Source organism: Phoenix dactylifera, chromosome 2 (assembly GCF_051530095.1).
Source record: "Phoenix dactylifera cultivar Ajwa chromosome 2, Ajwa_hap1_PhDact_Kaust_v1.1, whole genome shotgun sequence".
Classification (NCBI taxonomy): Eukaryota; Viridiplantae; Streptophyta; class Magnoliopsida; order Arecales; family Arecaceae; genus Phoenix; species Phoenix dactylifera.
In genome coordinates this window covers 27,144,468-27,216,392 of record NC_143191.1, presented here as the reverse complement: position 1 = coordinate 27,216,392, position 71,925 = coordinate 27,144,468, and the positions used below count along the sequence as shown (strand labels likewise).

Sequence of the window (71,925 nt, the reverse complement as noted above, 5' to 3'; positions counted from 1 at the left end):
TTAAGCTGATTTGTATTCAATTCAAAACACAAAGCATTATGCTGATTTGTATTCAATTCAAAACACAAAGCATTATGAGCATATACTTAGATATTTCTCCCCCTTTTTGACAACATCAAAAAGATAGTGAAACATAAAGCACAAAGATCAGAATGCTCATATATTTCTTTTCCTTATTGTACTCTGAGTTGCATGTCAAATTATTGCAAGGATATGAATCATATAACTCAAGGCAATAATATTAGAATCAGATTAATGAGCATAGATCAGAGCCAATTAAGATAATTTCAGAGCAGAACACATCGAATGTGATTTCAAGAAGTTTTCTAATTTGATACCACAGATAGTTTTCTAATCAAGTGTAGGTGGAATCTTTCTTAAATTAATTCAAGAAGTACCACAAATGATATTCAAGGAAAACACGAATGGAAATCTAACCTCTCTTCAATAATAAGTATGAAAGCTTGTTCATTTAAGATCTTTTGCCCAATCTATTAAGTATTTTATCAACATGAGAGCAATTTAATTAATTTTCAGAGTATAAGATCAAAACTTACATACTTGAAAAACATATCATCATGTTGGATCATTAATTCTTAATGACTTCAAAGTTCTTTTATGATAGTAAGAGCATTGGGGCACAAATACCAAAATATGAAATCATGCAATTTTTGATGTATCTTAGAGCATACATAAAATTCAAAGCTTTGAAGGTTCTTTTAGAGCTCTTTTAAAGACTTTATTCCTTTAAAAAAAAACACATTTTGGTACATATAATAATGAACTGGTACAATATTGAAGTTCTAAAGAGCAAGCCAATTAGGACTCATTAGTGAAGTTCAAAATAGATTTTCTAAGAGATACTCAAGAAAATTTAATACATTATTCTTCCTCTATTTCATTAAACTAGAGGCTCTTAAGATCAACTGTTTGAATTGTAATTTGGTTCATGATTGATGCATAAGATATACTAACCAAATAACAAGCCTCAAGGTGTATCATAAAGATTTTCAAATTTAAATTTCAAATGATACATATTGGAGAGTATTAGGATCACATCTCATTTAGTATTCTTTCTCTCTCCTTTAGTTATAGATTTATGCGATTAAGTTCCATAAGATCTCTCCTTCTGAAATTTTCTTTCTCCCCCTCAATTAATCATTCCATTTAAGAGTTTAGAATTTGAAAATAATGTTCAATAAAATTGTCAATCTCAAAAAAATATTTTCTATAAGTTTCAGCTTATTTTCATAAGACTCAAGGTTTGAGATAAGACAACCTTTATAGAACTCATCTCAAGGTATAAACTTATTATATAATTAAAGCAAGTCTTGCAATATAAGGAGGTTCATCAAAATCAATCCATAAAAATTAAGGTATGCATCAAATTAAAGTAACTTTAGGATAAGATACTGAATATCTAAAGCTCCCCCTCAAAAGATGCATTCCTCTTTAATCATTCTTTTCTTTTGTTGAATTTCAGATTTTAATGACAAGCGTGAATAAAACTGAAATTCTATGATATCGAGAATGTAGAGTAATCTAGAACTATTCAAAATTTATAGCAATCACTCTTTTTAATCTTTCAAGAATAAGTTATGCTTCCTCTTAATCTTTGGGAAAATGTACTGAAATATTAATCAGAAAATGATTCATTTGAAGCTCAAATTCTTTCAAAAGCACTTACATTTTCTTTCTTTTAAGAGTCATTTGAGTGAGCTGAAATATTTCTAGACTTAAGATCATTCACTCTTTTAAGAATATATATATATAGTTATAGATCTCAATTTCTTAATCATAGTTTTTCAGCAATGTATACATGAAGCCCAATAAATTTTTAATATCAAAATGAAATCATATAGTTAAAAAATATTTGTTTGCAATCAAGATCATTGAAAGACACATCATTTAGACCAATATTAGTACATTTTAACGATAAGAAAAGATATGTTTCGGATGCGTATCGAGACAATCAACCAAGGCATTAAAATTAATTCTGTTTTTCTTGTGTTAAAGTTTTCATTTAGAAATCATATTGAGTTATTCTTCAAAATGACACGATCATTGAAGCATATAACTAAGGTTATAATGATGTAACGATATAAGCATTTTTAAGTTAAGTTTAAGCTTTTATATAAAATCAGATTCTGAATTTCATAAAGATTTTCAATAGAGGCTTTCAAAGTCATAATTTGAGATATGTATCTTCCACATTGTAGCTCATCTTAAATCATTACGATTGAAAACACATATTTCAAACATATAAGAGCATATTCAGAATATTTGCATTTAAGTTGAGTTTTGGTATGAATTAGAACATTATATACCAAAGTTAAGCAAGTTGAAGGATAAAACAAACTCAATTCATTTTGCCTAAATAGAGATATCCTTCTCTTCTCCTTTTTACAAATTTATTCACCTTTCAGATTTTAACAATGATTGTGAAGTATTTCTTTTCAATAATACCAAACAAAGATTTATGTAGTATTTTAAACATTCAATCAAATTGTCCAAGCATGGAGCATTACAAAATATTGAGAGCCCATAATTCAAGACATCATGCCACATGCAAAATATATTATGTGTTAAGTCATGTATTAAAATAACAAGCATGTCAATGATCAAAATCAATTCTTTTCAAATAAAACTCCCCCTATTTAAATATACTCTTGCATTGATTTCATCCCTAAATTGTGTTTTCAAGTGATTAAAAAAAAATTTGACTTGATTCTTCTTATATACTTTCATTAACTTTGTCTTTCATGTTTACTTTCTTATGCTCTATACTCTATTTGCTCCCTATCCGGTGGAGTTGGGAAGGGGCACGAGGTACTACCACTAGCCTCCCTCTTGTGCCGTCCCTAATATGTCCTACACCGAATAGTTGGGTCAAATAGTGCCGGGTACTACCACTAGCCTCCCCATTGGCACCATCCCTATGATGAGCAATATAGAAATGTTAAAATGTTTACTTCAAACTCTCCCTGTTTAAGTATAATTAATTACAGATTTTATCCCTTCCAAAAGAATGCTCACACAAGTCTCACAAATGTGCCAAATATATTATGCTTGTTTTGCTTTTTCTTAAGATTGGAGTATTTGCCTTTACTTAGATTTTACTTCTCTTGAATAATATCCATTTTCTTTTCTTTATCTCTCTCTCTTTTTGTTATTCTCAAGTAATTTACATGAAAGAGCAGAATAAAGAAATAATCTTATGTATCATATAAATGTATATCATGCAAACAACATTTTCATTGTGCTCAATGATTCATAACTTCTCACAAGTTATTTTAAATCAAAATTTTAAGCATTTACTTGTATATTTCATGGTTATGATATAGGCAAAGAATTATTTTAGTTTGAGTAAACCATGAAACAATTTCTAAAAGCATAAGTCAATTAATGCATATATAGACATGATATCTAGAAATTAATATTTAAAGATTTTAATCATGCCACAATAAGATTTAAGTTATTGACTTTGCTTAGCTAATTTATGAGAGAGGTATCTAAAATTACCGATTCATTCTGCATTCTTCAAGTCAAATACCTACTAGATTTCTTATGCATGAACTTTTGGCTGAAGAAGGTCCTCTCTCTTGTTTGCATGTGAATGTTTATTGTATCTTACATGGAGATATCCTTCAAGTTGAGATCTCTCATTTTCTTGCTCAAGGATCCTGCATTATTAACAAACTCCTTTTCTTTTTTGAAAGAAAGTCTTTAGTTTCTTTAAGATACAAACCATTCATCCAACATATTTCTAACTAGATGACTCAATATAAGATATGACAATAATTGCATGTTGAGTCACTTTACTCAAGAGATTGCCTAAATATAAGCAAGCACATATCACTTGAACTAAAGAGATAGTTTCATTAACCAAGATAGTTCAAGGACAAGCATGTGAGGCAATAGGAAGATTTATCAAGGTCAAATCAATTTCTTATTTTCAAAATCGATTTAGTTTAGATTTTATTTGCTTAAGATAATTGTCAATAAGACATGCTAGTTAACTTTTAATCAACTTATCTTAAACGGTTGTTTCTATCAAAATTCAGATTATGATTTATTTGTTATCAATAAAATATGATTCATTAAAGTTGGATTGAAGTCTTGCATAAGGGCACATAATAAGCATACAATCTGGTCTACTAGCTGTATGATAAAATAATTATTCTATCATCCTTCAATACAGCTTTAAACAATAGATCTACTTTGCTCATCCTTTTCAAATTCTACAAGATGGGGTCATAGACATACCTTCTTCATGCCAATCTTCTATAAGGATTTTCTTGTGGACTAACTTTGGTCAATGAAGATCTCCTTTCTTGTTTGTCTTAATTTGGAGTTTGAGAGAAGATGTTCATCATACATATTTCAAACTCACCTTACATGAGCTAAGTAAAATCTTCATATAAATCTCCATTAGTAGAACCAAGAATGATGTCATTAATGTATACTTTGAGCAAGTAAGATATCACATTTTTTTGATGCAAAGAATTATCACTATTACTTTATATCAAAAAGGTTGCTTAAGCTTTTTATATCATGCTTTTGATGCTTGTTTCAAATCATATATTGCTTTATCATATTTGTAATGAGTGTTTTCAAATATGGTGGTTATTTAACATATATCTTCTTTAATAAAATAAGCACCTAGGAGTGCATTCTACACATTCATTTGATAGAATATAAAGCTCATAAAGCAAGCAAATGATAATGGTGATCTTTACTTCTAATCATGCAAGAATCAAGATCTATTTCATCTTTTCTTGATTTAGTCTTTTAGTAGTCATCAATTTTTCTTCATTAAGTGCATTTCTGAAACACTCAATTTTGTTATAATTATTAACAAGTTTTCAGATTGTTATATGTAAAAGATTAACCATATATATAATTTAATTTTAGTATCTTCATAATAAATCATTAGTCTCATAAGAAATAAAATGAATTGATATTTCTACACCTCAAAACTTTTCATTGAATGTTCTATATGCATTGCTTGATGAATGATATCCAAGGATAGAAATATCTTTATCAGATTTGGCATTATTTTCATAAGAACATATCAAGCATAGTATGTACGACTGAAAAATATGAGAGATATGCAATAGTTCATTTTCTATTTTTCAGAAGATCAAAAGAAGTTTTCATCAAAAATAGATCTAATAGAAGTCATATGTATGACAAGCAGTGATGATAGCCCTTTTTTAAAAAAAAATCATTTAAGTAGATGACTATCATACACAATTGTCTTTTTCATTTCTTCAAGAATTCTATTAACCCTATTTTACTTAAGGTGTCCTTGGTGCTGAAATAATTAATTTCTGTATAAACTTTATCAGGATTTTGGTTTTCAACACTGTGCCATGATACTCTTTATCTTCACAGTTTGGAAACCTTTTTCATTTGAAACACTTTTACAAGATTTAGCAAATACAGAAAATACTTCAATTTTATTTGTCAAGAACAAATCCAATGTAAGCTTTTGAAAACTTAGTGATGGAAACAACTTCCTTAGATTTAGAAATTGATTCTTGTTTATTTCCTTAGTTAACATGCATAACAAACTTTGACCTTACAGAAGATAATCTAAGTAAACCGATGACAAGGTCTTTTGAAATTAGGTCCACACTAGCATAAGGTAAGTTTACATGCCAAAAAGGATTCTTTGATCTTAGTATTTAAATACATATATTCAAAGGTATACCAAGTACACATTCTCATGTTTATGATCAATAAAAATAATGCCATGGATATAAGTTCTTAATCAAGCATATAGAGAATTCATAGAGTTATTTTTAATAAAATAATTAATCATTTAGCAACTTATCCAATAGTGAGTGGAGCATACTATAAAATGAAGTGACTTGAATATATTTTCTTTTCATACCAAAAAAAATATCACTTATATCACAAAAATGATTAATACTTGCAAGTTATGTTTTAATCAACTAATAAAGTAATTTCAATACGAGAGGATGCAAGAATTACTTATTTCATTATTTCTTTCATTTAAATCATTCTTCTTAATTACATTTTAAATTCAATTCTTTAACACATGTCTAGAGCACCCATTGTTTAGATAACATCTTTCATTAGAACCTTGGATAGCTAGACATGCTTGCTGAAAAATAATCATATTTTCAACTTAGGAACCCAAGCTCTTTTGGGTCCTTGTAGGTTAGCTATACTTGTTCCTTTTGGAACCCATATTTTCTTAATAGCTATTTTGTCCATAAATTTAAAGATTTTAGGATTACAAGGGATGTATTTCTGTATCCTCTTGTTGAATTTAACAAACATAGATCTAACATAAGTAGTAGATAAACCTTCAGTTTTCTGTTTTTGCCTTTTAGGTTCATCAAATTTGTAATGTATAGATTTAGGAACAACAGAAGAGATTTTACTTAGCTTTTGTTTATCAGTATTATAAGAATCTGTTTTAGAATAATTAAAAACTGTTTTAACAAACATATTCTTAAAAGATTTTTGGGTGTACCAAGGTTGATATCCTAATCCAACTTTATCAAATTCAGCTCTTTGATTATTTATCATTAGGTTCAATTTTTCAGAGCTGAAGGTAAATCGTTCAACAATAGGTTTTAATTTGTCAACTTCTTTAGTTAATCTTCTGTTATCTTCTGAAAGTAATTCATTGTTTTTCTTAAGTTTATCTTGACTTTCAGTGAGAAGTTGATCTCTTTGATTTAGTTCTTGATTTTCTTTAACTAAGATTTCAATTTTACTAGTTAGTTTCAGTTTTTCATCTATTAGAATTTGATTTTCATTCTTCAAGTTCTTGTTCTTACAAATAAGTTTCTTATATTCTAAATACAAATCAGAAAAGGCATCATGGAGTTCATCAAATGTAAAATTGCTTTCAGTTTCAGCATGTACCTCTTGTGCCACGAAGCATGGATTTGCAATATGATACTGCTCTTGTTCTACACATGATGTTTCAGATTTGTTAGTGCATTCATATTTGTCTTCAAGCATATTCCATATTTCTTTAGCAGTCATGCAAGAAGATATGCAATTAAACTCATTCCTATCTAGTGCACAATATAATAGGTTCATGGCTTTTGAATTTTGTTGAACCATTTTCTCATTATGACTAGTGTTTGTGTGTGTTCCATTGACTATAATGCTCCATAAATTATAATCAAGTGATTGTATAAAAATGCGCATGCGTGCTTTCCAATGTGTATAGTTTATGCCATTAAATAGTGGAGGTGTATCAATTGATTGTCCTTCTCCTAGAAAACTATCTATTTGAGTTGTCATGATCTTTGGCTCTTGATCGTGATATCAATAATTAATCTTAGAGCACCTGCTCTGATACCACTTGTTGCCCAGTAGATACAACCCAAGAGGGGGGGGTGAATTGGGTCTTTTAAAGCTTTTAACCTACTTCTGAAAGTTTTTGATTAATTATGCTAAGTTGTATGGATGCACAGTGAAAGTCAACAGTTTGATGTATAGAATGTGACTTGATTGAATATGCTTGCAACTAAAGGATGCGCGGATAACAGTAAAGCAAGCAATTTATCTAAGTAAGTAAGTGTGTTAGTTAGACAATGACAAGAGGCATTACAAACACAACAAACATATAGTGGTTCGGTGCACCCCAGCACCTACATCCACTCCCCAAGACCTCTTGGGAATTTCACTATAATCCTACAGATTACAGCCGGTTGTTTTACAAACTCACAACCCAACTTGTTTTACGAGCGCACAACGAACTCGGTCGGTTTTTTCAGGCTCACCGACTAGAACCGCCCCGATTGTTTTCCCGGGATCACAATCAAACCCTTACACCGTTGGTTTCGACCTAGGCTCACCAACAAACCTCTCACCGTTGGTTTTCCTTTTGGCTCACCAACAAACCTTAACCCCTTGATTCAATCCCTTGATTGAATCAAGTTACAAGATATTAAAAACAAAGTTTAAAACAAATCAAAGCTTCTTAAACAAGCAAATATAACAATATAAACAAATAGAGTAAAGAGAAGCCCTCAAACGAGTTTTGAAGATGAAGGAGCTCGGCTTCTTCTTTACTTGACCCTCTTCTGATTTGGCACGAAGTAGAGGATCACCGAGGCAGCACACGGATGGAGAGGAAGCTTTGGGATGCACTTGGATGCTCTTCTTCTCTCTATTTCACTTTGAGTGGCCCTTTTGTGCTTATGAGAGATTTCGCTTGTAATCTCTTTGAAATCTCTTTCCTAAATGTTCTCTCCCACTTCCATGCCTTCTCCCCTAGCTCTCCTCTTGTTTTTATAGCTTTAGATGGCGTGGAAACAAGAATCTAGCCGTTAGAGACAAAAATAGAGCCGTTGGACACAGTCTGCACCTCCTGACAATATTACTGTTGGGATCGGAGTCGACTCGCGCGATCAGGAGTCGACTCGCCTGTTGCAGGAGTCGACTCGTGCTTTACTGGAGACGACTCGGCCACTGTTCCAAATTTGAATTAATGTGCTTGCCTTGTCCTTGGGTCGACTCGAATCAAACTGGAGTCGACTCGCCAATGGCTGGAGACGACTCGGGTACTTGGGGGTCGGCTCATTCTCAGGAATCCAGAGGACATACTTTCTGATTTTCTTCCTCGAGTCGACTCGGATTCCCTTTGAGTCGACTCGGCTCTCAGAGCCCGAAAAACTGATCCTCTGTATTTTTGGGTTCGCGCTGCCTTGGAGTCGACTCGAACTGTCTTGGAGTCGACTCGCCTCTCAGAGACAAAAATACCATCTTCTGTCTTTGGGGTTGCGCTGTCTTGGAGTCGACTCGGACTTTGTGGGAGTCGACTCGAATCTCAGTGTCCAAAAAACTGCTCTCTGACTTTTTCCTTGTGTAACACTGAGAGTCGACTCAAATCTCAGCCCTAAATGTCTTTTCTGTCTTTCTGTCTTGTTACTCCCTGGAGTCGACTCGTTCTACTCTGGAGTCGACTCGAAGACTGTTCTTTTGAATTTTCCTTTGAATTTGCTCCTCCAATTTGAATCCTTTGAACTTGAAACTTGGGCCAATAAATTGTAGCTTTCTTCCAACTTTTCTTGAGAGCTTTGGAGGCCTTCTTGTGTTCTTTCAACTTGCTATGTTCCTTGCAAAATAAATATCTTTCTCCTTGCAACACAAACATTAGTATTTATACTTCAAGGTTTTGTGATCATCAAAATCAATATTTTTGGGTCATCATAAAGGATCAACATATGAATTATAAAAATTATGCGTTGTTATGAAAAATGGTTCCATGAATGCTTTTTAAGAAAAATAACTTATTTATGAAATATGAATCTGATCATGTCGTTTAATATTTTTTCATCTACTTATATGTATATTTCAAGAAAAAAATGAATATTTCAAAAACTTTCAGATAGCTATGCATGAATCCTAAAATTAGTGAAGATTGACATTTGGAGCTAGCATCCATACCAACACAAGCTCTGCTAGCAGATAAAAAGTTAGCATACAAAACATAATACCTTGCTGATTACGAACATAGGCCCTATCCTGGGTATAAAATGACCTTAGCACAAATATCTGTAAGCAATGTTTCAAATTATGATATGGCTAAATGACAAAGAACGGTTTATGATTTTATTTGTACAATATATATTTGAAATCATGTTTATGAAATATTAATGATTTATGCATTCATAATTGGCTTTATGACTTGTTTTAACATATTGTACGATGAAATACTTTATATTTGTAATATCTATTATTTTTTTAAAATAATGTATTGTTATGAAAAAAATTATACTTGATCCGATAAGGTAGTGTAAGTTTTACCTACTGAGATGTACAACTCATTTTTTTTTATTATTATCTTTTTTCGGACGAATAAGATCATTAAAAATAAAGGATGGTCCAAATTTAGAATTCGTGCTAACAAACTTGGCGATTTTGTAGCAAAATTTTAGTTCTTTAATTAGCTATAAATTATAGTTAGTAATTTTTGAATTTTAAAGATTATAAATTTTATTATTTTTATTTGAATTTAGATGCTCTGAACCGGTGTTCATTTTATTATTTAATAGATGATGAAATTAGATCTTTTATTATATTTTGTTTGTGATGGATTTGAAAGATAAATATTGTTAGCAATATATCACCTAACTAAGCAAATAAATCTATAATTACAATTAATAAAAATTCTTAAAAGAAATAATATATATATATATATTATTTGGTATCAAAATAAATCTATTTTATCACAAAAGAAATCTATTCTAGTATAAAATAAATCTATTTATTTAATAAATTTAAATCATAAAATTGCAAATCCTACAGATCTACTAATATTAAATTTAAAACAAAGATAAGAGAAAATAGCCTGATTGAAGGCAAGTCGAAGCGCGTAGACGCTATCCCAAAAAAATGTTTGCCCCTACATACGGGTCTCCCAGCAATCCTCCTCGGAGATACGACGACCCTAAACTTCTTTTTCGGTACGTCTCGGAAAAAGCCAAATCGAATCCGATCGAACTTGCAGATCCAGCGAAAAATGAAATAAAAAGAATAAAATAAACTTAATAGAATTGCAAAAATAAAAATCAGAAGTGGCTAAGAGGAATAACTTTTCTTCAGAATTTTTCTGGTATTTTTTTCTAATTTTTCGTGTCCAAAATAGGATGAAATAGAAAGTATTTTTAGGGATATTTGAGCAGAAATTTTTTAGTCTTTTTAGTCTTTCGCGAACGCCCCAGCGGGCGTTTCGCAAAATTCAAATGCGCACGCGGCCAAGTACATATTTGAATTTTTCCAACAAATATAATTATTGGCTTTATAGAATAGATTATAGAATAGATTTTATGTTATCGTGAGCTATACCTCTTGATAGCATGGCCGTGTTATATTCCAGATATGGAGCGTGACAAATGATAGTAAAATTTTTAGGATATTCATAAAAGCAACAAAAGAATTATGCATGCCAATTTGCCAGATATCTGGAGAAACATATCCTAAAGTGAGGTTTCAAAATGAAACATCCTCCGAAATGGAAGATATTTGCAGCCTTTATGCCAGATCTGAGCAACTAAACGAGTTAACACTTCTTTCCAACAATAGAAAGGGCACCATCAATCATTTTGAAAAAGAAAAAAAAATAGAAGAAATAGCGAGAACAAAATCATGGAAACACATCATAAGGCCGTGTACCCCTTGCTTTTGATAGATGTTATTATCATTGATCGCAGAACATCCAGGTTAGAGGTGATCAAAACCCGGTCGGGCCGGGCTCGGGCCGGGCTCCACAGCAGAAATTAGGCCCGATGGCTATGCCCAGACCCGGCCCGGCCCGACTGTCGGGCTTAAATTTTTGTCCAGGCCCGACCCGACCTTATAAATCTGGTCCCAAGCCCGACCTGATAGGCCCGACCCGACAGGCCCGACCCGACCTCCCTCCCTCTCTCCCCCCCCGGATAGGCCCGACCCGACAGGCCCGACCCGACCTCCCCCCCCCCCCCCCCGCCCCCTCTCCGAGTTCCGACTCGGAACTTCCGAGCTCTCCCGCTCCCCCCCCCCCCCACCGAGTCGGGCTCTCGGCGAAGGAAGGGGGGGCGGCTCTCGGCGAGGGAAGGGGGGGCGGCGGCTCTCGGCGAAGGAAGGGGGGCGCCGGCTCTCAGCGAAGGGAAGGGGGGGGCGCCGGCTCTCAGCGAAGGGAAGGGGGGGCGGCGGCTCTCGGCGAAGGAAGGGGGGGCGCCGGCTCTCGGCGAAGGAAGGGGGGCGCCGGCTCTCAGCGAAGGGAAGGGGGGGGCGGCGGCTCTCGGCGAAGGAAGGGGGGGCGCCGGCTCTCAGCGAAGGAAGGGGGGCGGCGGCTCTCAGCGAGGGAAGGGGGGGCGGCGGCTCTCAGCGACGGGAAGGGGGGCGGCGGCTCTCAGCGAAGGGAAGGGGGGGCGGCGGCTCTCGGCGAAGGGAAGGGGGGGCGGCGGCTCTCGGCGAAGGAAGGGGGGGCGCCGGTTCTCAGCGAAGGAAGGGGGGCGGCGCCGGCTCTCAGCGACGGAAAGGGGGGGGTTTGGGGGAGGGGGGGTTGGGTGGGGGGTTGGTCGCGGCGGCTCTCAGCGAGGGGAGGGGAGGGTTTAGGATTTAGTTTTAGTTTTAGGGTTTCTTTTTTTTTTAAATATTATCAGTATTTTATAGTCGGGCCGGGCCGAATCGGGCTTTTTTTTTTAAGTGTCCAGGCCCGGCCCGATTTTTTTGGTCGGGCCGCTTTTCCTGTCCAGGCCCGACCAACGGGCCCTTTTTCAATGCCCAAGCCCGAAAAATTTCGGGCCGGGCCGGGCGGGCTGGGCGGGCCAGAAGGCCCGTGATCACCTCTAATCCAGGTGAACACCTTCATAGACCTGCGAGACAAAAAAACAAAATTAAAGCTTGGCAAATGTGCTCTAGCCAGGCCGACGTTTGAGTCAAAGAGGATTTTCAGTAGAAATGAAGGAGGAAGAAAAAATAATAGAGAGATAGAATCTTCCCCAAATCCAGGTAATTACCTCTCTCTCCCTCTCTCTCTCTCTCTCTCCCATTTTCTCTTTTACTAAGGACTTTCAGACTTATTTATAGCTAGAAATCCGAATCTTCTAAGATCGCATCCTAACAAACTCAAAATTATGTCCCAACAAATTATTGGCATAGCATAACAATCTTGAAGACGTGCTCTAACAACCTCGTGCACGATGAAATTGAGCACACTTTCAAGACGTAAAGATCGCGCTGCTTCTTTCATAAGGAGGATTCTACTCGATTTGGATTAATAGTTAAGGTCATTGAGCTGGGTTAAAAACAGCCTACCTCGGAGGTCAGCCACTTTTAGTCTGCTCAGCTACATGTTTGCTCAAGAAAGTCCAACCAAAATGCCTTCAAAAATTTTCGAATGTGTCGAATCCGCCACACAAGTCATGAATTGGACGAATCCTCGCACGCCATATCATACCGATCATTTATTGCCACAACAAATATGTTTCTTGGGCTATGCAAGAACAGTTGGAATAAGGATTCAGAGTCGATATGGAGAGGGCTGGTCGGTAGATAAATGAAGAACGAAAACCTCGAAGCCCTCAGAGGACATGAGTATGATCACAGATTCACAGTTCAAAAATGGTGAAGGAACAAGTCAGAATAGCAACCTAAAGTCATCGTTGCATTATTATTGATCTGATGTGGCTCAACATTTGTCACTGAAGCTTAAAGATTTTATCTGATATCTTACTCTGTTAACGAAGATTCATTTGAAATTTTGGGACCCCTGTGCTTCTGGCTCTAGTTGGAAGGGACGTAGTCAAGATGAATGATATTTCTATTGAAAGCTGTACAACAAGGGGCGTATTGCAGAATTCTGAGGTCAATGCATGGATGTCTTACAGCTTTAAAAAAACAAGAGAAAAGAGAGAAAAATTTGCTACCAAGTTGGAAATACTTGCTATTGTCTTAAAAAATCCATGTAAGAGTTGGAGAGCAAAAGTAATATATATGAAATTACTGCTTTTCCATGTCTTCATTTTTTCTCACGAGCTGCAACTTCTTTAGGATGCTACTTAGCAACTGTTTCCTCCATTCATAGCCCAAGCATTCCAAAGTGGAAGATCCATGAGAGCAGATAGACTACTTCACAGAAAACATAGCAGTCCAAGACAGGCTGATGTTAATTCTTCCATAAATGCTATAAATTTTACCATCTTCAGTAGCATTTATAGCTACCTATCTGCCAGACTTTCGCAGTTTGTGTTAGAGATTATAGGTTTTGACACTTCTTATATCTTGTTGAGCTTTTTTCTAAAAGAAAATCAACAAGAACCTTCATCCCTTCTTCTTTGATGAATTTATTTCATCTTGAGAATAAAATATGGCATCATAATACCAAAAGATAACTACTACGAATTAGGGCAAAGCTAGCTACAACTGGTTATGCATGACCAACAATGAACATAACACATTAACAAGAGAAAAAGAAAACAACACAAGAAACTGTTCGTAAATGCTAGATTGCACATACCACATTGCATTACTTTATTAGTATTGTGTGAATTTAATTCATGTTCTCTAATGAATCTCCTTGGATGCTATGAAGCAGACAGATACATGAAACTGTAGATTAACAAGTCATACGCTTAGGAGTTGTTTTTACGCACCATCAAAGATAGCATGACCATCAAAAAGTGGTACATAATTCACTCAAAAAGATGAACATGTGCATGATATGGTATGCATGCTGCGATTAACAAACTTATGCAATCTGAAAGAAATCATCATTAAAAATATCAAACGGGAATCTTTCATATCATGAAAGTGGGGGCTTAAAGAGGTCCAGATACCACAGTAGATTGCTATATTTCCACTGTACAAGACTCCACAAATTAAAGTTTCAATCAAAAAAGTGAGAAGAGAGAATATAAATTAAAAACAGCACCTCTGAACGCTAAGATATTGTTAAAGTCCATCTCAACCCATTTTTCGCACTCTCGCATATAGAAGACTATAGCGGACGGTTCAATTATCATTCAGTGGCCATCAGAGATAGATAACTCACCTGAGGAAACCCCTGATGGTTGGGCAATAGGCTGGAGCGACAGCAATGACCGGACAACCTCATCCATGGTAGGCCTTTTCTCAGGCATGACTGAAGTGCAACGAAGAGCAAGATCTAGGGCTCCTAACATCTCTTGCTGGGCTGAGCTGGTGATTCTTGCGTCTAATACTTGAAAAGCTCCATTCATCATGTTTACTTTCCTTCTTACCCACTTGACAACGTCAAGAGCCTCCCTGGATTCAGGCTGCTCGGCTTGCCTCCCTGTGATGAGTTCCAGCAACACGACTCCAAAGCTATAGACATCCATTTGCTCTGTTGGTTTCTTGCTACAGCCATGCTCTGTAACCCAATATGAATGAATGCATAAGATCTCAGCTCCATTTAGTATTTCTTCTTAGTAGTGGAACAATGCAAAATCTTAACACATTCAACAAACAGTCAGGTATCACCAAAAAAACAACAGAAAAAAAAAAAAGCTCAGGTGCAAACAGTACATTGCTGCATGATTAATTGATTATAGATCCAGATTTTTTTCTGATACCAAAAAAAAAAAACAGTAACATAATCAATATGCATATGTAAGATTAAATTAAGACATCATTTTATTCATTTTATCCTGTTGTCAGCATCATGTATCGACTTTGTCATTCCTGTTTTATCCAAGGCAAAGTCCTCAAAATCCTTTCTCAAAACTTAAACCTTGATATCCTCTAATCATGTGCTTAACGTTTCCATCCATGCAATGAAGTAACTAGCACAAGCATCTAGTCACAATTTCACATCCAAATAGACATCTCAGGCATTATATATATTGATGGGATGATAAGACTGAGTTAATACTGACTCAACTTACTATACAAACAATATTTCCCTGCATTGTTTGTTAGTAGATGCATTTAGGCAAATTTAGTATCAAGAAAACTGTCTACTCAAAAAAAAAAAAGGTATCAAAGCAATTGGTACACCTTAACTATGTTCCTGTGGAGAAACTAAATCCTGCACACTGCCTCCCATGGAGTGGTGTGTCTACTCTTGACTAACAAGCAGCCAAAGGTCTCAAAGAAATAGTTTATTGCTAGACTCAGTTCAACTCAACCACACCTATGTTGCTGACAGCATTATAAACTAATTGACATACAGCAAGTAACCCAAATCACATCAACAAACAACATAAATTGATAAATTCAGCAAAGTTGTACATATATGCAGTTAGACTTGACTCACTACGTTTGGGGGAGATAAACTAGAGTGGTGAAGTGAGGAATTTGCAGAGCAACAATATACACCGAAATGGTGGTAAATGTTTAACTTTATCAACATCATACCTGGTGCCATGTAGCAACAGGAACCCAACTCAGAAACCATCGACGATTTATACGAGACCTCCCCAACAACACGGTCAAGCCCAAAGGCAGTAATCTTTGGCTCAAAATCATCATCAAGAAGAATGTTATTGGACTTCATATTCCGATGAAGTATGTGAGGGACATAATCCTTGTGAAGGTAAGCTAAGCCTCGAGCAGTCCCTAAAGCAATTTGCAAGCGCCCACTCCACTCTAACAATAACTCTGATCTGCGAAGGACATCTCCCAAGCTCCCTTTCTGCATATATTCATGAATGAGAAGGACCATACCTTCTGAGTAGCAAAAACCCAACAACCTAACAAGGTTCTTGTGCCTGGCCTTAGCCAATGTCTTAATTTCAGCCTTCACCACTCTGAGAGACAAATTACCACAGTTCTCTAGCCTCTTTACAGCAACAAATTCTCCACCAGGCAGCTGAACCACATGAACTTTTCCAAATGCCCCTCTACCAATGGTGTTCTTTTGATCTAAAGCCATCAGAAGTTCCTCTTCGGTGATTCTGAGAGGGTAAAAGAACACTGATTTCCAGCTGCTAGAATGGGATTTCTTTCTAGATGAGCGATACACCACAAAGTATCCAGCAGCTAATACCATGAAGCTGACAGCAAAGCATATCACGATCAAAGCAAAAATCAAACCTCTGGTTCGAGAGCTTCGTTTTTTTCGTTCGACATTGCATGGGTTGGGCAACCCAGGTCCACAAAGGCCAGGATTTCCTTCTAGGATTGAAGCTGGGAGACCTGAAATTAGAGAGGATGGGACGCTGCCTGATAGCTGGTTATAGGAGACATTGAACAACGCAAGCTTCAAGTTCTGTAGCTCTTCCGGGATCTCACCGCTGAGTTTGTTGTTGGAAAGATCGATGTATGTCAGTACTGGCAAATGCCCCAGAGAAGTTGGAATTGCTCCTGAGAAACTATTATCTGCCAATGATAAAGATACCAACTTTTTGCAATTCCTAAGCTCTGGAATTGAACCCGTGAGAGAATTATGGGAGAGGCTGATGATACTCATGACAGGCGAGTCGCAGAAATTCTCCGGGAGTTCTCCGGAGAAACCATTAAGCGATGCAGAAAACCTGTACATTGTGTGAATCAGCCCAAGACCCCGAGGAATGCTACCTGTGAAGCTGTTGTTATCTATCTGAACTTGCTCAAGTCGAGAAGGCACTCCAACCAAATCAGGTATCCGCCCCGAGAATCGATTGTTCTCAGCTCTAATAAGCTTTATCTCCGGCAATGACCATAACCCGGATGGAAAGTCTCCAGAGAACCCGTTATCCTGCACCTGAAACCTCGCAAGACTTGAACATTTCTCAATACTAGCAGGCACCAAACCGGTGAAAGAGTTGTCATGGAGGCTAAGTTCCGCAAGAGCATTACCGTAGCAAACATCAGCAGGGAAGGACCCAGAGAGCTTGTTCACTGATAAATCCAAAGAAGCCAGCTTCCCAAGGCCCAACCCGAACCCCAGAGGTATCTTTCCCGTTAGATTGTTCTGGGAGAGATCCAGGAACTCCAGCTCAGGCAAGCCAGCAAAGGACTCGGGGATCCCACCATAAAAACCAGAGTTTTGCATTAAGACCCATCTCAAACTGCTTAGCTTTCCAATCTCTTCGGGCAACTCAGATGTCAAAGGATTGACCGAGAGGTCGAGGTGGACTAACTGGCTCAAATTCTTGAAGACAGAAGGGTGCAGGGTACCTGAGAAGGAGTTGCTCCCCAAGTCGAGAACTTGGAGGTCTTGCAAGGATCCCAAGACGAGCGGGATCTGGCCTTCGAAATGGTTCCTGCTGAGGTCAAGCACAGTGAGAGAGGAAAGCTGAGAGAGCTGGTCTGGGAGAGTGCCCCAGAGGAGGCTGTTGCTGAGGTTGAGGGTGAGCAGAGAGGTGCACTCAGAAAGGTGGAGGGGGATGGGCTGGTTGAAGAGGTTATTAGCAAGGTTGAGGTGGGAGAGCTGGGGGAGCTGGCAGAGGGAGGAGGAGAGCTCGCCAGAGAGATTGAAGCTGTGGAGGTCCAGAGAGGTGACTGAAGGTGGGGAGGGCTTGGAGCAAGTGATTCCAGTCCAGTTGCAAAGGTGGGTGATGTTAGGAGACCAGTTGGAGAGGGCTGAGCTGGGGTCCAATAGGGAAAACCTGAAGGAGAGGAGGATGTCTACTTCTGAGGTAGAGGTGGAGGTTGTGGAAGAAGAGAGGAGGAGGAGGAGGAGGAGGAGGAGGAGGTGGTGGTGGTGGTGGTGGTGGTGGTGGTTTGGTGGTGGTGGAGGGAAGGTGGTGGCCATTGGAAAAATGTATGTTTTCTCTCTGGTTTTCCTCCACCCTTCAAAGGATTGTATTGGATTTGTAGTGGATATATTCATTGGTGGGTTTTAGTGGGGTGGTGGGAGTGGGGACTGAGGGTTTGAGAGGGGTATTTATGCACCGCAGCAGGCTTCAGGGATGATGCCTTTCTGCAACGCTTTATGCTTTGTAAATTATTTTGCCTCTCGTATTTCACTTGCTGTTCGCAGTAGTATTCAGTCCTATCGACATCAAACCAGAGAAATCGGTAGATACATCAAAAATTCTCTCCATAAATGCAGCCCAGAGAAGGAGACACAAGGACAGTAAATATGTTGAGACTCTATTGCTTCAGTATATTATTGATTTTGTTAAAAATAATCTGTCATTAGAGTATATACATCATTGCTGAAATATGAATTAGTACTGCCACAGAAGTAAAGTACATGAACTATGCTCCACTGGGTTATCACTTATCAGATATTCAGATCCTATTGCTCTATCTTGTGGACCCACAAGTCCACAACCCCAGGCAAGGTATGCCACATTTTTGTCTACTAATTGAGGTTTGAGACATTATTGGATATGAGTACCCTGAGTTAAAACAGTCCTTGAAAACAAATTCCCTGTTGAAAAAAAAGCAGCAAACAGCTCCTTTTCTTTTCTGAATAATATTTCTGAATGTATAAACCAGATATACTCGCTGTAAAAAGGAAATAAAATACCATGCAACTAGTCGTTTCCTTTCTCTTTTTTTTTTTACAAGCAAAATTAGATTTCCAAATAATAAACCGAATGAATATTATTCAGCAAAATAATCTAATTTTGCATCCATGGTAACAAGAACGACATTACAAGAACATAATATAACCATAAGTCTTTTAGCAACTCAAATAAGTTATCATCAACGATTCTCTAGATGAAAAATAATATCCTCCAAGATGTTATTATTAGCATTACTTATATACAGTAATAATAAAAACCATCATTATTAGCATTGTCATTTATAAGATGGTAGAATCATTGGTGTAAAATACAAAAATGGGTATTGTAATCTTCAAGTTATCCATGTCTGAAATATATTTATCTCTCCTCTCTCTCTCTCTCTCTCTCTCTCTCTCTCTCTCTCTCTCCCTCCGGTTGAATCTATAGAATACTGATAATCCAAGTAATTGATATTAATAGAATACAAAATAACCTAAAGAACATAATACCTAGATGTATATTAATAAAATACAAGAATAACTTAAAGGGTAGAATACCATAATGATGTATTAAGCTCTAGTTAACTAACAATTGAATAATCTAAAGAAGCAAGCTTAGTGTTTGAAGGCCCGTGATTCGGTGCTGACATGTCAGAAGAATCCCCACCCCGCTCCTTCCTAAGCAAAACAGGAGAGACAACAAGTCCACGCCTCGACCTTGCTTTCTTCTATTCAACGAGCCGACGCGGTCCCCGAGGCCTGGCCCCTGACTACTGAGCACCTCCCATCCGTTTGATCTCCAAGGCCTCCTCCAGTCGGACGGACTCGATGGAGTTTGCGAATCGCAAAGATTGGGGTGGCGTTCTAACCCTCTATTGCGTCAAAAGGGCGTACAGCGACGTGGTTACATGTTGCTATTCTAAAAGAATAGATTTCATGAATATAGGACTCGGAATCTAAAGAGGGAGAGGTTGGAGATTATTTGTTGGATTGGACTTCACGAGGAGAGGAGAGACACAAGTCAATGCACGTTGGATGTCTTGGCTTAAAGCCACCCGTGATCTCAACCGCACCATGTTCCCCCAGGACCCACCGGAATAAAAGCCCATGGGCCCCTCGGTAGAACGCTAATGAGACACCAGTGCTCCTATTTCAACACATAGAATGTCTCTTTAGCTGAAAATTTTCAATGGGATTGTGGAGTCAAAGGCTAACTACTCCAAGCAAGCATTTTAAGATGCAAGATTTTTATTTTCTTTTGTTCTTGAATAAATACAATCAATCATATCAGTCATCAAAATATCTCGAAAATAAGCATAGCTGTTGTGTTTGCTTCTCTGAAAATATGCTTGATTACACATGATGCGATACTCGATTTTAAGTATCTAAATATCCAATATTAATGGATGAATGTCCTCTGTCGATGGTCTTCTGCTGTGATTCAGAAGATGACTGTTCTAGAGTCCTTTTCTAATATAAATGTGGTCCTCCCGTAGAACAGTGGTAGCAGGCAAGGTATACGATTTTTTTGAAGTGCCATATAGGGCAAAACTACTCGACTTATGCTGGCCATCAAACAGATGCTCCGTGATGTTGAATTGCCATCTTGATTGTGCATGACCAATGGTATAATTTCTTCATCAAAATAAAATTTAATTTTGCATCAAATTGATAGAATATCAAGTATCACCTCACTTTTTCCATATAAACTTATGAGAAGATAGTCGCAAGAGGAGCGTATTTTCACATATTCTAAGCCATAAAATATTAGATATATAGTCTATCTAAGCCCATTGTAGCAGAGCCATCAAGCAGTTTAAGCACCTTTTTCACATACCTGAACAACTATAAAGAGACCATATGGATCAATTGGGACAAGCTCCGTGAGCAAAAAATTCACTTGATCACCCTTTTTTTGTTCTTAAAGTTGTGACGAAAACTCTGACCAATGTCAAGAGTCATTTCATTTGGTAGATGAAATAATAATTCCATGGCCACCTCCATTAACAGATTGCAGAACAATCAAACAAGCGACAAGGTAACTCATGATTACAGCGACGTGTCATCCCCTTTTGGTTCCTTCTCACTGTGTGGATACACATGCCTCACAGCTGGATCACTTCAAAGAGCCAACTAGCTTTAATGGTTTAATGGATGGAGTTTGGAGGGAACCTCACCATCTCGTCTTTTTCTCTTCTACTTTTTGGTTGAGGATATCTCGGTGATCTTTGGGCTTATTAACCACAAAAAATAGGTACAATTCATTCTCCCCTCATGGTGAAGTTTGGTGCTCCCGTGCGTGTTTGGTAGAGAAAAGTTCACCAGCTTTTCTTTACCCACGCAGTTGAACTCATTAACTCGCCCCTTCCAGGCCTCAAGAGGAGCGAAAGCAACTGCAAGAACTGTTGGTGGGCCAGTGATGAGCCCGTCTTTACTCGCTGGTTTTTGATGCCTTCATATCTATACCATACGAACTCTCTGTTTCTCTATTACATAGTTTCCCATCTCATGCATTTCCTCCTCCTCTCTCTCTCTCTCTCTCTCTCTCTCTCTCTCTCTCTCTCTCTCTCTCCCCCCTCTATTATATGTTTCAATCGTAAATTTAAAGTTCAAATTCTTCCTCTAGTATTTATTTACTATTTATTTACATAAGAAATATGTTTAATCAAAATACATGTCATACTCTAGCATATGATTCATGCCTACTCCAAAAGTTATGGAATCTAATTGTCATGTTCAAATTTAATATTTGTATTAAATCATAAAATTTTACCATTGTATTATACTATATCTAATTTTTAGTATTTTTTTCACAATGATAGAATTTTATTGCAATATTATACTATATTTGAGGCTCAACTTGCATACAAAGCACATTAGTATGAGCAACACAAACAATTCAAATAATATTTTCAATACAAATTTTTCAACTATGATAACAGTATTCATATATATTATCATGCTTGTTTGAGTACACACAAATATATTTTATATATATATATATATATATATATATATATGTATGTATGTATGTATGTATGTATGTATGTATGTATGTATGTATGTATGTATGTATAAAAACCGATGCACAGCAATGCATATCAATGCAGACACGAAGTAGAAAAAGATGTTCTGGTATGGGTCAAATCCGGCACGGGCTATCCGAGGAAGGATGTGACGCCTTCCTTCTTTTCTTGTGCCGCTGCTGTACCATAACGTCGATATCCATCCATCCTCATTTCTAAGGCACTTGGCCAAGAGCTCGATCAAGCTGGGAGCCTTGGAGGTGACATTTTCTCTGATTGGACAGAGAAAAGCAGGCAAAATAGTGAAAGCAGAGCCCGGGGGATCTCATTGTGGAAGAAGACCGTGAGCGGAAAATACACGGATCTATCCCATCTTAGGCTCTTTTTGGTAATGGTGGGGGCCTTCTTCACTTAGTTTTGCTTGCCATGTCTTATCGAAATGCATGAGATTGATGCAGTGCTGTGTCTGAATGCAGGCCTAGCACATGACATCCATCAGTCCCGGCCAAAATATTTATGTGGGAGGCTGCTGCAGGCTTGCACGGATTCTGCCCAAGTAAAATAAATCCAAAGTTTATGTAAGTGATAAAAAAAAATTAATATGCGTCTAACACTTAATTAAGAAAATGTAAGTTTTAAATGTAAGTGAGATGCAACCACAAAGTCCATGTTCTGGTTGACTGTAAAAATGAGGAACATTACGATCATAGATTTTTGATTCTCATACAGTATTATCAACTATACATGGATGAGCATCAAGGCTAGTCCAATCCTTAGGCAACTAAAACGGTCGTTTAAGACCACAACCCGAAGAAAAGCCACCGTAGAAAAGACAAAATGGAAAAAAAAAATTCTTCTGTGAGTCCGCCTTAGACAGACACACTGCAGAAAAGGTTTTAAAGACAAAACGGCCTTAGACCCCCAAATACATTGGGCCACTCCTAATGAGCATAGTATGGCTGGTTGTCCCACGGGCATCAAATATTTCATAAATAGAAGAGTGTTGCAAAACAAAGTTCATAGTAATTATCTCTTTTTTATTTTATTTTTTATTTTTTATTTTTATATTGGCTGCCCATACTAATCTCGTGTGAGCACGGTCATCTAAGTCAAAAAAAAAAAAAATCGACATTAAGATAGAGGAACGGATACAAAACGAATTCAGAAAATCTTTCTAAAATAATGGGCAGAAAAAAAAAAAAAAAAACAACTCAATTAGCAACACTATTTTTGATAACCTTTCTTTGGGCTTCTACCGTAGAATTCGCCCGATATAAGCTCCTAGCCTCAAACACACATCGTGCGTAGAAGACTTTTCAATTCCGTCCTGAGTCCCACTGCAGTAGTCTACAGTAATTGTCCTTTGAGATCATTAGGCAGCATCAAATTTTTACAAAGATCCATGGATACCTTATGCGACATTGCCTTTAACTTGACATGAACCGTGCCACATAAATACAAGGATGATTGCGCATAGTACTATTCAAATCCGTTCCATAAAGGTCCCCCAAGCAATTTCCTCTCGTTCGAGAACAGAACCGGAAACAGCTCCTCAAATAGGTACAGCAATTAAAGCAACGTCCTCGAGAATTGGATAAGAACGCGTGCCATGTCCGGTGGTGGGACCTTCCATATTTATTTTGTCCTTAAACATTTATTTTGTCTCCCATGTTTGCCTTCCTCCCTCGTGCCCGTCGGTACGTGGCATATGGCGTACCGTCGCTGCAACTCCAGCAGCTGCTTTCCCTATAGGCAATGCCAATCTTGGTCTGGCCAGTAAATTATTTAGCAAGAATCCCTGAAAAGTAGACAGGCGAATCGATATATTGGATTACAAACATCTCATCTTACATCAATGATCCGAGATATCGAATATAATCCACTCTTTTAAAAAAATAATATATACATTATTTTATAAACATTTTAATTTTTGATCATTTGATATATAAATTAAAAATCTCCAAACTATATAACTTTTAATATATTAATATTTTGAAAATAGCCGATCGCATCTGATGGTTCAGATCATCGATTCAAGATCTCATTATCTAATCTAAATCTGAAAGAATCTAAATGAAGATCCATTTGATCAGATTCTAATCTACCTTTATGCACGCACATACACATGATAATAACGAAGGAAAAAATGCTGAAACCAATTGCATGGGAATACTAGATACACTTCCAGGAATTTACCACGAGATAAATGAGAAGTTATGAAACTAAAATCATATATTTGAAAAGATGCGCTCCCCAATTCACAGGTTCTCGACTTAAAAAGACATGACACCAGAAAGACCAGGATAACTTAATCTTATGATCCACTGAATATATTAAAAGAAAAGGTGGTTTGTTTGACTGACTGAGAAAAATTAATCTCGGCACCCACATATTTCCTAAAACTTCCCCTTTATTCACAGACCTCCCTCAGCACGGTTCTTTAATATCAAAAGCGACATATAGAAAAGATCGAACCTTGTCTCAATTTTCTATAACTACAGGCCGAAAGTTGGAGCTCTTTACCCATCTCCATCTACAAAGAGCTACCCCAGAAGCAAGAAGTCATAAGAAAGCCTCCATCTCCATCTTCAATGTTGCCCGTAGCTGTCTTTTGCATGCCAAATCATACACAAAACAGAAAAAAAGTTAAAGACTCCAAGCCGAACCCTTTGTCATCCTTTCCTTTTACATGCAATAACTATGCTGGACCAGAATTCGCATCTGCTTTTGGTTCAGTCCGGGTATAGGTGAGACTTCGTGCAGTTGGAGAGAGAGCACTGTTTCTGGAGTTTAGTGAGGAATTAGGAGGACCTTTGGTGCCCTCAGTGGGCTGAGAACTCGAAGCTTCACGCTTCCACTGGAGGCTCCGGGCTCCAGGCTTAACTGGGAGGCGGGCTCGAAAGGCACCAGCAATCGCACCCCTTGGATATGGTATTCTGGAGAGCTTAGGAGCAAATGGAGAACCTCGTGAAATGAGGGGCCAACCCACCATCGGAGCAGTTTCATGAGAGCTGCTTCGAACAACCTGCAGCATAGCATGATATTATGCAGCCTCTGCATCGAATATTGCAACCTCCAAAAGCAAGAAATGTAAGCGACTTTGAATGTTTCATGCAAGTGTTATTGAATTCAACTCCGTTGATGCTAGCACACATAACATCAGATAGATTTTGCAGTTTCCCCCCCCCACTCTTTTTTCAGCAAGTTTTCCCTTAGTTTAGGTTTAAGAATTTAGAAAGAATAGATGATTGACTAAGAGCCTGTTTCCATGTGATATACCTCACATGGATGAATGGCAGAGCAAAGTGGCTAAAGGGGCAAGATAAAACAAACAGATATTAAGGCTGCAGCTCATGGAAGCCCTAAAATCTTAATTGCCCGATAAAACAAACAGAAAGATTCCGGCATCCCAAAATCTGAATTGCCAGATCAACAGCCTACACATTCCTCACCCACTTCTCACATGGTCTCATCTTTCAGCTGCTTCCCCAACACGTGGAGGATATCATCGAGATAGGAAAGCCAAGCACCCAAATAGCCCCTATATAAACCAAAAGAAATGGCTATCCTGATACATGTAAGGAAACTGATCAGCTTACCTTCAGAATACGAGACATAAATGATGTGCCATTCAGAGATAATGCCGACTCCGCCGATTCTTTCTTCAAGAACTCTACATAGGCTGACCTGTTTCAGAAGGAAAACAAGAGTTACCCTGAGAAGAATCTTGATCAAAAATTAATTACACTAGTCATAAGCCACTAATAGGAACCTTACCCTGTGGGTTGGCCAGTTGCAGGATCAGTCACAATTATTACTTTCAGCACCGCTCCAAACTTATTGAAATGACGAGAAAGACTATCTTTAGTGGCAGCAAAGTGGACCTGCAAATCCAACGGCAATACTATAAGAATTTATGCAGAGTTTCATCTTTCTAGCACAGGGAAGTTAGTCAACAGAGATACTTGCATTGCTGACAAAGAGAGTTCGAGAATCAACACCATCGGAAGGCAGGCCAGCTGTATATGAACCTGCAATTGCAAGAAAAAATGTTTATTTCACAATCTGCATGGGAAAAGAAAATCAGGAACATTAATACAGGAAACTTTTTAAGGTATGGAATTGGCTGTTTACTGAAAAGTAACCATTACTTCATTTCAGATATGAACAAAAGAACCTTCTATTCCTTATTCTTAGTGAATGCATCCAGGGTACAAAATCGGATTATATGAAACAATGAAAATGAAAAAGAAGAAAACGACACTATTTCTATTGCAATAGCCTCATTTAGTATAGCCAACTATTTTTTCTGCCTAACAGCGAGCCAGCAAAAAAATTGAGATATTCTCAGCTCACGCAACCAGAATGGTCAAATTTGAATTTATTATTTCATAATACTACATTATGAAGCAGATTCTCTCCAACATGAGTCTTCTAACTAACACCGGCTACAATTATTTTAGGTTTATACAACATGATCATAATCCGAAGATGAAGAGAGAAACAAAGAATATCACTACTGTATAAACGAATAGTTTGAGAGTAAGCATTACACAATCTCCAAGATCTTTTTTTTTTTTGAAAAAGGGAATAGATTACTTATTTTTTACCACATACACTATTTTGTTTTGACATGACACCCCCCCAAAAATGAAGTGTTTTTTGAAAAGAAAGTCATTTTCACGAAACAATAGATGCAAGATAAATAAACTATATATGAGTTGTTCAATCTGCTAGGTACTGTTTCCAATTATCAGAAACATCTTGGACTCAATTCCATTACATACCAGGTGTCGACGTAGTCCTCTGAGACCCTTGGACATCTGCACGCTCCATTTCCTGATGTTAAGGTGGCCATAAAAGTTCCTCCATTAAATTTGATAAATGGGTAAAAAAGGACAATAATATTGCTGGCTATCAATATATATAAAACAGAGTTCGACATTAACAAAAGATTCAGAGTCTTGTACAGTAAACTGATTCATAACAAGATTTTCTAAAAGCATATTTCAAGCACCAACAGATTCACAGAGACCATTCTGTTACACTGCAAAGAAGAAACCATCAAACTTGTACAGAAAATGTCTGCAGAAGTTCAATATAAAAGATAACTAGGATACTTATTTTAATCAAAATAAAGCATACTAAACGTAAATGTAAATGGAAACACTTAACTACTCGACTTACTCCTTTGCATCCTAGAGTAACCAAAACGCTAACATCTAAAGAAGATCTACTGGTTTGATTCTAGTCACACCATATAACGAAGGCAAAGGTACTGGATGTTCAAAATGTGTCCCAATTCTCATTTTCGACAGATATAATAATGTAGAAGAAACTATGGCACATACCTCAGGGTATGCCTGGTGACTGGACAAGATATCCATAGAATGTCCTGTACATGGATTGGATATGCACCCAGGACAATATGCTGAAGGGGTATTAATGACATTAATATATTATTGAGTTGGAGTATAAGTCTTCAAATAATTCAACACAGGAGACTCTGCAACCGATCCAAAATCTGATATGCAGTGTCCGGAAAATTTTAAAATTGCAAAGATTGGCTTCTCTCAATCATTTTTAATTCTCCCTTTCCCTTCTCAGTTGAATCGAAGGTCCAAGTCAGTTTCACACCCATGTTATAATATATGAATTAAGCAGTTGAACATCAAAACACCCCCTAAATTCTGATACAGAGCTTTAATTTATAAAAATTACAGAATCTTCCCAGATCTAATAGCTACATGTACAAGAGGCATTCATTCTATGATGTTAATCTATACAATCATGTTCCGAACAAGCACTAACAAAAAGAAAAAATAGAATCATAGTAGCAATAGAAGAATTCTTAGAAGTCCAGCTAAGGAGATGGCAGCATCCATATTTTGCACACTGAGCTTCATAGAAGTTTATCAAAGCTCCAGTTCAGTTGTTTTCAACTTTCACTTTTTAAAGGTGACTTCAAGTATTTGAAAATATATCTTGCATTTCAAAATCTTCATGATTTAAGTTAAAGAGAAAATATCACCATAACAATATGATTATACTATAGACAAGTAAACCAATTTTTTACAACCCTTGGCTAAATCTTGCCACAAGAGCTATAAGACATTCTTACTGCATTAAAGAAGATAATTATTCACTAAAGACTTCTTACTTTTATATTCTTGGCCATAGTAGCATCATTCTCCTTTGGCAGCCTAACATTGGGCTTCCCTGCATCGATCTCACTCTTTTCTACAGTCATTTGATTCTCCGCCTCAGCAACATCCCTGGGCATTTGGTAGTCGGGAGGTTTCCATGTATTCACATTAACAGATATATTTACAATCTTGCTAGATGTCATTGCTGCTGAACTAGCAGGTGGATCCTGATCCATCACTCTTGTTTTCCTAACTACTTCATCAGCATTCTGTGCAACACTAGACTCCACCATCAGTGATTTTTTGTCCTTGTGACCAGAAGAGGCACTTTGAGAAGCATCTGAACCGCGATGTCTTACAATACCTACATCATATCCATCATTATCCGAGGCAGAATCATCATCCATCCCAGTTTCCCTGTCTGCCATAGTCATATCTCCGGCAAACTTCCTGTTATAGTCACTTCTTTCATGATAACCAACATGGTTTGATGCTGGAACCTGGTCAAAATCTTCATACTCTCCATCTTCCACGTCCGGTGCTCTAAAATCTGACGACTGATTAACTGGCTCCACAGTGTCAATACCATGACCCAATCTATCAAAAACACTACGCGGAGGTCTAACCTTTAGTACATCCTCAGCAGCTTCTGCTGCAGCTTTGAGTGCACTTGACACAGCACCCGGCACTCTTGCAACAGATTTTGTTCTCTGGGGTCTCCTATCCTGCACAGAATCTGTAGTGGTTGTGGAAACCACAGAACGAAGTCGTTTAGGAGCTGGCTCAGTTTTAGAGTTTGATTGTTGCACAGTCCTCACAGCATCTCGAACAGCAAATTGAAGAAGCCGGCACGGAGCACCAATCATTGGATGGGAAGCTGACTCTCTCTGACATCAATTCAGAGATGCAATTAATAAGGTAATTACAAGAGGAATGAGGACCTGAAAGAATACTGATGATATGCTAAACCTCATTTCACTAACCACATACTTCGCATACTGAGAGTCTTACACCCCCCCCCCCCAAAAAAAACAACCACCACCCACACAAAAGCATGCACACGTGCATAAGCACACACGCATGCACAGATGCATGCATACATATTCACTGACAATTTCTCACATAAAGAAACAAGCAAAATATTTTTCTTTTACTTTTTTATGTACTTTTAAATAGCAAGAAATCATATTACATGTCTAAGATGCAGCTTGGAATAAGTGATAATGTGAATGCTGAAAACTGTATCTTCAACAAGGTATAAGTTTGATATTTTTGATATGGAAGTTTTAAAAACAGAAAAGTGTCATTTAGCTTGAATGTGACAAGAAAAATCCCCATTAACAGAAAAATGCCACTTAGGCTTGAAATTCATGCATGCTCGTAAATTAGCTGCACCTTTTCAAAATCTTACCAAAGTAACTTAGCGAATTCAATCAATCTCGGAGTATAAGCATCAAAATGATGTGCATGTGTTTCTGTATATGTATGCATACATATCCTCTGGTTTGTACTATAAGATCTAACTGATATCTTATGACCATATATTAGTTATTGCAATGTCAAACATGCCTATGGTCCATCAATTTAATAAAAAGGAGGCATGACTAACCTTAGTTTGTTGCCGTCCATCCTCTCTGCTCCGCTTTTTGTGAACTTGAGGCTCAGGAGAATAAGATTGTCTATCATGATTAGTTCTGTGGTGAGTTTTTTCCTCGGAGTGCAAAATGTCAGTCACAATGCTTCGAAGAGGAAATACTTCAGTATTCTCCCGCACCAATCCTTTCCACTCCCTATTGTGCCGACTTCTAGACACTTTAGTCAACTTTTCTCTCTCACACTCAGAATCAGTCTGCACACTACCAGTCAGATGCTCCTGTTGGGAACTGTCTCTCCCCAACAGTTGATTCGATAAGGAACTGGTCCTAACCGCTTCATCAGGAAAAGGTTCTTGTGGCTGCACATACAGATGCAACTTTGAAGAGAGATGATCCCAGAGCCTGCGGCAAGATAGTTTAAACAAAATCATCTCAAGCAAGCCAAATATCATACTGTTACACCTATCCTTCAGAACTGGTTGCATCCGAAGATATCTAAAAGAAAAAGATAGAATTACCAGGATATGAAAGAGACACTGTCGTCCCCCAAAAACACATCCAGTTCCTTCTTGGCCTCATCTTTGCGCCTGCCATTCCTGAGCAAGACAATAACATATTCCTGCAAATGTGACTTAAAAAGTTAAACTCTTCCTCCTTAATGTGGAAATGCTTTGTCAAAATTGTCTATAATTATTTTAAGCTTACATCATACAATCACTAAAATTGTGCAAAAACTGAAGCAAAGCATGAAACCACTAGCAAAATCTCAAGAATCAACTAAACAAATTTAGGCTATGATAATAAGAACCAACAAGAACATGAAATAATAAAATGACCAATAATCCAGCATTGAAGAAAAGGCATATCATAAACATGGAGGAAGGAAAAAAACACATTTCATTTTGCCATTTTTTAAATGTCTTTCACCGTTATTATTTGCCAGCAGAGGAAAATCATTGATGTCCTCATCCTTATCTAATCCTGCACAAAACAGCATTTTTTGCCAACAAAAGCAAATCAAGTCCTACTGTTGAATCCTAAGAAGGTGAATTCATGTCTTCCATCACTCTTCTTGAAATGCCTAAATTCAAATCCATACGCCCTCCTAGCAAGTTAATTGCACATATTTGATCAGGATTCCTTCACCATCACTTCATCACCCATAGAGGCTGCTTATATGATTTTCCGAGAAAGCTCATTTCCTACACACATGCTCTTATTCTATCCCCTAATTTCTCAACCGCATCCCAGTCTCTTCCACAATAATCATCTTACGCAAAGACAGCTAATATTGTGCAACAAACTAATGCAGACAATAAATATTGATTGCACCATCTAATGAAATTCTTCTCCTGAGCCCAGTTGATATGAGGTAGTATGTTAAATTATGGATGTTAATTCTCGGGGTGTCGGCTAGTAAAATTAGGCATTAGTTCCCATTTTGTTAAGAATACTAAAAGATGGGTGAGGGGTTTGACATGTTGAGGATTTGCAAAATAGTTAGGAATCTGTTTGGGTTTGTTTCTCGTTGTGGTTGAGTTCTCTTAATGGATATGTACCAAAGAGTGAAAAGATCTCGACGTATATAACTGTTTAACTTTAACAAAAGCACCACCCTTGAACTCTCTCTCTCTCTCTATCTCTCTTTTTCTTTTTTTTACTTTTGGGAGATTGGATATGTATGATTTATTATGCCTCTAACCAAGGAACTGTCAAGTACCGAGAGAATCACCTAGGGTGTTTCACAAAAACATGACTAAAGAAGTGGATTAAATTCGTTCATGCAGCAAAGATGCAATTTAACACAGTTCTTCATATTTGAAAATAAACAACTCCAATTTAAGCAGCCTATGCACTATCTTCCCCTTGTCTCTTATCCCATGTTGTAGGTATCATGAAGGTTTGTTATTGAAGGAGGAAAGTCAATTTTTTTTTTCAACAAATTTTCAAGAAAAAATTGCATGCCGCTCAAAAGCTTGCTTGAAGCGGAAGCTTCGCTGGAAAGGCTGAGCACAGATTTTAGGTGGGAGTTTCAACCATATCAACAGCTTTTAGTGGCCTTATAAGAGGCCCTTCAGCTATCTCCAAGGAATTATGCTCCCTATCAAGTGATACAATGTATTGGCACCTTAGCATCTAGGCTTGATATTTCACCATGATCACTTAAGAAAGGTTGGGAGATAATGTTCCTAAACTAACATCCATTGCCCTGGATGCAAGTTATTTAGTTATTTAGAATTATCATGAGGCCATCCAGGACATAGAATGGTGCTGAGGTATTTGGTTGTTAAGTGGCAAAGAATAGCTAAAGCAATGCCGCACAGGAGCTTTGTCAAAATCGATCAGAATGGTTCATCAATTCTCATTATGAAGACAAAATTGTTTCAGGAAAGGGCAAGTGATACATTCTGGTAAGCAGTTACTGGATTATCTGGTTAGTGGTTATAGTACCTGGTAATTTAGCAGTTCACTACATAGTGTTTTATGTTGTAGCTGTTGTCTGTCGTGTTGATCTGGTAAGATTTCCTATTGTTTTAGGAGTATTAGGAGATGAGCAAGTAACATGGCATAGTAAGGTTGCTCTTGAAATAGTTCCTAGTTAGGACTTTATTCGCATTTGTTTCTCATTGTAGTTGAGTTTCCTTTATGGATGTGGGCTGGAATGCTATGGTGCCTATATATATATATATATATATATATATATATATATATATATATATATATATATATATAGATATATGCTTGTCTTTAAAACAAGCAATTCTGCTCTCTTGAAACTTTCTTTGTTCTCTCCTAAAATAAGCTCATATTGAGATAAAGAAGAGCAGAACACCCACTGCATCCAACCATCCCATGCAACTCTAAAAGAAAACATCTCCACTTCAGTTAGTGGAAAACTTTGTGAAAAATGCATTGCAGGAAACCACACAGATGACTGATTGCTATAAATGGACCTCCTGTGACATACATGACAGACAGAACTGTACAAATTCGAGACCATATGACTGGTTAGTTCACTACGCCCAATTGAGTTAACAAGCCCGTTCATATAGCAACTTCAACCCATCAGCCCAGTCTCAAATTAAAGTTTCAAACCGTTCCTAGAACCATAAATAACAGCGACAAACGCTATTATACGACCCAAAAATCCCTTCTTTATATTGCAGAACATATTAACTGATTTACAAATAGCATTTTGAGGTCCAAACGTTTCCAAAAACTCCAAATTTTAAGAAGAGATAAAAAAGAAATAGGCGAAATCATACCACAAGGGTGTCGTCGGTGTAATCCCCCATGAACTCCTTGAGCTTCTCGTTCACCCTATCCCGGAGCTTCGACACGCCCTCAGTGGTGAAATTGACCTTGAACGTCCGATCATCGCCGGCCCGATCCCGCCCGTCCATCTCCGGACGCGGAGAGGAGATTCCCAAAACCCTAAATCAGAACTTTCTTTTCGGGGGAGGGTGCGAAATTTCCACCGAGAAACGAAACCCAAGAGAGAACCAGACGAGAAACCCTAATCCGGAATTTTTTCCTCTCTCGGATCAGAAAGAAGAAGGCATTTAATCGCGCGTTTCCCCGGCGACAGTTTTCGTTTCCCCCCGGAAGACGAGAGCACAGCAACCAGCGCCGGCGTTCACGTTTCATCGGAAGGAGGGTCAAGGGTTGAATATATAGAGTAACTCTATTAGACGATTTTGCCCCTTTCCTTTCACGTAATCACTCGGATAGGAGGGGAACGTAGATTTCCCTTTGGAGCCTTTCGAGAGCGACTAAAGATCCGGAGAACACCATGCGTCATGCGTGCGAGCGGCGCCTCCGTGGCTGTGGATATTTCCTGGGCAGCCGCAGAATTATTTCTGTGCGGGCCGCCGGCCCTGTGAACGCTGCAAGTTCGGTTGCAGGAGGGTTGATGGAAAGCAGGTGTTTGGTTTTAGAGTGAGAACAGAACCATTCAGGACTCATTTGGTTCTGAGATGAGGATGAGAGAAAATATGATCATATATATATATATATATATATATATATATATATATATATATATATATATATATATATATATATATATATATATATATATATATTTAATTAGATATTTTAAAGAAAAAATAGAAAGATAATTTTTCTATAGAAATAAGTTTTATACATTTTCTATAAAAGAAAAATATATGTGCAACATAAGAAAGCAACTTTTCCGTAGATAAAAAAATTGTGATGATAAAAAATTATAAAAAATATTCTTAAACCATCATGATCTTCTTAATAGTTATTTTTGATAGTTAATCTTGAACTATTAATAATATACTATTATGGTAATTTTAATATAAAAATATAGTCATAATTATTAAAAAATATCACAATATAAAGAAGTTGTCTAAGTATTAAAAATTGTTAGAACTATAAAAACTCAACCCAATAAATATCTTTAATACCTATTTTAAATATTTAAAAATATTTTTAAATATTTTTAGATTTAAATATATTTAAAATAGCTATTAAAAATTAGGCATGTGATATTTTACAAGTATTTTATATAATTTTATTAAGAAGATAATAGGTATGTTATACAACTTTATTAAAAAATAGATGCTCAATCAAATATAAATTATTTTGAAAAATATGTTTTCCATATTACTTTTTTATGGTCAATCAAATATATAAAATTATTTTTTTAGATATCGTATATCCAAGCATCAGCTTTTTAGAAAAAAATATTTTAGTTAGATAAAAATTTTTCCACAAATCAAATGAATTTTTAGTGATTTACATGCCAATTTATGCATGGAGTGTTCAATGAAAAACAGCCGGAGATCTTACACGATCGCGGGAGAGAGAAAAAAAAAATAAGAACTTCATAGGAATTTTATAATTGCATTAGAATGCGTTTTCTTTTGTCCGGTCATAATAAGTTCTTAGAATAGTTCTGACATGGTTTTATATACATTTGAGTCGGAAGAATATCTAATGGGATGAATTATGAATAATTTTTTATTTTGCGCACCGTGGAGTCTTCAGAGAAAATTATGGCAAGATTTGACATCGAACTATAAAAATCTTTTATTTTATGTCCCCGTTGAATTTTACATATGTATTTGTTATGGGGGAATTGAGCCGCCATGCCCCACGTGATCGGCACGCGTATCCAGGAAAGCTACAGCTGCCCTATGATCCAGCACTCCGACCCCGAGTCGGACCTCCTCGGCTCCGCAGCCCGACCCCGGGTCGGCTGCCCTATGATCCAGCACTCCGACCCCGAGTCGGACCTCCTCGGCTCCGCAGCCCGACCCCGGGTCGGCTGCCCTATGATCCAGCACTCCGACCCCGAGTCGGACCTCCTCGGCTCCGCAGCCCGACCCCGGGTCGGCTGCCCTATGATCCAGCATTCCGACCCCGAGTCGGAGATCTTTTGATAACGACAGGCTATTCTCCAGAGGCACGCCGCGGCCTCCTGCTCCACTACTCCCTGCAACGGCTGTACCCGATGCTGCCCACGATCTCCTGTATCAACCGTACAAAGCGGAGCTCCACTACGCCCTGCCATGACCGTACCCAGCGCTGCTCCACGACGCCCCGTAACGGCCATGTCAGTGGCCATTCTATCGTGCCCCACGACGACAAACCCCCCTGAGAGACCTCCCAGCCAGGTATATATGCGGCTGGGGGGAGAAGGGGGGGTAAGCAATACCTCCCAGAGCACTCTCTCCCACTTGTGATTATCATCTCTCCTCCTCCAATCTCCTCTGACTTGACCGTCGGAGGGCCATCACCACCCTGGTGGTGGTGCAAGGCTTGTTTGCAGGTTCCTTGGCGGAAGGTGGAGCGCAACCAGCACCAACCAAGACAACTCAGGCGGAACCCCGTTCACACCGTCGTGTCAATCGTTCTCGGTTTGGACCACCAGCAACAGTTGGCGCTAGAGGAAGGGACTAATCTCAGAACGATCGTAATGGCACGGCGAGGTGGTCGCGGAGCTTCCAATGCTTCCGGTCGCGGAGCCTCTCGCGCCTCTGGCCGGGAGGCTGCTGCGTCCCCAACACACTCTCAGCAGCATTCCACCGCTTCTCCTCCCATTCAGACGGTCGAACCTGCTCAGTTCGACCAGCTAGCCCAGCAGGTTCGCACCCTCGCGGAGGCAGTGCAGAATCTGCAGGGTGTGATCTCTCGGGTGCCGCAGCGGGCTCAGGAGCCGCTGCTCCCCGAGCTCTCGCCTCTTCCTCACAACCCGCGCTCCTTCCTCTCCCATGGAGAGGAGCGCCGGCGCGGGGAGGATTCTCGAGTGCGGTCCATTCTGCCAGGACCTTCTCATCGGAGCTGCGCGGGGTACGAGAGGCGGACCCGGGCGCGTTCTCAGACACCCCAGTCCTCGAGGGGCCCGCACTCCAGTCGGTCCCCCTCGCGCCGCTCCTTGTCTCCCACCCACCGGTCGCGCTCCCTGGACCGGCGGGTGGACGATCTCCACAGACAGCTCCAGGTCCTGAAGGGCCACTCCAAAGATCCCTTCGCCGACTTGGAAATCTCCTCCCAGCCGGCGCTTGCCTCAAGGATCCTGCGAACCCTAAACCCGCCGGGGTTCAAAATGCCGGCGATCGAACCCTACGACGGGGCGGCGGACCCACGGGACCACGTGGAGAGTTTCAGGACTCTTATGCTCCTCCATGGAGCATCGGATCCTCTCCTCTGCAAGGCCTTCCCGGCGACCCTCCGCGGCCCGGCAAGGGCGTGGTTCGCCGGCCTGGAGGCTAATTCCATCCAGTCCTTCCACCAGTTCACCCGTCTCTTCATCAGCCATTTCGCCGTCAGTAGCCGGCGAAGACTGGTCTCCGACTCCCTCTTCGATGTCCGGCAGAACGAGGGAGAGAGCCTGCGGGATTATCTCACCCGCTTCAACAAGGCAACACTGGAGGTCCGGAATTTGAGCCAGGAGGTGGCTCTCTCAGCCCTGAAGCGAGGCTTCCGGAAGGGCAGACTCACCTTCTCCCTGGACAAACGCCTGCCGCGGAGCTTCCCGGAGCTGTTGTCTCGGGCAAACCAGTATGCAGACGCCGAGGAGGCAGCCTCCCACCGGAACAAGGAGGCCGCCGAGGCCCCTCTAAAGCCCGGGAAGAAAAGGCGAAAAGAGGCACCCCAGAGGAGGATCCCGACGCCTCAACGCCGGCGCAGAAGCCCGTCACCAGCAAGGAACCACGGCGCCACACGCCCTCGTTCTCCGCACCGACGCTTCAACCGGTACACCCCACTCCTGGCCCCCCGGGCCCAGATCCTCATGGAGGTCAAGGGGCGGGAGGACCTCCCGGTCCCGAGGCAGATGAAGAAGATCCCTGGGAGGAAGCCTTCTCGGGCGTACTGTGAGTACCACCGAGACCACGGCCACGATACCGAAGACTGCTTCCAGCTTCGGGACGAGATCGAGGCTCTCATTCGCCGAGGGCGTCTCGGTCGATATGTAAACGACCGACGTCCCCCCGCAGACCCGCGTCCAGCCGACCCGGCCCCTCAGGAGCCTCGGGAGCAGAATCGACCCGTTGCGGGAGTGATCCACACCATCACTGGGGGCTGCTCTCGGCCCGTGAGGAACGCAGGGGGCTCGGCGGAAGTATCAGGAGTGGCCGTCGCGAAGAGGCAGCGGGTCGGAAATGTAATCACTTTTTGTGATGAAGATGTAAAGGGGGTTCAGACTCCCCACGATGACGCCATGGTGATCTCTCTCACTATGGCGGACTATGATGTAAGGCGTGTTCTTGTGGATAGTGGAAGCTCAGCTGATATTTTGTATTATGAGGCCTTCCAAAAGATGGGCTTTTCCCGACAATTGTTGCACAAAACATCCACCCCCCTCATAGAATTCACTGGAGACGCTATCTCGGCCGAAGGTGTCATCGAGCTGCCTGTGACTGCGGGCATTGCACCCGCAGAAGCCACGGTGCGGCTCGGGTTCTTGGTCGTCCGTGTCCCCTCGGCCTACAACGCTATCCTCGGACGACCCGGACTGAACGCCCTTCGCGCGGTGGTTTCTACCTACCATTTGCTCATGCGGTTCCCCACAGCGGCCGGGATTGGAGAGGTCCGAGGTGACCAGCCGACCGCACGGCAGTGTTTCCTAGCAACTCTCAAAGGGAAGAAGCCCATGGAGGCCCTAAGCGTCGAGTCACTTGACGCCAGAGACGAAGTGGCCTTGCGGCACGGGGAGCCGGCCGAGGGCGTAATCGAAGTTCCCCTCGAAGAAGGCCGCCCGGACCGCACGGTCCGGGTCGGTGCCAACCTCGACTTGGAAGCTCGGCTCCGGTTAGTGGAATTCCTCCGAGCCAATGCAGATGTGTTTGCCTGGTCGGCGGCCGATGTACCTGGGATCGACCCGGAGGTCGTTTCTCACGCCCTCAACGTCGACCCGACCCACCGACCAGTAAAGCAAAAGAAGAGACACTGTGCCCCGGATCGGATCCGGGTGGTCGACCAGGAGGTAGACAAACTCTTGGAGGCAGGTTTCATAAGAGAGGTGAGCTACCCCGAGTGGCTGGCAAACGTCGTACTTGTCCGGAAGGCGAGCGGGAAGTGGAGGATGTGCGTCGACTACACCGACCTGAACAAGGCGTGCCCCAAGGATAGCTTTCTGCTTCCACGGATAGACCAACTGGTCGACGCGACTTCCGGATATCAGCTACTGTCTTTTATGGACGCCTTCTCCGGCTACAACCAAATAATGATGGCTCCACAGGACGAGGAGAAAACTGCCTTCATAACAGACCGGGGGCTGTACTGTTACAAGATAATGCCCTTCGGTCTGAAGAACGCTGGCGCCACTTACCAGCGCCTCGTCAATAAAATCTTCAAGGAGCAGATCGGCCGGAATATGGAGGTGTACGTGGACGATATGCTGGTAAAAAGCCGCCATGCAGACCAGCACATTGCAGATCTGGAGGAGACTTTCACCACCTTGCGAAAGTTTCGCATGAAGCTAAACCCAGCGAAGTGCGCTTTTGGTGCTTCGGCCGGGAGGTTCCTCGGTTTCATTGTCAACCAGCGCGGGATCGAGGCCAACCCGGACAAGATCAAAGCCATCCAAGATATGTCCCCTCCGACCAAAGTGAAGGAGGTTCAGGAGCTCGCTGGAAGGGTCGCCGCGCTCGGACGATTTGTGGCAAAGTCGGCCGAACGCTGCCAACCATTCTTCAAGGTGTTGAAGCGCCCAAAAGACTTCCTCTGGACGGCCGAATGTCATGCGGCGTTCGACCAGCTCAAGGAGTACATGGCGTCTCCTCCCCTGCTGTCCAAGCCGCAAGAGGGGGAGATGCTCTACCTTTACCTGGCGGTCTCCCCAACCGCAGTCAGCGCAGTACTGGTTCGGGAAGAGGCAAGACTTCAGAAGCCTGTATACTACATCAGCCGAGTCCTCCGGGATGCCGAGACGCGGTACACGAAGGCTGAGAAGATCGCCTTCGCGCTGCTGACTGCGACCAGGAGGCTTCGCCCCTATTTCCAGGCTCATTCTGTCACCCTTTTGACCGATCAACCACTGCGGCAGATTCTCAGCAATCCAGAGAATGCGGGACGGCTGGTGAAGTGGGCAGTAGAACTTGGTGAGTTCGACATCCGCTACCAGCCCCGACCAGCCATCAAGGCCCAGGTGCTCGCGGACTTTCTCGCTGAGTGCACTGTGCAGGAGGCGGAACCTAAGCCGCCGGAGACACCCAGCCTCGATCTCCCGATCTGGACGCTCCACATTGACGGGTCGTCGAACCCTGAAGGTGGAGGGGCTGGGCTGGTCCTCACCAATCCCGATGGAGTGATAGCCGAGTATGCCTTGAGGTTCGGATTTCCAGTGACCAACAATGAGGCGGAGTACGAGGCCCTAGTCGCAGGACTCAAACTCGCCAAGGAGCTCGGCATCCGGCGTCTGAAAGTCTTCACCGACTCCCAGCTGGTGGTCGGGCAGGTTCGAGGGGAGTTCGAGGCGCGGAGCCCGACCATGCAGAGCTACGTCCGGAAGGTGCAAACACTCATTCCCGACCTCGGCAGTGTTGACATTCAGCAGGTCCCGAGGAGCGAAAATGCCAGGGCCGACAGGTTGTCCCGCCTAGTGGACGCAGACGCGCACAACTTGTCGAGGGCAATCTACCTGGAGACCCTGGATGCCCCGAGCATTGACGGGGCTGGAGCGGTGATGGCAATTGATCCGGAGCCGTCTTGGATGGACCCGCTCGTCGCCTACCTCGCCGAAGGAATCCTCCCTGAAGACGAAGATCAGGCCCGGCGGCTTGTAAAGAAGTCCGCCCACTACGTACTTTATGAAGGGAGGCTGTATCGGACCTCGTTTACCGCCCCCCTCTTAAGGTGCCTCCGCCCCGCGGAAGCGGCCTACGCCCTCGGCGAAGTCCACGAAGGCATCTGCGGATCGCACTTGGGGGCTAGGTCCTTGGCGCATAAGATCATGAGGCAAGGCTACTATTGGCCGACCTTGTTGGAGGACTCGAAGGACCACGTGCGGAAATGCGACGCCTGCCAGCGCCACGCCAACGTCCAGAGAGTCCCCTCTGTCCCCTTGGCGCCAATCACCGCGCCCTGGCCCTTCGCACAGTGGGGAATGGATATCCTCGGACCATTCCCCGTCGCTTCGGCCCAGCGGAAATTTTTGATTGTCGCCATCGACTACTTCACCAAGTGGGTGGAGGCAGAGCCACTGGCCACCATCACGGAGGCACAAGTCCGGAAGTTCGTGAAGAAGAACATCATTGTCCGATTTGGAGTACCTCGGGTCCTCATCTCGGATAACGGTCGACAGTTTGATAACAAGCACTTCCGGGACTTCTGCGAGGAATTCGGGATCGAGCATCGGTTCACATCCGTGTCGCATCCCCAAACCAACGGCGAGGCCGAGGTCACAAATCGGACAATCCTCCAAGGTATCAAAGCGCGGATCGGCCGGACGGGGCAAGCTTGGGTCGAGGAACTCGAGAATGTCCTTTGGGCGTATCGGACCACACAACGGACTCCTACTGGAGAGACGCCTTTCAGCCTAACCTATGGCACGGAAGCCGTTGCCCCCGTGGAGCTCGGACTCCCCTCGCCTCGGGTGGCCGCGCACCGACCCGAGGCCAATTCAGAGCAACTCCGAGGGAACTTGGATCTCTTGGAAGAGGCAAGGGAAATGGCTCAGGTACGGATGGCAATGTATCAGCAGAGGGTGGCCCGATATTACAACTCCAAAGTCCGACCGAAGCTTTTCAGAATTGGAGATCTGGTGCTGAGGCGAGCTAAGGCATCTCAACCTACGGAAGGTGGGAAGCTAGCGCCAAATTGGGAAGGCCCGTATAAAGTTCGTTGGGTAAACCGACCTGGCTCCTACCAGTTGGAAGCCCTAGATGGCCGAGAAATTCCAAGGGGCTGGAATTCCGCTAACCTGCGGATGTATTACCAGTAGAACAACAAGGCCAGAAAGACAATTTAAAAAGGTGCAATACTTTTCATTTCAATAATTTCTGGTTACAGTGGCGTGCTCGTGTGATTACAAGGAATTCCCAGAGGGGAATTAGGGAGTAAAGAAAGTAAAGAAGAGGTGGGGACCCAAACCCTCAACCCAGGGCGGCTGCAGTCCCACCAGAAGTGGGTGCTTCTAACCGGAGGCGCCATCCAGCACCTCACCAAAAAGAGGAGGAGCCGCCGCAGAAGAAGCTCCCGCTGCCCCCAGGGGAACGCCGCCTCCAAAGGATATTCCCATCTTTCCCAGTGGTAGGGAAGAGAAGGGATTCAAGGGGGAAGAGTATATGGAGGCGCGGTCCCGGATTGAGCGTCCGGCGCAGAGCTCAACCGGGAGGCTGAACTTCAAGGAGGGGAGATGTGATCCCGGATGAAACGCCTAGAGCGGAGTTCCGCCGGGGAGACCCTCCTTGTTGATCCCAGATGAAACGGCTAGTTGGCTGAAGTTGTAAGGGGAGCGCCTCTCCTTTCCTTCGACAGGAGTCTCTCAGTCATATGCCAAGGAGGAGGTCCGCGATCCATGGCAACCTGCAGCTCCGGCTTGGCAAATTCCATCGTACCTGCACCTGTATTTATAGCCAAGCTGCGGCCCCCTGGTAGTTCCGATACGGGTGGCTCCAATAAATGCAGGCGCACTGAATCCGGAGCCGTTCCGGCTCCCGAGGCGTATCTCCCCGCGATTTCCTAAGCGTCATTCTCCTTAAATCGCATTCTTTGTGCAGGACGATCCGGGTGACGTATACCCCTAGGTCCACGTGTCTCCGCTCGCGCCCAGGCCGCATCCTCCTCGAAGAACCCGCGTATCGCGGCCGCTCAACTAACACTCCTCACCAGCAGCAACTGGCGATCCGATTTCCCAGGTAACGCATTAATTAGCGTTTAATACCCTTCTCGTGTTCCCCCCAGGCAACGCTTGGAGGAGAGGAGAAACACGGTCGCGGCTGGGCACAGAGAAACCCCGATGGGCGGCGAGCGACAAGTGGCCGACCAACGAGTGGAATGTCCTGAGGCTCGGCCCTCGGATGCCTGGCTAACCCGATGATCATCCCGGGAGCAGACTAGCCGGAAGCCCCGACCGGTCGCCTCGGCTTGCGCCAGCCTTGGCCGACCAACGAGCGGAATTTTCCTGAGGCTTGACAACCCTCAGATGCCTGGCTAACCCGATGATCATCCCGGGAGCAGACTAGCCGGAAGCCCCGACCGGTCGCCTCGGCTTGCGCCAGCCTAGGCCGACCAACGAGTGGAATCTCCCGAGGCTCGGCCCTCGGATGCCTGGCTAACCCGATGATCATCCCGGGAGCAGACTAGCCGGAAGCCCCGACCGGTCGCCTCGGCTTGCGCCAGCCTTGGCCGACCAACGAGCGGAATTTCCCTGAGGCTTGACAACCCTCAGATGCCTGGCTAACCCGATGATCATCCCGGGAGCAGACTAGCCGGAAGCCCCGACCGGTCGCCTCGGCTTGCGCCAGCCTAGGCCGACCAACGAGTGGAATCTCCCGAGGCTCGGCCCTCGGATGCCTGGCTAACCCGATGATCATCCCGGGAGCAGACTAGCCGGAAGCCCCGACCGGTCGCCTCGGCTTGCGCCAGCCTTGGCCGACCAACGAGCGGAATTTCCCTGAGGCTTGACAACCCTCAGATGCCTGGCTAACCCGATGATCATCCCGGGAGCAGACTAGCCGGAAGCCCCGACCGGTCGCTTCGGCTTGCGCCAGCCTTGGCCGACCAGCGAGCGGAAGAATTTCCTGAGGCCTAACCCTCGGATGCCTGGCTTAGCGCCGGAAGAATTTCCTGAGGCCTAACCCTCGGATGCCTGGCTTAGCGCCGGAAGAATTTCCTGAGGCCTAACCCTCGGATGCCTGGCCTAGCGCCGGAAGAATTTCCTGAGGCCTAACCCTCGGATGCCTGGCTTAGCGCCGGAAGAATTTCCTGAGGACTAACCCTCGGATGCCTGGCCTAGCGCCGGAAGAGTTTCCTGAGGCCTAACCCTCGGATGCCTGGCTTAGCGCCGGAAGAATTTCCTGAGGCCTAACCCTCGGATGCCTGGCCTAGCGCCGGAAGAATTTCCTGAGGCCTAACCCTCGGATACCTGGCTTAGCGCCGGAAGAATTTCCTGAGGACTAACCCTCGGATGCCTGGCCTAGCGCCGGAAGAATTTCCTGAGGCCTAACCCTCGGATGCCTGGCTTAGCGCCGGAAGAATTTCCTGAGGCCTAACCCTCGGATACCTGGCCTAGCGCCGGAAGAGTTTCCTGAGGACTAACCCTCGGATGCCTGGCTCAGCGCCGGAAGAGTTTCCTGAGGCCTAACCCTCGGATGCCTGGCTTAGCGCCGGAAGAATTTCCTGAGGCCTAACCCTCGGATGCCTGGCTTAGCGCCGGAAGAGTTTCCTGAGGCCTAACCCTCGGATGCCTGGCCTAGCGCCGGAAGAGTTTCCTGAGGCCTAACCCTCGGATGCCTGGCTCAGCGCCGGAAGAGTTTCCTGAGGCCTAACCCTCGGATGCCTGGCTTAGCGCCGGAAGAATTTCCTGAGGCCTAACCCTCGGATGCCTGGCTTAGCGCCGGAAGAGTTTCCTGAGGTATCTGCTCCCACTTCGCCCATCCCTAACGGCCAATCTACGGTCAGGACGGGGTCAAGAAGGAGGGAAAGGCCGGAACGACTGGGGTGCACTAGTACAAAAAGAAAAAGTATGAAGAGCTCAAAGTAGAAGAGTGGGAAACTCACTTGAAGAGGAGGAAGAACGGCTCCGAGAGCGTCAAAGGAAAAGCAAGCGAACGTTTCGGCGGCAACAATGGTAGCGCAAAGGAGAAACTCGAAAATGTCCGTAAAGAAGAAGACGGACGGGGGAGGACCCCCGATTAAATAGGCGAAAGGGCAAGTGACACCTCGATGACGCCAGAAGACGCCTGGCCGCCGAAGGGTCGCTCGCACCCCAAAGGCGAATCGACACCATTAAGGAAGGATGTCCGCCGAAATCCTCAGGTTGCCAGGTCAGCAGCAACCGCCATACGCCATAAAGAAGGCGGGAAGCTTGAAGCGCGCGCGCCTCTCCGAAGGATGGCGGCAATCTCGAAACATCACTCCCTTCACCTGTTCCCCTTCTGGTTCCAGGCTCGGAAGTGGGGGGCTACTGTTATGGGGGAATTGAGCCGCCATGCCCCACGTGATCGGCACGCGTATCCAGGAAAGCTACAGCTGCCCTATGATCCAGCACTCCGACCCCGAGTCGGACCTCCTCGGCTCCGCAGCCCGACCCCGGGTCGGCTGCCCTATGATCCAGCACTCCGACCCCGAGTCGGACCTCCTCGGCTCCGCAGCCCGACCCCGGGTCGGCTGCCCTATGATCCAGCACTCCGACCCCGAGTCGGACCTCCTCGGCTCCGCAGCCCGACCCCGGGTCGGCTGCCCTATGATCCAGCACTCCGACCCCGAGTCGGACCTCCTCGGCTCCGCAGCCCGACACCGGGTCGGCTGCCCTATGATCCAGCATTCCGACCCCGAGTCGGAGATCTTTTGATAACGACAGGCTATTCTCCAGAGGCACGCCGCGGCCTCCTGCTCCACTACTCCCTGCAACGGCTGTACCCGATGCTGCCCACGATCTCCTGTATCAACCGTACAAAGCGGAGCTCCACTACGCCCTGCCATGACCGTACCCAGCGCTGCTCCACGACGCCCCGTAACGGCCATGTCAGTGGCCATTCTATCGTGCCCCACGACGACAAACCCCCCTGAGAGACCTCCCAGCCAGGTATATATGCGGCTGGGGGGAGAAGGGGGGGGTAAGCAATACCTCCCAGAGCACTCTCTCCCACTTGTGATTATCATCTCTCCTCCTCCAATCTCCTCTGACTTGACCGTCGGAGGGCCATCACCACCCTGGTGGTGGTGCAAGGCTTGTTTGCAGGTTCCTTGGCGGAAGGTGGAGCGCAACCAGCACCAACCAAGACAACTCAGGCGGAACCCCGTTCACACCGTCGTGTCAATCGTTCTCGGTTTGGACCACCAGCAACAGTATTATTAGTGTGTCTCATTCTTTTTTTTTTTTTTTTTTTTTTTTGCTAAAGATAGGTTTTCATACAATACAGTGTGTCTCATTCTCAATGAAAGAATATATGATCAAACTAAATTTTTCCAATATACCACATATTCATGAATTAATATATAATATTTTTATATATGCGTGCATGCAAGACATTATGTGCCTTGAAACAAGACTAGACTATATGGTTAACTTTCTTGCAAAACTCTATGACATTTAAATCCAAAGACACTGTGATCACCGCGATTCCATAAATAAAATGGGAACACTTTAGTTATTAAATTTCATGCTAGTAATACCTATATTTTTTGTTGCTTGAAACTTATTGATCTTCAATGTGCCTGAAAAAAATTGTCTCGATAGGTAAAATTCTATATTTTTTATTATTTATCGTGAATGAAATGACAAGGTACCGTTGCCATGCCTCTCAATTATGCTCTTTTCACTGCAAGTAGAAGTTTTGAACTTTAAGACAAGTAGAAATTTTATTCATAAAGTATTCTAATATATTTTTAAGACATCAGTTAGTGTAAAAAGTAAAAATTTATTATCTAAAATTTTAATAAATTGTTAGGCTTTCTTGTTAAAAATGCTCCATTGCAAGAAAAGCGTGATTCTGTTGATATTAAAATGTGACTTGATTTGAGCTAGATCAAGGTTAATATTTTCGGACCGAAGATTTTATTTAAATGCTTGGCTAGAGATGAACAAAAGTGCCGTTGAGAATCCAATAAATAATGTAATGCCGGAAATATACACCTCACTTGTAGCTCTAATCGTGGGTTTAACGAAAACCAAACGCTTTTGTTTATTTCTATAGAGAGCTTTAATGGTTATTTTAAAACCATGTTTAGGTAATGGAGAAGGGCATAAGAGGCTGTGCCCACCTCTTTGACTCAATTGCATTTTTACTAAGCTTAGAGACTCCTTATAATCCATGCTTATATGAACATATAGGCCATACAATTATACAGAGTGAATGGATTTTTCTCCCTCAATAGAAATATTATTATAGTCTTAAATAGATGGTCAACTTGAACTTTACCACCTCCTATATGTTTGAGGGAAATCATATAGCTAGTGTTGCTGGAAACTGGACTCGAGGGTGACCACGGGCTGAGGAGAGGGAGCTCCGATACGGGTGGTACGTCGGCGGGCTGCGTCCTCCGGAAAACCTGCAAAAAATCGGTGGCCAGGGTTCCCGGTGCCGGCCTTCCGATGCTTAAGTCAGAGGAGGGGCTTTTGTGGAGAAAGAGAGAAATAGATCGCATGTCAGGTCTCAAAAAGTCTAAAATCAGAATCCCCTTCAAGAGGAAGGAGTTCCTCTTTTATAGGAGGGATACAGGGTTACCTGTGATGCGACTGGGCGAATTAATGAGTTACCGTGGGTGACTGGACGGAATTGGGTGAGTCAACTAGTTGCCGTGGATGGTCTGAGATTTTGAGTAAGCTGGAGGTCCGTGGAGATCGTGCGCATTTAATTGTTGACAGTCGCTCAGGCGGAGATCGCAGGATTATATCCTAGGAGAGAAGGAGAGGAGCTTGACTCCCGGTGGAGAGGAGAGGTCTGCTTCATTCTTTGATTGGATCTTCTTCGGACTTAAGGTCGATCAAGGCCGCACGGCTGTGAGCTCTGAGGTCGGGCGCCACGAGGTCAAGCGCCTTGAGGGTTGCTGCTGTGGCGTTCGTCATCACGTGCCGGCGATGCATCCACGTGCTTCGGGGCAATCCATTTTTTTCCGAACACTACTCTCCGACTTTCGAGTCCGAGCCGCTTGCGAGCTCGGGCGAAGGAAATAATTGTCTTTATCATGCTGGTGGGACCAGGTAGCTTTAAATTGCTCCGCCATTCCGCGCGCTTCAGGGCGTCTTTAATGAGGGCTCGAGGGCACGAGGCGACGCCCTTTTGCCTTTCGAGGCGGTTTTGAGCCGCAGGCTCATGATGAGGCTCCGGGATCCAACGGGACGCCGCTTCGATTTTGTTTTTAAAGAGGCAATGCCATCGGGGGTGGTAGAGGAGGAGGAGAGACAGTGGGTGAAGATGCTACTAGAGCTACTGGAGGTGATCATGAAGAGGGGGGGAGGAAGATGGCGAGCAGTTGCCGCTTCGGAAAGATGTGGTCTCTTGCACTTGCATCTACCATGGAAGAGGGAGATCACCAAGGAGATCATCAACTCATCATTGAAAAGCGAGTAAGTCATCTTCCCTTCCTCCCTCAAACAGGTAAAGCTAGAATTTTTCGCGGATTTTATCTTCTTGTTTTAGTGGTTTTTACTCTTGATTTATTTTTCCCACTTAAATCTTCAAGGATTGGGCATGGATCTAGTGGAAGCTTGGGATCTTGGCTCTTGTTATTGGGGATTTTTATTTTTTTTAAAAGAATCCCATCTTGTAGGAGATTTCTCGATGGAGAGTTCTCGAGCTCTTCGAATGCTTGCTATAGTGGTGTGTAAGGAAGGAGGGATGGCCGGACCTGAGCGAAGGATAGAATTATTGGAGCTCATCAAAAATTGGTGGAGGATGGAGGACTGGAGTAGGGGATTCGAAAGAAATAACCCTCGGCATTGGAAGGGGGGAGCCGGAATCAATTTCAAAATGCCTAAAAGAGGGAGAGGGTATTTTTTGTTAAATTGAAATGACAGACTAATACCTTCCACTGGTCAGTGAGCCGAAGGATAAGTTTAGAATATTTGGATAACTCGAAGGACTAGTTTAGCACTTTTTAAAGTCGAGGGTTAAGTAAGATTATTTTAAAATTGAGACGGTGTCTCTGTAATTTTTCTGAATTTTATTAGGTGCATTATATTGGAGGATGTTGTATGGGGTAGGCTTTTTAGTTTGTTATATTTCTTTTGGCGCTCATCTTAAAGTGGAAACCTAAAAATCAAATTGGAACGAAACTACTACTAATAGAGTCCGTCTGCGCACATGAATAGAAGTTGTCCGCTCACATCCCCTCTTATTCCTTTCGAGACATTTCTCCTTCTCTACGAGTCCCTTTCTCATCTGAAAATTTTCTTCTTTATGAAAGTGTTCATTTCAATACACACCTCCAGATAAATCAAGCCTCACCAGTTGATTACCTAAAAACTATATATCAAGTTACTTGGAGATGTGTATTATATTGCTAGATGACTATTTTGCCAGATGTATATCACTGCTTATGTAGTTTATATTGATAAACACCATATTATGAAAATTGTGTATTAATTTACATAGAGGTGCGTATTAGGATGTTGGATGATTATTTTGCTAAGTATATCAACTGTCTATGTATTGTATATTAGTGAATACCATATTTTGGAAACTATATATCAATTTATCCATAGTGCGTAGTTGGTTGCTGCTAGGTAATATATCACAAAGCTTATAGTATGCATTAGAAAGTTAATGGAATGTCTATTACCTGATCGTATACTATGTATCAGTGACTACGATAATCTGAGAGCTGTATATCAACTTGCTTGGAGGTATGTGTTAGGTTGCTAGATGACTATTTTGTTAGGTGTGTAACATCTGTCCATATAGTATATATTAATGAATACTATATTCTGCAAATTGTGCATCGATTTATTTGGAAGTGTGTATCGAGATGGATGCTTTTACGAAAAAGAAAGATTCACATAAGGAGAAAAAAACTAATGAAGGAGGAGAAATGTTTTATAAGGAAAAAGAGGGAATGCGGATGGATGACCTCTCCTAACATGCATAATTTTATTTTAAAATATTGTGAGATTGGTGGATTTTATTAGTAATTTTATTCCTATTTAATTTTCAGACTTGGTCTTTAATATGGGCGCCCCGGTATAAATTGAAAATTCCAAAATGGGCCTTAAGAGAGAGAACAGGTCCCGGGCAGCCCGTACTTGCCCCAACCAGAAAAGAAAACGTAATACGTCCCTAGCTTACAGGGGCAATGGGGGCGGGACCACTCACCGCGGCGACGTGGAGGAATCAGAGCCGTCCGTCCTCCTCACCTGCCGACTCGGCATGAGACGCCTCGCGGGCAGCCGGGCAGCCTCAGGTGAAAGCGTTCGTTGTCAGCACAAGAAATCTCTTATAAATGGCCTCTTGCATCTCCAATATCAACCCAATTCTCCTCCCTCTCTCCCCCTTCCCCGGACGCCCCCTTTTCTTGCCGTCAATTCTACGATATCGCGGCGACTCCGTTCTCTTTAGTTAGGGTTTGAGACCTTTCCTAATCTCCTAGCTCCCCGCCTCTCTCTTTCCACTCTAATTTGGCTCTGGTTACGTCCTTTGTTTCTATAATTGGAGCGGCCATCGTTGAATGCCGTAATTCGGAGGTAATCAGCGTAGAAGGGCCTTCCTACCGGGAGAAACAGGTGCGTTATTTTATGGATGGTTCTTGATGGGCTTGGATTAGGGTTTTCGTTCCATGTTCGTTGTCTTGTTTCATTTTTCGTAGATTTGTCGTTGGCTTAGGTTGCGTCTGTGGCTGAGAGAGTGTTGATTAGGTTTCATGATGGTAATTATGTTTTTCTGTTGTAGTTTGAAAGAAATTACGTATTTGTTACAAGTTCTGTCCTTTGGTTTTTTGGGGTGTTTTCTTTTAAAAATTTTAGATTTTTTTAGAGACCAAAATTTTGGAAAATTTCTATTTCAGCTATTCTAAGATATAAAAGTCAGGACTGTGTCATCAAAATCCTTTTTTTTTTGTTCCGTCTATTTAGATTATGTCTTCTGACTTATTGTGTTTTTTGGTTGATACTGATCTGGGTTCAACTCTGATTTTACGATGACTAAAGTTAGAACATTCTAATGTCTAATATGCTTTGTTAGTAGAAGTCCAAATTTTTTTGCATCAAGTGTTGTCTTCTCCTCACTCCACCTCTCATCCACTCTCTCCCGCCCCTCTCTCTCCGCCGAAATGTTAACTATGAACTTCTGGCATTTAATTGAAATGGAGATCCTTGGTTGCGGTGAACATATTTTATGTAGAATAATCTAGATAATGTCATGTAAGTGATGACTTGTTTACTACAACGCTTTGAATATTTCCCTTATTAGTTGAATTCATGATCTCACTTTCTGGCTATGCATGTGCTCATTATTGTCTTGTAAAACAGCTTCACTTTTAGGTTATCTTCTTTTTCTTTCTTGAGGACTAGCAACATAAGAAATGTTAGGTTTAGGTTATTTATGATGAGCACAGGTTCTTTGTCGTGCACTGTTTGCACCACAGAGTGCTGTGCAGTGCTCTATGCCGCCATCAGGAGATGGATGGCTATCAAACAAGGCAGCTTTACATGCCATACACAACATGTCGCTGTTGATGGCCGTCCATCTCATGATGATGGCCATCGAGTGCTGCACAGCACTATACGGTGCAAACACGCTGCAGAGGATCCTAGGTCATTTATGATTAAAAGGTCTTTCCTGTTGCTGTGGTGACATGTCTATCTGTTCTGGTGATGGTTTGCTCTTATTATGTTTCGGAATTTTGAGGCAACCATTGATGCAGGAGGTTTGAAATTATGGAGCACGACAAGACCGAGTGCCAAACTCCCGAAGCTCCAATTCTATGTGTCAACAACTGTGGATTCTTTGGGAGTCCTGCAACCATGAACATGTGCTCCAAGTGCCACAAGGATCTGTTATTGAAGCAGGAGCAGGCCAAGCTGGTAGCATCATCTGTTGATAGCACTGTAAGTGGCAGTGGTAGTAGCAGTGGAAAAGAGCCAGTAGTTTCTTGGAGTGTAGATTTTGCTGTTGGTCCGACAGAGCCAAAGACCACATTGGCATATCCATCTAATGCTTCGGCCATAAGCAAGGGTGGTGAGACAAAGGTGAAGGACGGTCCAAACAGGTGCAACACTTGTAGGAAGCGAGTTGGGTTGACTGGGTTCACTTGTCGCTGTGGAAATCTTTTCTGTGCAATGCATCGCTATTCCGACGAGCATAACTGCCCATTTGATTATCGATCAGCAGGCAGGGATGCTATATCCAAAGCCAACCCTGTTGTCAAAGCTGAAAAACTTGACAAAATCTAGAGAGATGGACAAGAAGGTTGATGCAGTTTGGTCAAAGCTTCTTTTATTGTCTATGGCTTCCCAAATCATGCTGGCTGCTTGTCTTCATATGTGTTCTTGGCTATAAATGGATGGAAGTATGATGCTGAGGCATCTCTGCAGCCTCTAGAACTCCTGTATCGTTGATTGCTGAAGGTTCCCTTGTTGGCTCTGGTGTGTAAGCTTTGTATTTGCACTGTGGATGATTTCGAGTTATCATGATGTGCTACCTTTATGATATTCTGTTGTGTCCTTCGAATTGCATCTCATTGGTAATAATGCCCTAGTGATGTGAATGGTTTATCTCTTACTTTGTATTTCATTACGATTTCTGCTGGAAATTGAGTTACAAGGTAAGGTTGCGATTTCTGCTGGAAAATGAGTTACAAGGTAAGGTAAGGTAAGATACCGTACCGAACCGAACCGAATCATACCGACCCGGTTCGGGGACAGCGTATGCGAGAGCGCGCGGCCTTGCGCGCACGAAACCCATTTTTGCGCGTTTTCCTCGTTTCCCTACTTAAAACTGCAACCGTAAAATGCGTTTTCTGCGCCGTTTCTCTTGTGGATGCGTTCTCCGCGCGGGATTTCCTTCCTTCTTTTCGAGCTTTCTCGTTTCTTCTCGTTTCTCCTTCGCTCTTCTCCTCTCTCCTCCGCTCTTCTCCTGCAAGCAAGCGCCGACGAGTATTGCCCCGACGAGGATCACCACAACGAGGCCCAGTACTGGTAAGTCTCCTCTCTCTTCTTCTCTCTCTTCCTCTTCTTCTTCTTCTCCTTTTTCTCTTCTTCTTCCTCTTCTTTCTTCCTCTTTCTTTCTCTTCTTTTCTGTTCTTCTTCTTCCTCTTCTTTCTTCTTCCCCGCGTCGGTACCAGTGCGAACCGGATTGGTTCGCACCGGTACACAGCAGGAACCATTTTCCATGGCTGAACCGTACCGATTGGCCCCAGTACTGGTACGGTACGTGCTGAACCGGCCGGTACGGGCCGGTTCAGTATGCCTTGCCTGAATTATTAAAATATCTTCCCAATCTTTGTATCTAATTCTGGAATTCTTGCTAACTGTTTCTTTGTTCTGTTAACTGGTAAAAATACCTTCAAATATCTGATCTTTGTTGCTTCATCTTGTTTATACACGCTGTAGGTGTTTTCTCCCTTTGACTGTTCTATATTTTAGAACTATCATGAACCAACCATGGAAATTGTTGATCACTATATCGTCTGTATGAAGCATGAAGCCATGTCTAGGTATAAAAAATATCAGATGACTTGTTGATAAATATTCATTTCTTATTATATCTCATGGCTTGTTAATGTAAGATTTTAAAATTTGCATCTTATAGCCGTAGCTCAATAGTTTTTTTTTTTTCTGGCTATTACATTTCACGAGATAGGCTGACACAAAGAAGAAATATTCAACATTGATGGCGTTGAACATAGCATGCATTTTTTATTTATTTACATTTTATTTGCAGTTTATGCTATTTTTATATGTTGTAGGGAGTTTATGTTGTGCTATTTCTGTGTGTTTTAGGGAGTTTATGGCATTTAGTTATTTTGTTTTATGAAAAATGGCTGCCTGGGTGTGCCTAAGCAGGGCACTGCATAGGCTCCTGCCTTAATATTTTGCATGATGTTTGGGCGTAGAGGATGAGATGATTTATGAATTAGTAGTACTAGATATTGCCTAGATGCTCATTTCCAGCACTAACTACATCTTGTTTGAATGTTATGTTACGAAATATGGCCGACAACTAATGTTCTATATCCGTGTATGTTATGCTTAAACTTTGAATCATAATTATCATCAACATCATCTTTGTGGATTCTGCCTTGACCTCTAGGCGTTCACCTAGTGCCTAGGTGCTAGTGCCTTCTACAACATTGTTTTCTATATCATAATTGTTCTCTACTAATATGCTAGGATTTAGTGGTCACATATGCTAGGCACCTTAAACCATGCAACCAATGTAGCTGACAAGTAACCTGGCTAGTTTGATGAGTTGCGTGGGGTTCTTTTTGTTGGTTCTCACGAAATGGGTGTCTAAGACTACTCTTTTCTGGCGAGGTTTTCAGGGAAGTGATTACTGAATCATTTTTATTCGTTATAACTGGTGAGTTTTTGTGAGTGTATGAGGTGAAGACAGTAATGAACTGTTGGTTTGTCCAATGACTGTAGGGTGAAAAGATTACTGAATGTGAACTGTATGACTTAATGATAGTCTAGAATTCTGAGGCCATTCTGGCAATTAGTGATGTTTATTTGAACATTGTCCAATCATCCTCACCTTAGACACTGAGATCACATTATTCTTTCAAGCTTACAGTAGAGGTTAGTGTATATTGTTATGGGTGTGTGCAGCCTAAACCTTAATGCTGGCATGATCACTATAACGTTACTTAAGATGTTTAGCTCTGATGGTACATAAAATCCCGTGTGATTGGACGGAAATGTTTTTTTGGGGTAAACCTGGTATTTGTTGTTTATGTGCCTTAATGAGGTTGATTCCCTCTGCATGGTTGGATAAATAAGGAAGGCTTTGTCCATCTGCACTTGATTACCCTTCTTTAAAGTTGTAAATCTTATCATCATGTACCTATGAGTGGCTTAAGCATTTAATTTTTTTATCTAGATGTTGATATGTGTATGCGAAGACTTGAATGTTTAAAAAGGTGATGGTGTCAGACAAAGTGTTTAAACTGTCAATAAGGTGAATTATAAGCCTAAAAGTCATAAGGCAGAAACCTCAAGATTATCTATAAAATTCAAAAATCTAAGAAAAGTAATTTGAAATAAGTTACGTAAAGAATGTGGGTGGACTTCTTGACGAGATTTGGTATAGATCAACTTTCTATGGTTAGTATACATATCTCACCATACATTAGTTTGGTATTTAAATTATACAAAGTGTCATGCAAAGTCATAGTTTGCCGTACCAGTGTCGGTAACGGTGCGTATCGACCGTACCATACCGAACTGGTATATGGTACAATGGGCATATTGAGTGTTGGTACACTGAACCGGCTTCTATATCGGGTGTACGGACACAGTGATAGGATGGTACTGGTATGGGGTCCGATACCAAGAAAGCAAACTTTGGCAAAGTACATAGAAAAGAGCCAATCCTCTTTTGTGAACTATAAAATAATTGGAACTTAGCTTCTATGAATAAATGAATAATAGTTTAGGCCTCCTACATTAAACATTTTTTAAGGCATAGGGTGTCTGAGCCCCTTTGCTCTGATTCCTTAACTCAGAGCCCCACCAATGATCTTTGTCACTTAGACAGAGGTGTTATAAGCATCGTATGAGATTTTTAAGAAAATGATCAGAGCTTATGCTGTTAGGAAATGTTAGAAACACTCCTTGAGTGTGCTGCTAATGTTTTGCAATTTATTTTGGGCGTTGATATTGCTTTATCAGATATGTTTCACTAGTGTTTGCTATCTTACATGCTCAACTAGACACAGCAAGAGTTCATCTCACTCAAGCTGTAGTGCATATGACTATTGTATAACTTTTCATTCCTTTAGGCTGATTGAGATTGGACAGGTGTTTTTTTTTTAAAAAAAAAATATGAATCATGACTTGTTTACTTCCTTCGGTTCATTCATAGGGAGTCAAACTAGAGTTGATAAAATAGCAAGATGCTATCTTATCCTGTGATTTACTACTCAAATTGTACAAAAATAAATAGAGAAAGATGCTCTATCAGTTTCTGGAAATTATCTTTGTTTGTGTCTTTTTCTTTGTTGTAGGCTGCTAGTCTTCAAACAGTTACCAGTTCTAAGTTGTTGCCCCATTTTTGGTCTAGCAAAATCATTTAATTAATATAAAATGTTGGAAAGATATCATCTTGTTGAACCTTGAGTTAAGGAGGGCGCCTTTTCACATTGCCAACCCTTGTGAATTATGACACAGCAAGAAAGAAGCAACAGAAGTTCTAAAATGACTTCATGAAAATTATGCTTATTTAAGTTTGCTATTATGGAGGTTTCCATGTAATTTTCTTGTCATAGTTATTTATGTACTTTGAGTTTCATTTTGATCTTATGTGTTAAGTAAACAGTATATAGATCATATTGGTGGAAGGAGGCTTCAGTCAATTTGAAAAAAATCCAAATTGCCTTTACTATCATTATGATTTTTGCCGGGGGCTGTGGTGGTGGGTTGTTAATTCCAAATTAAAAACCATGTACCAAACTTTGATTTCTTTTTTGGTAAGTTATGTTATTGATGGAACTTGAGAAGCTGCCAGTGATCTTTTTTGATTTACCTTTGTATAGCATTCATTTATAATGAACTGTTAAAAAAAACAATAAATGCATTTTTCTCATCTTCATGTTGGAGGCTTGGAGTAAAGTATATAGGACTTTTAGTACAACATAGATTGCATTTCAAGTAAAATCATGTGGTCCATGATTTGAATGATGAAGATTTTGATTCAGAGCTCCTCAAATTATTATATGTTGGCAATTTTTTCTTGTTGGTTATTATTAAATCTTGCTTGCCTTCTTTGTCAGGGTCCTTGTGAGGTCTATGCTAATCTTGTAGGTTTGCTCTCTGAGTGCATGATCTTGAACTGTATAACCAATAAGGTAGGTTTTCACACCCTGCCAACTTTCATTTTAGGCTTCGTAGCAGGTTCCCTGCTTGTTCAAAATTTTACGAGTTAACTATTTAACTTTGTAGAGGGTTGATGTCAAGTAAAGAGCTGGTTATAAACATTTTCAGTCATCATTAGATCATACCATGCTAGATAAAGCTGATCACTTATAGGTGAGGGAGACATTGCCACTGCACTATATATGATAGTTACCCAGGTATAATTTGACTTGTTATTTTTTTATTTCATTTTATTTTATTCTAGTTTTTGTTCGTTAGTTCTTTTTTTCAACGAATAATATACTTATGATTTCCGCATGCTGCTAAATGTGGAACTTTGGTAGTCATGTTGAGGTTGTGAAATGTCAAACATTAGTTGGATGGCGGTGATTGTTAAGCAAACTGATTTTGGGAGTACATGTAATAGTTGATTTGAGTATCCTGTACTTTATAGTTTATATGCATTGTCAACACTTTTGCTATGTATGCTGCAATTTGACATGCAATGCAATGTGGTTTCAAGTGTTGGGAAACAGCAAGGATGTATACACAATGTTTAATGGAGCTGAGGTGAGCTTATTAAAGATAATTGAGTAGTAAGATTTATAATTTTGCAAACAAATGCCTAAGAGGAAGCTTAAAAGTTCGATTGGTTTAGCATTAGGTTATTGAATATCTAATTGAGGTGGTTGCATTGACATCAAGGGCTATGATCATGTAAGTTTATGGTTTGAAGCGATGGAAAAGGTTAGACCTGATGGAGGTTGTGGAGAGTATCCTGACAGATTTGCATGGTTTCTGCAGTGGATTTATCCAAATCATAGAGTCTTTAGATGGTGAAGCTCCCTGGTGCGAAATAGGCACTGTTTAATTAACTTGTCACTTTCCAATAATCTAATTTTGACCTATGGAAAAAGATCTTTGTGCACAATCTTTGAAAGTATGAATTTTAAACAAGTGCTTGTACTTGGAAGTCTACATTTGATGTCATTAATTAATGATATGCATGCACACTTGCATGTTGTTAGATCATGCTGTCTGACAAGACTATCTATATCAGGATTTATAGCAGTGCTGCTGGTTTTATGCAGTTGCTTAATTCTGTTTGGGATAAGATAAAATTAGAACTTTGTTTTGTTTCTTTAGATTTTGGTGAGGTTATGGCCAAATATCTCTATCTTCGTTCTTTTAAGCCCAAGGATCTATCATGTCATTCAAGATTTTTGGGGGTTTTGTTTCACCTGCTTGTTCTGAGCCCAGCTCCTCCATCTCCAAAGTCCAATCAGATTGAAGCATATCTATATGTTGAAGCATATCAATCTTGTTTTAGACATTGACTGGGGGAAAGTCTGGTATAAATATTGGTTACAGTCTTACCATTTGACTGGGGAAGGTTTGGTATAAATATTGGTTACAGTCTTACGATATTTGTTTGGCTGCGTACTCGGTGGGTTACATTAAGAGCTCATTTGGTTCATGGGAAGAGAAAGAGCTCATTTGGTTAAGGGGAAGAGAAGAAAGAAAAGTGTGGTCGGTGAAAAAATAAAAAAAATAGCTTATGTTTGGTTGTAGTTTTCAAAAGAGAGTTTTCCCGTCAAAATAAGACTTTCATATTTATGAAAAAAATTCATACATAGAAAAATTCAATTCCTACTGGCTGGAATTTTGGTAATTTTTTTTAAAAAAAATCCTTTAAGCTTTTAGATAGAAAATGATAAAATTTTTTTGTTTATAACAGATTTTTTTTTTTTTAAATGCTCAACCAAACATAAGCTATAAGCTATTTCGGAGTGTGTCACTTTTTTATGGTCAACCAAATAAGCAAAATTATGCTTCTTCATAGATTTTGGCTCTGTTCACATCAATATTTTCTGGAAATTGTTTAAAACACTGAGCACATGGAATTTGACCTTTCTACCTCTCTGTCTTCACTCTTCTGCAGTGTGGGTTTATCACCGTGCACTTTCTCTATACAACCTCTACAATGCTATCGTTTGCTGAGCAATGCATAATGTTTCATGCATAGTTAGCTAACCTAATAAAATGAGAATATATCTGGATTTTTTTATCCTCTGTTGTCATTTAAAAATCTGGTTTGCCTCCTTCTCGGTTCTGCATAAAATAGACCCGGTTGGAAGCTACCAATAGAAACAGACCCACTTGGATCTTGGGGTGTTATCATGCCAGTTAAAAATAACAGAGTTTTTGAGGTACCAGTGCTCCTGGTCCAATTCTTGCAACCATATCGGCCAAGCAAAGTTCTCAATAAGATGTCCATTGTAATACAAGTCTGAGGAGCTGCCTGAACCTCTATTTCAAGAATCACACTTGGAAAGTCACTTTAGCATCCGAGGGCAGCTTTGTTTTTCTGAAAGGTTGCTTGGGGCAGACTACCGGCGAGATTAGTCCTGAGTAGCAGGGGCATGCAGATTCCTTCCCAGTGCCCCTTCTGCCAGGCGGCAGAGTCAGTGGACCATGCACTGTTCCAGTGCTACCATGCCAGGATGATTTGGGAGCTAACCAGGGTCCCTACCGGAAGCTGGTGTGACTCGGCGTCCTTTCTGCAGATAACCAGGCGGTGGGCGGAATTACCACACTCCAGACAGGCAGCTTCAATGGTGAGTTACTTTGGTGCATCAGATCTGGCTATCCAGGAATGCTTGGACATTTGACGAGAGCCGTCCCCCCCTCCCCCTGTGGCTTGTGGTTGAGCAGGCTTCGAGCCAGGCAACTGAGGTTATTTGATCGCATTTGTCGGATGGACCCTTGATAGCTTGAGACACCTAAAGCTCCTCTTCTGCTCACGAAGCGTTCCGCACAATGTTCTTCACCTGGGAGCCCCCACCCCCAAGCTTCTTCAAGGTAAATTTCGACGGATACGTACTGGATGGCGGAAGCAGGGGAGAGGCGGGCTTCATCATCAGAGGGATGGACTCCAGGGTGATTGTGGCTGGGGGCTGCAGATCTTCAACATCTTGATTCCGAAGGCGGAGTTAAGAACAACCTGGTCTGGCTTGAGTTATATCCGACACTCTTTGCCTACATGTGTTGTAATACTGGAGGGCGATTCAACGACAGTCATCGGTTGGATCCAAAGGAGCGCGGGGGGTATGGGCGATAGCCATCTGTTGCTCAGGAAAATTCGGGCTATGGTGCTGTTAGGGGAAAAACCCTAAGTCATACATCCACGGAGGCGCTCGGCCGAAGTACACCGACCGGAAAGCCGCTCGGCCGAAGTACACCGACCGGAAAGCCGCTCGGCCGAAGAGCGCCGACCAGAAAGCTGCTCGGCCAAGGAGTGCCGACCGGAAAGCTGCTCGGCCAAAGGATGCCGACCAGGAAGGCGCTCGATTAGAGGGCGCCGACCAGAGCGCGCGTCAAGAGGTGCCCCACCCAAAATAAGCTGCTCGGTTAGAAAGTGCCGACCAAAGACAGCGCCAAGGCGCTCTGCTAGAAGGTGCTCGTCTAAAGGGCGCCGACCAGGAGTACTCAAAGCAGCCCCGCCACAGGGCGCCTCATCGGGCGACCAGCTCGGCTCGGCACCCTTGCCGAGCCGATGCCTTTACCAAATGTTCAACCCCCGCCTAAAGTCCAAGGGACTTGACAACAACTACGGCTTGCGACCTGCCACTATCTCCAAGCCATCAAGGCATAAGATCTCCGCAAGCGTTCGGCACGACCTGCCATTAATGCATGAGACTCCCTTAAGTCTCCGATGCACTCAGGCATTTAATGAACACGGCCCAAGACGATCTCCGGATCACTGAACCATCAGAGCGTATGGCTCTACCTGGCCGCCGGTTCATTCGGTAATAAATGCACTTACCATCCACAGACCCCAGGCCCGCTACGGCCGGCGGTTCAACCACTCCAACAGGTCCGATCGACCGTGACAGCTCCCTGGTTCCGGTTTGATTCGGCCCCGTTCTCCACTACGCCATAAATGGGCCAAATCGTGCCCAATTATGACGGACAGGGACAAATCCCCCGGTTACCTCCCAGATAACGTAATCCCCTCCTATAAAAGGGAACCTGGGAGAACCAAAGGGGGGGAAGGGGAAAAACAAAAACGGAAACAGATCCCCGGGATTGAACCCGCCGGGAAGCACAGACGCAATTGAGGACATCATCCTCTTCGTCTTCTTTATCTTATCCAAATGTTCTTGCTGTCTTCTCCATATACTCTCTTTCCTGCTCTCTCCACATACTTGTCCCCTCTGACTTAGGCATCGGAGGGCCGGAGCCGGGGAGCCCGGCCACCGGCTTTTTGCAGGACAGGACAGGACTGGACGCACCACCCCTCTTCGGACTGGCACACCCCCCGCAGCAGAGGACGCAGCCAGCCGGCGCACCGCCGTCCGCCCCCTGTAGCAGCGGAGCTCCTCCTTCCCCGGCTTCGCGGCGGCCCCCGGGTCCAATTTCCAGCAACAGTTGGCGCTAGAGGAAGGACCCGAGTTCGCTGCCATGAAGCTAAGGAGCAAAGGGGCCTCCAACGCCTCTCGACGTCCTCCACCCAGTCCTGAGCACTCCGTCCGAAACTCACCACCTCCGGCTGAGTCAGTTCATCAAGTTCGGCCGGAGCGGTTTGATGCCCTGGTGCAACAGGTGCAGGCCTTGGCCACCGCTGTCCAAAGCCTGCAACCTAGAGGCATCCCAACGGCACCGCCTCCGCCGGCTCCAGTTCAACCGGAGCCCCCTATAAGCGGGCTTCCTCTTCGAGGTCAGGACTCTCAAGTCCAGGCCTCCCTCTGGAGAGAGCACCCAGTCAGAGATCACGAAGGCTGGCCACAACCTTCAGAAGCTGAGTCGGTTCCAGGGCAACCTGCACCCGGAGGAACCGCTGTAGCGATCCTCCAGAATGATGAACTCGACAAGAAGGTCGAAAAGCTGGAGCGCCAAATCCAGGCGCTCCACGGGAGAAAATCGGGACGTAACGACGACTTCGAGTTCAATACGAAGTCGCCCTTCTCCCAGGAGATTGAAGATGAACCGGTTCCCCTCCGGTTCAAGATGCCCCAGGTGGAGCCTTACAACGGCAAGGCTGATCCCCTTGACCACCTGGAGAGTTACCGGGTCTTAATGGCCCTACAAGGAGCCTCGGAAGCCATGATGTGCAAGGCTTTCCCGGCAACACTCCGAGGACCAGCCCGGCTTTGGTTCACCGGGCTGAAGCCGAGTACTGTCTCCTCCTTTGAGCAGCTCGGCAGACAGTTTGCCGGCAACTTCGCCGCTAGCCAGCCCCAGCGGCGGACATCCGACTCCCTCCTCGACATTAAACAAAAGGAGGGAGAGTCCTTCAAGGAATATCTGGACCGGTTCACCACCGCAACATGGGAAGTCCGGGAGCTTGACCAGTCAATCGCCATGTCGGCGCTGAAGACTGGAGCCCGGTCCTACAGATTCCTCTTCTCGATTGAGAAGAATTTTCCAGCGGACCTTACAGAAATGTTCGCTCGGGCCCGGAAATATGCCAAGGCTGAGGAAGCCGTGGCCGTCAGGCGGGGCGGGACCGAGCAGAACCCCAAGAAGAGGCGCCGCGAGGAACGCGGCCAGCCCAGAAGCCCATCTCCGCGACAAGCCAAGAATCCGCCCCGCCCGAGGAGTCCACCCCGACTGAGGGGACCGCCACAGCAGAGGTCACCACTCCGCCCGAGGTTCCCACTGCAGGCCCGCGCACCTGAAGGGAGGTATGAAAAATACACCCCCCTCAACACCCCTCGGGCCGAAATTCTCATGGAGATCGAGAGTCGAGATCGCATCCGGCTCCCGCCTCCGAAGCCTGATACCCGAACCCGGCGTGATAACCGGAAGTATTGCCGTTTCCACCGGGACAAAGGTCATGATACCGAGGAGTGTTACCAGCTCCGAAATGAGATCGAAGCACTCATCCGCCGAGGGGTGCTTGATCGGTTTGTGCAAGGCCGGCGTGAAGAAAAGCAGCCCGACGAAGCAGCAGCACAGCCTGAAGGTTCGAATGCCAACAGGCCTATCGCCGGCGTCATCAACACTATCCGAGGAGGGGCCTCGGCTGGAGAAGCCTCGGAGGGAGAAACCTCATCGAAGCGCCCGCGCGCTTCTGAAGTCATCTCCTTTTCAGACGATGACTTAGAGGGAGTTGAAACTCCCCATGATGATGCCGTGGTCATCTCCATGATCATAAATAGATTTGATGTAAAACGCATCTTAGTCGATAATGGAAGCTCGGCGAATGTTCTGTACTTTGGTGCGTATTGTAAAATGGGGATGACCAAAGAACAGCTACGGAGGATGAATGCTCCGTTGGTTGGATTTACTGGGGATTCAGTCCCAGTAGAGGGCGAGATCAACCTTCTGGTCATGGCCGGGCTCGCCCCTCGTGAAAGCACCGTGGGGATGAGCTTCCTCGTGATACGTCTTCCTTCGGTCTACAATGCCATCCTCGGAAGGCCAGGCCTCAACGCCCTCCGAGCAGTAGTCTCCACTCACCATCTGCTCATGCGATTCCCCACCAGCCGGGGGGTCGGCGAAGCCCGAGGAGACCAAATGGTGGCAAGGCGATGCTACCTGGCGACCCACGAGGCAAAGCGACCCGCCGAAGTGCCTGCCCCAGTGACTGACCAGCCCTCAACCAAGGTTCTGGAGGCACGGGTCGACCCTCAGAAAGAGCGGGTAGAGCCCGGTGAGTTATTAATTCAGGTTCCCCTACGTGAGAACTCTCCTGAGCTAACCGTGCAGGTCGGCTCCGGCCTTGACGCGCATGAGAGGGGTCGCCTCGCCAACTTCCTACGAGACAACATGGATGTTTTCGCATGGTCGCCTGCAGACATGCCGGGGATAGATCCAGAGATTATGGTCCACCGGCTCCAAGTAAAGCCAACCAGCAAGCCCGTGCGGCAAAAGAAGCGGGGCGCCGCCCCTGAACGACAGCAAGCAGCAGCCGAGGAGGTCAGCAAACTCCTCGAAGCTGGATTCATCCGGAAGATAGCTTACCCGGAGTGGCTCGCCAATGTGGTCCTCGTCAAGAAGGCCAACGGGAAGTGGCGTATGTGCGTGGACTACACTGATCTGAATAAAGCCTGTCCAAAGGACAGTTTTCCACTTCCCAGCATTGACCAGCTCGTGGACTCCACTTCGGGTCACGAGCTACTGGCATTCATGGACGCCTTCTCCGGATACAACCAGATCCGCATGGCGCCAGAAGATGAGGAGAAGACAGCCTTCATCACCGATGGGGGAACCTATTGCTACAAGGTGATGCCATTCGGCTTAAAAAATGCCGGGGCAACTTATCAGAGGCTGGTTAGCCGGATCTTCAAAGACCAAATAGGCCGGAACATGGAGGTCTACGTGGATGACATGCTAGTGAAAAGCAAGGTGGCACAAAACCATATAGCCGACCTCAATGAAGCATTCTCCACGCTCCGAAAGTACCAAATGAAGCTCAATCCAGCTAAATGTGCATTCGGAGTCACCTCCGGCAAATTCCTCGGCTTCATCATTACACAGCGAGGAATCGAGGCCAATCCAGAGAAGATCCGAGCCCTTCAAAAGATGACGCCTCCTAGGACGGTCAAGGAGGTACAACGGCTCACAGGCCGAGTTGCAGCTCTCGGGAGGTTCATCTCCCGCTCGGCTGAGCGCTGCCTTCCATTTTTTGCGGCCCTCAAGAAGCCGAAGAACTTTCTGTGGTCGGACGAGTGCCAGCAATCTTTTGAAGAGCTCAAACATCTCCTGGCTTCCCCTCCCCTGCTCACAAAGCCGCAACAGGGTGAGATCCTCTACTTATACCTAGCTGTCTCCCCTGTTGCGGTAAGCTCGGTCTTGGTCCGAGAGGAGGACAAACTTCAAAAGCCAGTGTATTACACCAGCCGGGTCTTGAGAGACGCCGAGACCCGATACGCCAAGCTCGAGAAGACCGCCTATGCTCTGGTCATTTCGGCTCGGAGGCTCCGACCCTACTTCCAAGCCCATACAGTGGCTGTGCTGACCGACCAGCCGGTCAAGCAGATCCTACAGAGATCAGACCGTGCCGGCCGGATCACAAAATGGGCCATTGAGCTCGGAGAATTTGACATCGAGTACCGACCCAGACCGGCAATCAAAGCACAAGCACTCGCAGAATTTATAGCCGAGTGCACCATACCGGACGAGGACGAACCCGAGCCGGAGCCACTCACGGAGTAGACCCCGAGTTTGACATGGGCTTTGCATGTCGATGGCTCGTCAAACTCGGGGGGTAGCGGAGCAGGGCTCATTCTCACCAGCCCAGAAGGGGTGGTCGCCGAGCAAGCCTTGCGCCTGGAGTTTCCTGCCTCTAATAATATGGCGGAGTACGAAGCGCTCGTTGCCGGGCTCAAGCTAGCCAAGGAGCTAGGAGTGAAGGACTTGAGGGCCTACAGTGATTCTCAGCTCGCCGTCAACCAAATTATGGGCAACTTCGAAGCCAGAGACCCGACCATGCAGAAGTATCTCCAGAAGGTACGGGAACTCGCCTCGGCCTTGGACTCTTTCCACATCCAACATATTGCCAGGTCGGAGAATCTCAGGGCCGACCAGCTGTCAAAGCTGGCATCCTCTCGTATGAGCGAGCTTCCCAAGGGGGCCGTGCTGGAGTATCTTCAAAAGCCCAGTACAGACGAGCCCGAGCAGACCTTCTGCATCGAGTTCGAGCCAAGCTGGATGGACGAACTCATCAGCTATCTACAAGACGAAGTCCTCCCCACTGATGAACGAGAGGCTCGCCGAGTGAAGCGCCTCGCCACCCGGTACATACTATACGAGGGAAACCTCTATCGAAGATCCTTCACTTCTCCACTCCTCAGATGTCTCCGCCCAACAGAGGCGGATTATGCCCTGCGTGAAGTCCACGAAGGAATCTGTGGAAACCATCTAGGAGGGCGAGCGCTGGCCCACAAAATTTTGCGCCAAGGATATTATTGGCCGACGCTACAGAAGAATGCCATGGACTTTGTCCAAAGATGTGACCGGTGCCAAAGGAATGCCAATGTTCAGCGCCGGCCCTCGGCTCCCTTGACTTCTATCAGTTCCCCTTGGCCTTTTGCCCAGTGGGCAATTGACATCCTAGGGCCATTTCCACTGGCCACCGGACAAAGAAAATTTCTGGTCGTCTCCATCGACTACTTCACCAAGTGGGTAGAAGCCGAGCCCCTTGCCCGGATCACCGAGCAGAAGATGCGGGATTTTGTCTGGAAGTCCATTATTTGCAGATTCGGACTTCCCCGCATCCTTATTTCTGACAACGGTCGCCAGTTCGACAACATCCACTTCAGAGAGTTCTGCTTCGAGCTTGGCATTGACCACCGCTTCACCTCGGTCGCGCACCCTCAGACAAACGGAGAAACCGAGGTAACAAATCGTACCATTTTGCAGGGTCTTAAAGCCAGGCTCGACAAATCCAAAGGACAATGGGTCGAAGACCTATATAATGTCCTGTGGGCTTACCGGACCACGTTCCGTGTCCCCACCGGCGAGACTCCCTTCAACTTAACATATGGAACGGAGGCCGTCATCCCACTGGAGATTGGGCTTTCCTCTCCAAGAGTCGAGCATCATGATGCCAGCTCCAACTCTTCGCAGCTCAGAAGTAACCTTGACTTGATCGAGAAAACAAGGGAGGCCGCCCGAGTTCGTATGGCGAGGTACCAGCAAAAGACAGCTCAGTACTACAACGCCAAGGTCAAAATCAAATCCTTCAGACCAGGGGACCTTGTCCTCAGAAGAGCTGAAGCCTCCCGACCTGCTGAGCAAGGAAAGCTGGCCCCCAATTGGGAAGGACCGTACCGAGTCACGCGCGTTCGCCGGCCCGGAACTTACCAGCTGGAGTCCCCAGACGGGACGCCCATTCCGCGGAGCTGGAGCTCTGAAAACCTCCGCGTGTACCATCAGTAGAACTCTAAGGGGTTCCCCATTATTCGATTATTGAACCTCGTTTTATGAATTCCATTTTATAATAAACTTACGGTCCGTATACCCATTTTTGAGCTCACCAATTTTTCCTGATTATCTCATGATGTCAGGTTTATTTCCCCTACCCTGACCACGGTCAAGATGCCCTGCCGCAACGGGATGCCCCGATCTGTCGGGACGGCCCGAGACGTCGGAAGATGAGTTAGTGGTCCTCTCTGACCGGACGAGCTCGGCTCGTGCTCCATCGGCTATGAGTTAGCGGTCCTCTCTGACCGGACGAGCTCGGCTCGTGCTCCTACCCTGAGACGTCAGGATGCCTCAATATATTGGGATGCCCTGCCGCAACGGGATGCCCCGATCTGTCGGGACGGCTCGAGACGTCGGGAGATGAGTTAGCGGTCCTCTCTGACCGGACGAGCTCGGCTCGTGCTCCATCGGCTATGTGTTAGCGGTCCTCTCTGACCGGACGAGCTCGGCTCGTGCTCCTACCCTGACCACGGTCAGGATGCCCCGAGACGTCGGGATGCCTCGATCCGTCGGGATGCCCCGAGACGTCGGGATGCCCCGGCTATAGGGATGCCCGAGACGTCGGGAGATGAGTTAGCGGTCCTCTCTGACCGGACGAGCTCGGCTCGTGCTCCATCGGCTATGAGTTAGCGGTCCTCTCTGACCGGACGAGCTCGGCTCGTGCTCCATCGGCTATGAGTTAGCCGTCCTCTCTGACCGGATGAGCTCGGCTCGTGCTCCATCGGCTATGAGTTAGCGGTCCTCTCTGACCGGACGAGCTCGGCTCGTGCTCCTACCCTGACCACGGTCAGGATGCCCCGAGACGTCGGGATGCCTCGATCCGTCGGGATGCCCCGAGACGTCGGGATGCCCCGGCTATAGGGATGCCCGAGACGTCGGGAGATGAGTTAGCGGTCCTCTCTGACCGGACGAGCTCGGCTCGTGCTCCATCGGCTATGAGTTAGCGATCCTCTCTGACCGGACGAGCTCGGCTCGTGCTCCATCGGCTATGAGTTAGCGGTCCTCTCTGACCGGACGAGCTCGGCTCGTGCTCCTACCCTGACTATGGTCAGGATGCCCCGAGACGTCGGGATGCCCCAACTATAGGGATGCTCGAGACATCGAGATAAGTCAGCGGTCCTCTCTGACCGGACGAGCTCGGCTCGTGCTCCATCGGCTTCAGCCAACGAGTCCGGCCCGCTCTTCGTCACTGGATTTCTGTCGACGCCCTCCAAAAACGGAGTCCGAGCAGAGAAGCGTCTTCAGTCGCCTCGGCGCCAGGACGCACACGGTACAAGGTACCTATTTATTTAATGTCTTTACATTACCTATTATTGGATTTCTGTCGACGCCCTCCAAAAACGGAGTCCGAGCAGAGAAGCATCTCCAGTCGCCTCGGCGCCAGGACGCACACGGTACAAGGTACCTATTTATTTAATGTCTTTACATTACCTATTATTGGATTTCTGTCGACGCCCTCCAAAAACGGAGTCCGAGCAGAGAAGCGTCTTCAGTCGCCTCGGCGCCAGGACGCACACGGTACAAGGTACCTATGTATTTGATGTTTCTACATCATTTTATCTGTTTCTCTGCCGATGTCCTCAAAGAACGGACACCGAGCAGAGGAGCGTCTTCAATCGCCTCGGCGAAGGAGTGCTCATAACACCGACACATTATTGTACTAAGTCCGGTGAATCCCCGTCATGAGCTGACGAGTATCCAATCCATTTGCAAGAGAAGAATCCGGTTCGCCCCGGCAACTCGAGGCCCGGATTCGAAATTCGCCGCATTAAGAAGTCTTAAGTCCTAACGACCGCCCTAGGGCTTGGTCGAATTCTGGACTAGGCTCGGAAAAACTTTCCGAGCCCAAATCCTTGGTATAAGCACAAGCGTTGTTATACCACTAGTCGAAGAACCGAGCAATGGAGCTCGGCAAGCCAAACTCAAACTCAAACCCTGTGGCGGGAAAAGCTGAGGCCCTAGAGCCCATATCCTCGGAACCTAAAACGGATCCGAGCAGAAAAACTTAGGCTACGGCAGACGAGTTTTCAAAAAAGAAATGTATATTCATTTCAAAAAGGCCCGTAGGCTAAGTACAAAATCCGGGTTTGGCCCTTACAGTATGAGAAGCCATCCCGACTTAAACAAGAAATGACAATTACATCGGAGGCTCGAGCTCGACCACCTCGGCTTCGGCAGTACCAGGAGTGGTTGGCTCGGCTGCCGGTACCTCTTCGATGGCCTCGGCAGCAATAGGAGTAGCCTCGGGAGCGACCTCGGTCACTTCGGGGACAGCTACGGCCGCCTCGGCCCCCGGAGTTTCTGCCTCCGCCTCCGGAGTTTCTGCCTCTGTTTCCACCCTCCCTGCTCCCGGCTGGAGCAGGTTAACATCAAAATCCGGGAGAAGCCGCCGCAGCTGATTGCGGAAATCCCGAAAGCCTTGGATCAGCCCGTTCACGCCCTCCTCAGCCATGAGTTCGTGAAACTCTTCCGACTCACGGAAGAGCTTCACTGCGTTTTGGGCGTTCTCCCGGGCCTCTATCTCCCGGGCCTCGTGGTAAGCGGCTCTCCGCTCGAGGCCCCTCAGCTCCTGCTCGAGCTCCGAATGTCGGAGGCGGGCATCTCCCACCTCCTGCTCGCGGGAGGCCAACGCCTGCTCGGCCTTAGCCAATCGAGCCTCCGCGGCGCGCAGCTCGGACCTTGCCAATGCGTGCGCGCCCTTCTCTTCATCGAGCTCGGCGGTCAGAGCTCGAATCCTTTCATCGGATGCTCCGACCTTCTCTTGGAGCACCCGTTGTTCGGCCTCAGAGGCCTGGTACTTCTCTTCGGAGGCTTGGTACTTTGCCTCGGCGGCCATGTACCTTCTCTGGGCCTCCTCATAGCCGCGCTGGCACCTCCGGGCTTTCTCCCGGTATTCTTGAACCAGGTGCATCAGCATCTCCGTCTCGTACAAATACTGTAAAGAAGACAAAGGAAAACATAAGGCGCCGCTAGTAGAAAAGCAATACAGATTACTCAGGCGAAAAATTTTGCTTACCCGGACGGAGTTGCAGCGCGTAGCGTCCATAAAAGCGTTGTAGCTCATGGACTGCATTATGGCCCGGTCGGCCGGGAGCAGCGCGAGCCGAAAAACTTCGCGCGCCACTCGCGGATTTTCGAGGGCCGAATCGCCCTCGAACACCGACCAGGTGGGTGCGAAGGGCACCCGTTCTTCCGAGCTCAAAGGGCCCGGGAGGCCAGCGCCATCTGGCCTAGGTGGAGCCGACCCCGAGGCTCCTTGACTGCTCCCCGGCTGGGAGCGAAGAGGCTGGGGTCGGGCGAGCGGCTGGTCTAACCGCCGCACAACTATAGCGGGGCGTGCAAGCACGGGACCCGCTGAACTCCTCCCCTGGTCGGCAACTGGAGCGTCCTGCCGACCAGGGACTTGCATCAAGGGCGCCGGGCATGGGGGCGCCATTGGGGTTCTGGAGCCCGAGCCCCCGGAGCCCGCGCCCTCTCTCCGATCAGCCTCAAGGCGCGCGGGCTGAGAAGGCCCCGCCTCGGAGATAGCGGGGCGAGAAGGCCCCGCCTCGGGATGCGTAGTGCGGGAAGAACCCGCCTCGGCCACCACCGCCGCCGAGGGAGTCGAGATTACCGAGACCTTCTGCTTCTTTCTCGGCTCCGCGGGCTCCCCCGAGAGCTCGGCTGCCCTCTTCTGGAAGCGGGCGTAAAGGACTTCACTCTTGGTCACCATTTTTGCGATATCTGCAAAGATAAGCAAAATTAGAACATTAGAACAATAAGGAAATAAAAAATTGCTGTAACTATCCTTACCCTGAGGACGTGCCGAGCTCAAGCCCACGTTCACCAGGGCGTCCTCGCTAATGAGGCCATTCAGCAAAATCCCGTCCCCAAGGCTGCGGATGGTGTCAAAGATCTCCTGCTCGCGCGGAGAAAGCTGGGGGAGCCTGTTGATGGATTTAAGCTGGGCCGGCCTCCACCTGGGGTCAAACCCCCAGGACCGTTCAGAGCCCAGGAAGAAGAATTTCTCCTTCCAACCATGAATCGATGAGGGGGCACCATGAAAAAGTGGCCGACCCGCCCGGAGGGCGATGTAGAGCCACTCCCCGTCTCCCGGGTTCGACTTGAAAATAAAAAGTCGCCGGAAGACGTTGACAGAGGTAGGAATCCCCTGTAGTAAACACAGTGACAGGAAACCCATCACTGTCCTCCAAGCGTTTGGAGTGAGCTGCGCCGGAACCAACTGGCATACCGTCAGCAACTCATTCACAAAGCTGTGGAGAGGAAATCGGAGGCCGGCCCAGAGTGACTCCGAGTGCACTCCGATCCGGCCTACCGGAGGATCGGTTACCCGATCCCTTCGCCTGGCGGGTTCCAAACGGAACCCGTGAAGAGGGAAAAACCACTCTTCGGCCATCTCGACCTCCAGGACACTCATGGTGGACACTACTTCGCTAGGCAAAGAACCCATTACAAGAGAGGGAAATCAAAAAGAAGGGGGACCTGGGAAGGAAGCCGAAGAGAAGGGACTTCGATTTGAGGAAGACTGGGAGAATAGGAAGCTGGAAGCAGAAAGCAATGGAAAGAGAACAGGGGGCCGGGGGAGAGTTTATATAGACCTCCCCAACGGCCCGGATCAGCGAAGAAAGCGCTGCATCCTGGTTAGATGATAACACGTGTCGGTCTAAAAGACAGAGCGATGCATTTAATTAGGGTTAGCGCTTCGAACGTCGAAGCGCCCCATCGGATCGCGCGGAAAGGCGTCCGCAATCGAAGATCGTGCGGCCCCATCATGAGCCCACGACGCGAGGACGCTTCGCAAAAGGTGTCCCAATAATGAGGCTCTTCGGGAAAGAAGAGACGCCGCCTATTGAAGGCACCTCGAAGCGTTCGATAGCTCAAAACGCGCAGTAAATCGAAATTTTCGGAATTCGTAATAACTCAATTAAAGCTACTTCCCGCGCTCCAGCTGATAGCCAACTGGAGCTCGGAAGTCGGGGGGTAGTGTTAGGGGAAAAATCCTAAGTCATACATCCACGGAGGCGCTCGGCCGAAGTACACCGACCGGAAAGCCGCTCGGCCGAAGTACACCGACCGGAAAGCCGCTCGGCCGAAGAGCGCCGACCAGAAAGCTGCTCGGCCAAGGAGTGCCGACCGGAAAGCTGCTCGGCCAAAGGATGCCGACCAGGAAGGCGCTCGATTAGAGGGCGCCGACCAGAGCGCGCGCCAAGAGGTGCCCCACCCAAAATAAGCTGCTCGGTTAAAAAGTGCCGACCAAAGACAGCGCCAAGGCGCTCTGCTAGAAGGTGCTCGTCTAAAGGGCGCCGACCAGGAGTACTCAAAGCAGCCCCGCCACAGGGCGCCCCATCGGGCGACCAGCTCGGCTCGGCACCCTTGCCGAGCCGATGCCTTTACCAAATGTTCAACCCCCGCCTAAAGTCCAAGGGACTTGACAACAACTACGGCTTGCGACCTGCCACTATCTCCAAGCCATCAAGGCATAAGATCTCCGCAGGCGTTCGGCACGACCTGCCATTAATGCATGAGACTCCCTTAAGTCTCCGATGCACTCAGGCATTTAATGAACACGGCCCAAGACGATCTCCGGATCACTGAACCATCAGAGCGTATGGCTCTACCTGGCCGCCGGTTCATTCGGTAATAAATGCACTTACCATCCACAGACCCCAGGCCCGCTACGGCCGGCGGTTTAACCACTCCAACAGGTCCGATCGACCGTGACAGCTCCCTGGTTCCGGTCTGATTCGGCCCCATTCTCCACTACGCCATAAATGGGCCAAATTGTGCCCAATTATGACGGACAGGGACAAATCCCCCGGTTACCTCCCAGATAACGTAATCCCCTCCTATAAAAGGGAACCTGGGAGAACCAAAGGGGGGGAGGGGAAAAACAAAAACGGAAACAGATCCCCGGAATTGAACCCGCCGGGAAGCACAGACGCAATTGAGGACATCATCCTCTTCGTCTTCTTTATCTTATCCAAATGTTCTTGCTGTCTTCTCCATATACTCTCTTCCCTGCTCTCTCCACATACTTGTCCCCTCTGACTTAGGCATCGGAGGGCCGGAGCCGGGGAGCCCGGCCACCGGCTTTTTGCAGGACAGGACAGGACTGGACGCACCACCCCTCTTCGGACTGGCACACCCCCCGCAGCAGAGGACGCAGCCAGCCGGCGCACCGCCGTCCGCCCCCTGTAGC

At 44.6% G+C, this 71,925-nt stretch overlaps 3 protein-coding genes and 1 pseudogene across 4 annotated transcripts in view; 1 reads left to right on the top strand and 3 right to left on the bottom strand.

The window, feature by feature from the left end:
* Positions 1-14,255: 14,255 nt before the first annotated feature.
* Positions 14,256-18,308, bottom strand: LOC103717743 (Leucine-rich repeat receptor-like protein kinase family protein). Its single transcript, XM_008806237.4, has 2 exons — positions 15,859-18,308; positions 14,256-14,872 (listed from the first exon to the last, which is right to left on the bottom strand). Exons 1-2 carry the CDS (start codon positions 18,254-18,256, stop codon positions 14,505-14,507), a joined length of 2,766 nt encoding a protein of 921 aa, XP_008804459.3. The 5' UTR covers positions 18,257-18,308; the 3' UTR covers positions 14,256-14,504.
* Positions 18,309-24,123: 5,815 nt separating this feature from the next.
* LOC103717744 (uncharacterized) lies at positions 24,124-33,626 on the bottom strand. The gene is made up of 9 exons (XM_039117371.2): positions 32,914-33,626; positions 30,166-30,266; positions 29,662-30,049; positions 28,067-28,939; positions 26,694-26,745; positions 25,876-25,937; positions 25,684-25,790; positions 25,506-25,593; positions 24,124-24,931 (listed from the first exon to the last, which is right to left on the bottom strand). The coding sequence occupies exons 1-9, from the start codon at positions 33,049-33,051 to the stop codon at positions 24,605-24,607; spliced, it is 2,136 nt and encodes a 711-aa protein (XP_038973299.1). The 5' UTR covers positions 33,052-33,626; the 3' UTR covers positions 24,124-24,604.
* A 15,619-nt stretch (positions 33,627-49,245) lies between these two features.
* On the top strand, positions 49,246-51,431 carry LOC103704777 (zinc finger A20 and AN1 domain-containing stress-associated protein 8 pseudogene; annotated as a pseudogene). Its single transcript, XR_015975231.1, has 2 exons — positions 49,246-49,505; positions 50,645-51,431. The product of XR_015975231.1 is annotated as a zinc finger A20 and AN1 domain-containing stress-associated protein 8 pseudogene (transcript).
* A 19,325-nt stretch (positions 51,432-70,756) lies between these two features.
* The window catches only part of LOC103720331 (MSF1-like family protein), an 8,231-nt gene continuing 7,062 nt past the window's right edge, over positions 70,757-71,925 (bottom strand). The window contains exon 2 of the mRNA XM_008809976.5: positions 70,757-71,925. This exon is cut by the window's right edge and continues 839 nt beyond it. The gene's annotated coding sequence lies outside the window, so the exon portion shown is untranslated.

Bases quoted from the DNA above. Each gene is read 5' to 3' on its own strand.
- LOC103717743 (XM_008806237.4), bottom strand. From the start codon at position 18,256: ATGAATATATCCACTACAAATCCAATACAATCCTTTGAAGGGTGGAGG. The intron at 14,873-15,858 runs GTATGATGTTGA...ATTGGGTTACAG, and splicing joins CTGTTGCTACATGGCACCAG to AGCATGGCTGTAGCAAGAAA.
- LOC103717744 (XM_039117371.2), bottom strand. From the start codon at position 33,051: ATGGACGGGCGGGATCGGGCCGGCGATGATCGGACGTTCAAGGTCAAT. The intron at 25,791-25,875 runs GCAAGTATCTCT...TTGGATTTGCAG, and splicing joins GAACTCTCTTTGTCAGCAAT to GTCCACTTTGCTGCCACTAA. The intron at 24,932-25,505 runs GTAAGCTGATCA...GCTATGCTGCAG, and splicing joins TTATGTCTCGTATTCTGAAG to GTTGTTCGAAGCAGCTCTCA.